General features: G+C 38.6%; 2 protein-coding genes across 5 annotated transcripts; both read right to left on the reverse strand.

Annotated features, from left to right (window-relative positions):
• Positions 1-276: 276 nt before the first annotated feature.
• ZDHHC23 (zinc finger DHHC-type palmitoyltransferase 23) lies at positions 277-11,000 on the reverse strand. 2 transcript variants are annotated; one of them, XM_054577284.1, is made up of 6 exons: positions 10,843-11,000; positions 10,005-10,199; positions 6,640-7,347; positions 5,634-5,747; positions 4,796-4,963; positions 277-2,959 (listed from the first exon to the last, which is right to left on the reverse strand). In XM_054577284.1, the coding sequence occupies exons 2-6, from the start codon at positions 10,163-10,165 to the stop codon at positions 2,692-2,694; spliced, it is 1,419 nt and encodes a 472-aa protein (XP_054433259.1). In that variant the 5' UTR covers positions 10,166-10,199; positions 10,843-11,000; the 3' UTR covers positions 277-2,691. The 2 variants fall into 2 exon arrangements, with proteins under 2 accessions (XP_054433259.1, XP_054433260.1); XM_054577285.1 differs by lacking the exon at positions 5,634-5,747.
• An 873-nt stretch (positions 11,001-11,873) lies between these two features.
• On the reverse strand, positions 11,874-54,291 carry GRAMD1C (GRAM domain containing 1C). Of its 3 annotated transcripts, none has more exons than XM_054577287.1 (13): positions 53,984-54,291; positions 48,524-48,642; positions 45,501-45,630; positions 42,167-42,329; positions 37,533-37,670; positions 33,538-33,656; positions 28,923-29,065; positions 28,044-28,147; positions 26,515-26,691; positions 25,470-25,527; positions 23,646-23,756; positions 23,314-23,419; positions 11,874-13,468 (listed from the first exon to the last, which is right to left on the reverse strand). In XM_054577287.1, exons 2-13 carry the CDS (start codon positions 48,565-48,567, stop codon positions 13,388-13,390), a joined length of 1,374 nt encoding a protein of 457 aa, XP_054433262.1. In that variant the 5' UTR covers positions 48,568-48,642; positions 53,984-54,291; the 3' UTR covers positions 11,874-13,387. The 3 variants fall into 3 exon arrangements, with proteins under 3 accessions (XP_054433262.1, XP_054433261.1, XP_054433263.1); XM_054577286.1 differs by having other exon boundaries at positions 45,501-45,633; XM_054577288.1 differs by lacking the exon at positions 23,646-23,756 and having other exon boundaries at positions 45,501-45,633.
• Positions 54,292-72,089: the final 17,798 nt, after the last annotated feature.

Raw genomic sequence — 72,089 nt, forward strand, 5'->3', positions numbered from 1 at the left:
AGAGACACTGCTGTAGAGGTGTGCAGGGCAGCACCTCACGGCCACCGCCACCGAATATTCCTCTGGGGCTCACTCATTCAAAGAGGCTTCGTCCTGTAGAGGACAAAATCCCTCCAATAGTTTGAGAGCATAAAAAGCTTTAGAAGTCTAGGAGTGTTGGCCAAGGATGTCCCAGAGCCTACAGAGCACTTCTCATTGAGAGCCACTTCTCTGCTCTCCTTTTGGTGTAAATACTTCAGTAGACTTTTACTGCTGACAAAACCGAAATTTTCAAAGGTTTGAGCTTTGTCCAGCAAACTGTCGATCATGACATTCTCAAGGAACTTTTAAAAAGCCAGCCTCTGAATCTCAGTAAGCCAGAGTAACACAGGAGTCCTTATTCAAGAGAGGGACACCGAGTTGCCCCATCCAGGTAATGCTATTAGCGAGATGTGGCCTTAAAGATGGTAACATTCCCATTTTCTCAAATGACTGGTCTTTCTGGTGGGACTCATCTTCATCATGCCATATTTTGATTATTTTTAAAGATTTGACAAGAGGCTAAAATTACTGAATATACTAGCCTTTCTATGAATATTATTATCAATTGCCAGGCAATCAGAGTTGGTATGTATCTGGTATTCAGGAGACTACAATTAGAGATTTCTGGCCACATGCTGTCTTTGACATTGTTAATGTTTCTCTTATCGCAAACCTACACAGAAAGCAATTGGTTATTATCAGATCCAATGTTAACTCCAAATGAATGCTTTACTCTGGGCCAGGGAGAATGCATCAGTGTAGAAACAACAGCCCCTGCTAACACCCCCAGACTTGCTGCCTGGCTCATCGCAGGGGCATCTGACAAGGCTTATCATTTGTTAAACCATCTCTGGGGAGAGCAGCAGCAAGCTGTCTTAAGGACAGCTTCGATTAACGGCAGGACTTAGTGCTAGCTGCAGAGGATAGAGTTGCAGGAAGTAGCACTATTTCCTCTCAACATATATAAACCTCTTGTTACAGCAGTATGCAGAGAAAGACTGGAAAACCTGGCAATATTGTCCCTAAATTAAACTACAAGCAAAGGCAAATTTAAGGACATGAATTGCTTTTAGGATTAAGGAAAATTGACTTGGGGTGGTAAACACACAATACAATATATATATGATGTGTTATAGAACTGTACACCTGCAACCTATATAATTTTATTAACCAATGTCACCCCAATAAATTCAATTAAAAAGATACAGGTAAAAAACTAAGTATTTTAAGAGAGTTTTTCTCCCATCTGAAATTGCGCCATCTTAATTCTGTGGCAGAATAGCTCCATTATACATAAATATTTAATTCTTTATACATTTTCAGGTTTGAGATATGATTACAGAAACAACTCGGTATTTTAGGAAGAACTAGGGAAGAACAGTAATCCCTTAATTAGTGAAAACCACACATACTACCCTGTTTTTTCTCTCCTGGTGAGATACTTTTATTTGGGGAAAGGTGAATGAAAAGTAATGTGCAAGTTAAGAGGGAAGATGCTAATCAACCCCTCGAAGAGAGTCCATCCCAGAATAATGTAAAGACTAGAAGATGGATTATTGCAACCTAGTGCTATAGCTAACCGCATTTTAATCACTTACATGAACAAAAAAATCAAGCCCTTGATATTAACCAGCCACCCAACCCAGGAAAGAGAGTAAAGTGTTCCCTGTAAGGGTGTCTGTTTTCCTCTCCCAGCCATCGTTACAAGTGTGGCTAGCACCTTACCGGGGGAGACATGGAAAGAGGCAAAAACATTAATGCCTACTGGAGTTACTCAGAGTAAATCTAAAGAGTAATGCCTAAGAAGATAAATATAAGAACTTATCATCTAAACTCGTGACCACTGTACATTATACCAGCAATAATTATTATACCAGCAATAATGAGGATTGGCGTCAACTGTCCTTTCAAGATCAGATGACAGTGTAAATTCATCTGGTCATCCTCTACCCTGTTTGAATAGTTAACGTCTAATCCTTCCAAAAGAGAAATTCCCATAACTGTACAACATGGTATTCAGGTGTCTTTTTTTTCACTCTGAAATGCTGAAAAGAGATTACTCTAATAATATTGGCTTCAATATTCTGACCTACAAATTTTTTTTTCCCCAGTCTGGGGATTTTCGTAATAATGCTTCACACCTCTGGTGCTTTCACTATTTTGCAGTGCTTTCCACACACCTCCTCCCTCCCGCACCCCTCGCAACTGCTCTGTGAGGCCGCCAGGGCAGGCACCGGCACCCCACCTTACAGGTGGACCTGAGACTCGGGGAGGTGACTCGACTAAGGGTCACATGGCTATTAGGAATTAAAAGAGGGACTAGAAACTATCCTAATCCAAACTTTTTCCCATACTAAGGGATGGGAATTGCTTCAATCAATTTGTGCATTAGCAATCCACATCCATTTCAATTTCTGGTGACTGAGCTAGTTAACAAGGTGACTGGAAAGGAATGGCTCTACTTTTACTGCTTCAATATAAAAATCTCTTAAGTTGTGAAGTCAGAAAAATTCATTTCTCCAGTCCAGTCTCTACACCTGAGCATGGCCCTATAATGCCTTGAAAAGACCAGGGATAAAAATGAACATCCTGCGTGGACAGTGAAGTGTATGATGGAAGGACTCAGAGGATGGCGCCCCGCCCCACCCCCGGAGCCGCCCCGAAGGCACTTCAGACGATGTCCTCAGCGGGGTCATGGAACGGGTGAGTGCCCAGTGTGGAAAACTGGTGCCAGTTCCGCAGGAAGCCCCGATTGTACTGCCCTGTGTCCACAATGAGCCCCCAGAGGAGCCGGCGTCCCGTCTTCTGTCGAAGGGCCTGCTGCACTTCCCTCTCGGTCACATTGTAACTGATGTTAATCAGCTGGATCAGGAAGATGTAGGCCATGCCCGCTGTGACAATCACAGAGTACCACACGCAGGTGAAGGACAGCGCTGAGCTGCGAAGGGGGGATGGGCAGGTCAGGACTACTGATGTTTCCACATTCAGGAACCTGTCACTTGCCTAACATCTTACACACGTAGTACTTACTCCGGATGACTTTGGTGCCTTCCCCAATTGCCCCACTGGCAGATGCTTTTCTATCCTCAACACACCAACAACCTGCTTAAATTATGACTATTAACATGTTCTATTTTAACTGTCGGTATCTCTTTTTCTAGTATTTTTTAGTAGAATAGCAAAGGCTGTTTCCTGCATTTTGTATCCCCCACATATAACACAGTGCCTGACCTAACAGGGTTCAAAATCTGTGTGCTGAATGAACAAGTAATTTCTCATTTGTTCTAACTTAGGAGAAAATGAAGGCTCCACAAATTGACTGCAAACATCCTCAAGGAAGCTGTGGGCGGGAAGTTCTTAATTTCCATTCTTTTTCAGTCCAATGCTGATGAGCATGAATACAGAGGCAACGCCCAACACCGGAGGCCCTCTGCCTGAGAGAAGTGTGGCAGCCCCATCACATTTCCAATTCTACTTTCCGAAGCCAAACGACCACACAGGACAAGAAAGCTCCTTTCAGCTCATCACTAAGACTGGGAGGAGAGGTTACCAATCAGTGTCTGCCGACTGATTATTTTCAAACATTTGCAAACGAGTTAATGGAAATAAATTCATTCAGAACCTTCATTTGTTAAGCCAAAAGGGCCTCAGAGATAGTTAAATCAACACCAAGATGAGGTGATGCGAATCACCTGAACAGAGCAGTGAGAACCAAAGGCAGGACTATTTTGTTGGAGAAAGTCTACGAAACTCATGCTTTGTACATACAGACATGCTCCGCTTTAGGACATTTGTCGCAGAGTACTAAGAAGAGTAGTTACGGAAGACTTTCAGTGTTACCGCAGAATTTTACAACCTACTGAAACTCTCAACATGGTAAAAAAAGGAACTTACCTCCAAAGAGGAGGACCAATCTATTTGAATGATGCCCCTAAATGTCTAGATCTATAATGCAATGGGGGAGATCCGTCCGCAGACTAATACAAACTAATACCTGCACAGGGACACTGCAGAGATAAAGCAGGGTTTGTTCTGAAACCAAACAGAAGAGAAGAACCATTGGCAGAGCTGCTCCAGCTCAGAGAGACCACAGACAGCACAGAGCACCCACATCAGAGGAAAATGGTGGCAGGAACAAAGGTCATAGGCAGGGGAAGGCTGTGGTTTTCAGGGTACAGATTGGCTTGGGCCAAAGGTGAAAAATGCCAGCTTCATCCAAGCATGTGAATCTTTACAATATAGATATGTGCCCAAAAGAACAATGCCGAAGGAAATTTTGACCTAGATAACTACAATAATCACGAGTGATAAAAAAAAAAGAAAGAAAGAAAGAAAAGTAGAACAGGAAAACCCAATAGAGGCCAAATAGAAAAGAAAGGTTATAGAGACTGTAAGCACTTCACAAATTAAGACTGGGCTAAAGAGCACCAGAAAGCAGCAGTAAAGTGAGGAGTTCACTGATATTTATGACAAAATAGACTGCTAGTTAGTTTTAGCTTCACTGTCGCTTGTTTGGACATGTAAGTGGTCAACTGATCCCTGAAGTCCCTTATGAAGCCCACTGGTCCTACCTAATATAATACTCCTTCCTCATTTTTAAGAGTCAAGGATCTTTTTGACATCGCCCTAGAAAAATGCACGTATCTACTGTACAATTTTGTTGGCAATTTCAGGGATACCCCAAAGTCACATAACCTGCCCTAAGTTTTGGTTGAGAGTTCCTAACCTAGTAGAGATCATAGCCCCTTCCAATAATAGCAATGTCATAGCTCACCTATAATTAGCATAAACTCCAGGACAATAGAAGAGAGCTGTGAAGACACTTCTATCTCTACAAATGGTGTCCAGCGTCAGCGTGATCCCATATACCGAGGTAAGCAAGAAGATGGAAAGGGCGAGTATAAAGGCTTGATGATTTGATTCTCCGACGCAGCTATTTATCCTCGAAATAGCATAGGGGGGAAAAAAGGAAACACGTTTTAGAAAGTTCTTTGTATAACTCAGATAAAAAAGCTTTTAAAACAGGAATAGTGTGAATATCAGTTATTAAAAAGTTCTTTTATTTTTCAATTTCAGGCCATTAAAAAGTTGGCCACTAAGAAGTGTAGTCTTATAGTCTCTGCTCTTTAAGAAGTGAAATCATATCATCAGCTTAAGGACAAAACTAAGTAAAAAGCAGGACCTGGCTAACAAATCTTTCTAAATATTAATAATGAAGTCTATTACCCAACTATGACGAGAGCTAATATTGTAGTATCACCATTTAAGGAAAGGGTGATAGCAGAGTTACAAAAACTTAAAAATGCTAAATCAGAGGTGTTACATAGCATCAGAAAATACATTAATAAAAAGGTCCCAAGAGATTAGAAACGTGGGGTGGGATGGAGAACTACTCGATGATACACAGTCAGGTAAAAGAGTTCACGTCACAGCCATTTGTAGAACATGTAGGACAGGATGTACAGACACCAGGATGCCGCAGTAGGCAGAGATCTTTTGGGCGAGACTGTCAGGCCTTCTGCAAACCAGCACTTGTAAATGGGCCACACGCTCGCAGAGAGACAGAGAGAGAGAAATGACAGAGAAGTGGAAAAATCTAAAAATGAAAATACCTGTTTACTCCTAAGTACAAAGCCCCAGAAAAGAGCTGCTCCTGTACTTGAGGTCCACTTCCATGCCCTCTGCACCTCATGCACTCTGACATGCCCTTCTGAGAGGGAGGTACGCTATAGAACAAGGATCCTAGTCATAAAATGCATAACTCGCTGACCTTGACTGCCTTAAGAGCAATAAAGTTGCAAACATGAATTAATTTCACCCCCTTTAGTTTAAGATTTACTCAGTAACCCTGGCCGGGTAGTTCAGTTGGTTGGAGCATCGTCCACCGAAGTTGCAGGTTCAATCCCTGGTCAGAGCACATATGAGAATCAACCAATGAATGCATAAATAGGTGGATCAAACCAATGTTTCTCTCTCTCCCCCCCTCCCCTTCTCTCTCTAAAATCAGTAAATTAAATTTTTTTTAAAGATTTACTCAGTGAAGATGCAACATTAACAGTTGCACTTTGTATTGTATAGGCCTTACTGCGTCCTCATTTGTCAATGGCTAGCAGGAGGGTACCCAAAAAGCCCATTTCTCTACCAATAACCAAATAGGGGGCTATCTAGCAAGACCTTACCTCAAAAATGTAGACTAGAAATCATCAGCAGCATGGTGAGGACAAAAGGGTCACCTAAAAATACGGGAACGCTTGCTTAAGCTCTGTGTTGTAAAGGAAATATGCCTATACTGATTTTGATAAATTACTGTTTTTTATATCACTCAACTCTAGATGTTTCTCTTTTAGAAAGGAGAAGATAAATGAGGGGCAGCTCAAAAGAGAATAGCAAAAAAGGAAAAAGAAAAATCACCTTCAGGAAATGACTGTGAAAGAACTAAATTTGTAAAACTTGGAAAAAGCTGGTGACTAAGTGGGAACATCCGAACAGCCCACAGATATCTACAAGATGTAAGGCTGGGAAGGAGAGAGATTTTAGGATGATACGAAGGAAGATCAAACATGGCGAGAGTCTCACGTGAATTTACACTTCACAAGCCTCCAAATTTTTCCCACATACCAGACGCAATGATGATCCATTCTCCTCACACAGATGCCACATATCCGGCAATGCCACGCCCGGGCTGGTCGCACCAACTGGCACTTGGCACACCAGTCCTCCTTCGCTTTGGTGGGGCTTCCAGCCGACAACCTGGCAGAGTCCTTCTGATCATCCTTGAGCGTGCGATTATTGAGAATGCCTATCGTATCTGCGCCAGGGAGCCCTTTTGTCTTCTGCCCCTTTCCATTCAGGCACTCAGTTCGGCTGCTGCCTAGAGTTCTGTCCTTGCTTGCAGGATTTCTGAGGTAGCCTGGATTCTTCTTGGCTCTGTACAAAGCTAAGAGGATCAGAAATAACCCGCAGGTAAGAAGAGCCAGCTGAGCGGGCCCCACACGCCCTTTGGGGACTACTTCCTGCAGGAACACATAGTACATGTAGCCCAGAGAGAAGAGCCCAAGGCTCAGGAAAAACAGAGTCTGTTCTTTCCTTCTGTGAGTGAGGTAGTAGTACCACAGGGCCAGCACAGGAAGGGAGGTCAAAACCACCACCCCCAGGAGGAAATGCCAGGAAGCCACTCGAAGGAAGACAGGCAGGAGGATGAGAGGGGGAATGATGCTAATGTTAACTTTTTTGGCTCCTCTAAGCCAAGGAATTCGGAGGCGATCAGAGATTGTATCCATAATTCTTTCACAAGTCTCCGGCTGCATGGATTTACATGTAATCCATCTGTTCAGAAAGAGCACAAAGAGAAAACACCTCATACAAGTTTGCTGAATTAAAAACACTGAACACTGTAGGCCAAACAGCAGAACAAATGATAAGAGGAGGCAAAAGGCCAAGTAATCTACTTCCTGACTACTAAACATGCTATTTTCAAATTCATGTATTATTTCTGAAAATGAACCAGATGATAATGTTTAGATATTTAACAGTTAAAACTATTTCTCCATGAAATAAGTATGTGTGAGGGCGGAACAAAAAAAAAAAAAGGAATTTATTTATAAAAAGCTGTATTTATTCTTACATGTTTAAACTTCAGTCACCTTCAAAGTACTCTCCATTTGATGCAATACACCTATCGAGGCGATTTTTCCACTGCTCAAAAACAGTTTTTGAACTCATCAATCCTGATGCCTTTTAGTGTGTCTGCCATTTTTTTGTTTCGCCTTTTCCACATGGAGCAAAACATTTCCCTTTGAGGACTTTTTTCATCCAGAGAAACAAAATGAAAAAGAAGTCACTGGGGGCAAGACTGGGTGATTAGGGAGAGTGGGGCATGGGGGTCAGGCCAGTTTTGGTCAAAAATTGCTGAACGCTCAGCAGGGTGTGGGCAGGTGTGCTCGTATATCACCCATCATGGAAGGGGCAAATGCACTGAGTCTTCAACAAAAATTCACTGAAGCCAAACACAGCCACACAGCCTCTTACAAGGAAGCCTGTACTAAAGGGGGCCCAGCCTCCAGATGATTCCAGTTTTTTGGGGTCCCCCCGCATATTAATATACACATTCCCTACAAGTACTGTTTATACTTGCATGGGTGCAGAGACATAAAAGTCTTTTAAAAATTCACAATCCAGTTGTAAAGCCAAGACAACATGGGATCAAGAATTATGAGGACCCCCTTTTCAGTTTGCTAGTTGGACTTATCCTTTTAAAACGCAAGCAAATTGGTTGTTTGTCTAGTATCCTGTCCGAGGAAACAAACTGGAAAAAAAAAAATTACTAGATAAGTGACAAAACAGCAAAATCACTCAATGAACTATTATGGGCAAACACCATAAGGAGGGCTCAAAGGAGAGTGCACACTTCCGGGCAGAGCCATTAGAGGGGTCTTTGTGGAATAGGTAGGATCTGTCCTCGACTTTGACAGCTGGCTTGCATTTGCACAAGTGGAGAGGAAGGGAGGGAGGTGTTCCAGTGGACAGTCAAGTGTACGGCACCAAACCTGTGCTGGCCCCCGGGTGTGCACCAGTTCGGCAGGGGCAGCGGTCTATATGGGGAAGAATGGAGATCAAACTACTATGAGTCAAATGACTAAGCTTGGAGAACACAAGGTATTTGTTGAATTTTTGCATACTTAATGCTGGTAAGGAAAGGATTGGTTTAAGGAATGATCACACTGATGTTAGACAACAAAAAAAGTAGGGCTAGAACTTGGAAATGGGAGATAACTACATGGGAACCATCAGAGCAGCAGGAGAGTGGAAATGCAGAGAGCCTCTCTCCAGAGAAGTGCACAGAGAGAGCAGAGGCAAGGACTCAAAGACAGCCCAGGTCTCAAGGGCTGGGAGGGAGGAAGAGTTAGCAGGTTAAGGAAGAGCTGTGGTCTTGAGTGACGGAGATTATGGAAGCAGCATCATTTCTCCATTCATTAGCATAAAGTGCTCCATTTTCTCTTGGATTTTAGACTAAGTCTACAAAACCCATATTTAATGATGTCTATAAAAAAGACTATAGACACTGTCAAGTAAGAATTACAAAGGGGTTATGTTATTCAAGTGTCAAGGTTGGTACTAGACCACAGTGTTCCCCAAGAATGCTTTTCATGTTAGATTAATACACCAAGCTGTAAGTCAACAATTTACCATAGCAATGACTTTTTAAACAGAAGTAGTTGTTAATGGGAAAAGCAAAAGAATTTCCAACATCCTTATTCTTCCCCTGTTATGTCTTCCATATGCCAACAATTTTTAAATATATTACTAAGAAAATGGATAAAAACCAGGTTATCATTCTTTGATACAAAATTTTTTCAGTGATGTTAAAAATTATCTTTCTGGATAGTAATTCCCATCACTTGGATTAATAATGAAAATGAAAGCCAGATACAATAGCATCAGACAAAACACTGTTGCCACTCATGTTGAAAAAGCCAGTCCAGAGGAGGGACATGTGTTCCAGCTGGATTTCCTCCCCAGAAATAAGGGGTGAGACCAGTTCCAACAGCAGAAAAATGATCTTTCAACCCTCAAGGCCCTCTGTGGCCAGATACGATCCAGTCCAGTTCCACGTAGTCTCTAAATGCTGAGATCACGGAGAACATAAGAACTTTCTGGTACCATATTCATTTTAAAATTACAGGTTCTGCTGAGCTGCATTTTATTTTTTTTATACATTTAACTTGCCCTTTATCTGCCTATTCTCTCCATCTTCTCCTTTTAAATGAAAAATGAGATCCTAGTAAACCGAGCTGAACAGTCAGTTGTGCACGACTCCATCTTTATAAAATCCTTACTCTTCACACAAAAGACAACTCTCAATTTTAGATCTTTAGAAATAGAATCAAGGGCAAATTCTAGTGTCCTGGAGAGCTAAGTTGAAAGTCTACATGGCAGTTCTCAAAAGGGCCAAAGGGGTCAGCATCAGGAAACTCAGCTCTTACCTATCACACCCTTCATCCAGATCTTGGCAATCACACAAACAAGCTGCCACGTGGTTCTTTTCCCCATTTCGATCTATGTACTCGCAGCAGCACAGGGGCTCCAATTCAGGATCTTCTGCTTTGTTTTTCTTCACTGTCTTCAAACTGCCTTTCTGTGTCATGATTCTCACCTGTCACCATGAGGCGTAAGAAGCCCTCAGGAGATAAAGGAGGAAAGAACACAACTCACATCTTGTAAACACATTCACGCCTCTCTCTCTCTCTCTCTCCCTCCCTCCCTCCCTCCCTCTCTCTCTCTGATCAACCGCCAACGCCTGAGAAATCAAAAATGAGAAGAGGGGGAGGGGTCCCATTTTCATCAGGCTTTTCTGACTCGGGTTGGCCAGAGAGAGAGCACTAAGGGCTTTAGCGGCTTCGAGAAGCCTTCACCTCCCCATCCCATCCAGAGCAGGCTACCGGGCACCAGCCGTTCCCATGGCGACAGCCGACCACGCCGCCCGGGACAGCGGGGACGCCGGAGCCTACGCGACCCTGCTGGTGCGGGCTGAGGGGGGCTGAACGGTCCCCGCTCGAACCTGGGCGCGCATGTAAAGTCACCCTCGGGGCTGCGGGCAGAGATGCAGCATGTGTCCGCTGGGGCGGGCGAATGCACCCGGCCGCAGGGGACGGCGACCCGGCTCTGAGGAAGTCACCAGGTACGCGGGTAGGGCTCGGGGTCGCCAGCCAGCCCTGCTTCTCCAGCCCAGAGCAGAGCTAACCTCTCACGCCCCCACCAAACGTGAGGACGTGGGCCGTGAACGCCGCCCCGCCCGAAGAATGACCTTGGAAGGGAAGTTACCTGATCTCCCGGGCCGAGGTGCAGCTGCAACCAACGCGTAAGGAAAAGGGTCGCCTCCTCCAGGAGCGAGGACGCGTTCCCCGGATCTCTGCAGGGCTCCCGGCGTGATAGCTGGAGTGTCGGGGGCTCCAGCTCGGCTCCACCGCGCCCTCGCCGCCGCCGCCGCCCACCTGTGACCGCAGCCCGCCTTGGCCCCGGCAGCGTCCACCTATCCACGCCGTCCCCACCGCCCCGCGGCCGCCCGGGTTCCCCGCGACAGTCCGCGCGCGCTTCCGGGTGCCCCGCCCCCGGCCCCGGGAATCCCCGCCCGCCGGCACGTGCACCGCCCACCGCCCGGCGGTAGCGAGGCTCCTCCTTTGTCCAGGAGCTCTGCCGCCCGGAGAACTGGAAGAGCAGAAAACTGGCTTCCGGGAGCGGGTCCCGAGGACGGGACCCCGGCTGGTCCGCACCTCCGCCCCGCCCCAGAGGCGGCCGCGGGGCCCCTGTCCCGCCCCGCAGTTGCCTGCGGGCGACACGTAGGTGGGGCTACCTCCAAAGCCCGGGTCGGGGGAGGGGCCCGAGACTGAAATGTGGGAAACCCGAGAACTATCAAGGTTTTCCAAAGTATTTGAAACCCGTGGGTCGGCCATCGCTCATTCAGACGCCCGCAACAGGCGTTGGGAGACATCTCTGCCGCCAAAGGTTATTGAGGTGCCGCCCCAAATTCTCTAACATTCCCTTAAAGGCCCATAACTGTCCCTGATTTGGTGATTACCCAACTTGTTTTTTGATTTCTGGTGAGTAGGCACTACATTAGACCCGCAGGCCTATCTAGAGTTTTTGTTCCAGCAATATGCATATTTAAAATGAAACTGCTCTAAGATCAGAGTCCTCTTTGGTTTTATTCTTATACAAAATTTTAAATACAGTATAGGCCCATGTACACGTTTTCACTACAGTAGGCTCTATACTTTGGGGTTTTGAGGTTTTGGTTTTGTTTTGTTTTTTTCCAGGCAGAAAAGAAAGAAAAATGACAACTCAGGTTTTGGGTTTTAACGATATTCAATTTATATAACACTCAAGTACAACTGATTGAATTCTACATGCATATTTAGTCGTAATTTATATAGCAACTTTGGTCATTTTCTTTGAGGTATGCTATGAAGTCCAAGTTTTAAAGAAACATCTCAAAAATACTCAGCTTTTCACTGATAATTTTTGTGAATTTAAGAGAAAAACATTTCAAGTTTATAATTCAGTCACTCTTGCTCACAGCCAGACACTTCATAAAACAACCGAGATAAGTACACTGGTTCCCCAAAGTTGGTGAGTTGGGAGCCACCCAGAGAAACCTACTTTCCCTCTAATTGAGTCAATACTTTCGCTCTCTACAGGCATCTCAAAAATGACTTTAGCAATCCCAAGTGGTTGTGGTGACTCTGGGGAAAAAAAAGAAATTTAAAGACAATAGCTGTTCAAACAGTAAGAATATATACAAATTATTCTGCACTTTCTCTTGTTCCAGAGGCATCACTTGTATTGAGACATATGCCTAAAACCTTTTTATGAAAGAGCCAGAGCTTCTGTCTGACTTAAAACTTTCAGTCAGTGCACTTTTATTGTGAGATAATGTATCTAGAAGTTTTTATTAAAAAGATAAAGTTTGTGTCTTAAAACTTAATAAGTAAAGTAAGCCACGCACATAAGTGAATAAAAGAGGGGATACGTGGCTACCGAAAACTACCCCACAAGTTAGGCTGCTAAACTGAAGCCCAGCTTAGTTCAAGTATTTATTTGATCACTAAATGCCGAGGTTTTAACCTAATTTTCTGGATTTTAAAACTCAGAGCATGGTTCCTCATTTTTGAGTGTTGATATCCTATGAAACTGACTCTTCAATTCATTTCATGTATGAAGAAGCAAGATAATCTCACCTCTAATAGTTACCTGAATAAGAAATAACTATTTCTTTCATGAAGATAAAACATGGCTGAAGAACCTTTCAGATAAGTATCATCCATGTGCAAAGTCAAAAGGTCTACTGAATTTGCATGTTAAATAAATGAAGTCATTGTAACATTTACACTATGCAAACATAGAAATGTAACATGCCTGAAAACTGATCCTTCAAAATTCATAATGGTTTAGCGGTTTCTTCTTATATTGTCCTTAGCCTCTTGAATGTATCTCAACTCAGAAAGTAGCCAATTGGACACATTCTGATTCTGTGCTAACAGATAAAGCATCAAACTTCAAACCTCAATGTAAAAATGAGGCCAAATGTCTCATTTTCTTTTCATATCAGACATTCAAATCCACAATATAGTCCATGCTCCACTGGAGAAATTCACAGCTTAGAATTATGTATAAGAAGTGAAGGTATGGATTCTTAAGGCCATTGGAGACTAATTATGAAATAAATGTTATTAAAAAGAATGTTCATAGGTACCAATAATGAGAAAACATGGAAATGTTCTATGACAATTAAAATCCTTCATCCTTTCGTTTTCTCCCAGATGTTTTCTTTTAGCTCCAAGAATCTCTCCAATCGCAGTCCTTAAGATCATTAGCTCTCCACAGCCATGCCGGTCTTGTTTTTATTTAGTAAATCAAAGGTTCTTTGAAGCATAATAAGTGAGCTCTTCAACTGCAAACAAAATAATTTTCAAAATCAATCGTTAAATTTTTCTGATTATTTTTATGCCAAAGTTCACATTTACATTTAATATAATTTTGTTTATACTGATGCCCAAACAAAAGACTGAATATAAAACACCTGATTCCATAGGGTCTCTGACAGTATGTTTGCTACAGAGTTGTTCCCATTTGCTCTAAGATTGCACTTCCTACAATGAACTGCTGTGTATTCTACCTCCCATTAGGTCCATAATCAAATTATCGAGTGAAAGGCTGGCTTGTTTTCATAAATGGTTTCTGAAGGTGCAGTGGTCTCACTATCTCCTGAACAATTCAAGTTTCACTTCCAGGCCTGTGCCTGCTATTACGCTTCATGTCTGTCTGTACCTTATCTAAAGCCGACCCATCCCCACTGTCTCCACGTAGTTTTCCCTAATCATCTGGCCTCTAAACTCCCAAAGCATTACTACTTACTTTGACACCTAATTTGGTACTTTTCAAATAGTATTTAACAATACACATGGACATTGGATTTCTGTAATAAAATTGTAGGCAACTTAAGAACGAGAATTATGTCTTGTTCTTTTTTGTATCCATTCACTCATTCTGTGCTGAGACTGGGTAGGCAACGGTGAACCAAGCAGGCACTGTCTCTGCCCTCATGGAACTGACACTAATAAGCAACACAGAACTAAAACGCATGATCACACACAAATATATACTTACACACTGTATTAAGTTTTTTACTTAAGCAACTGGAGGAGGTTAGTATCATTTTCTAAAATTAGGTCAACTAGAGGAGAATTGGGTTTGGTTCAGGATGAAAATGGAATTGTTTTGGACATGATCATTTTGGGATGCCTGTTATTAGCCAGGTGAAGATGACTATGGGTCTGGAGCTCATGGAAAAGGTCAGGGTAAGGACAGTGGATTTGGGAGTCAATGGCACATGTGGTATTCCAAGTTATGGGAGTGGATGTGATCACCGAACGCGGAAGCAGAGGAGAAGGGGAGAGAATTAACATACAACCTGGAGTATTAGACCAGGAAGAAGTCAAGTACAGAAGGTGGTTTTAAAACAAAAAGTAGTTTTCCATTATTCTAAGTGAAAGAAGCCAGTCCTAAAAGATTCCCTTTTTAGGAAATGTCCAAAACAGGAGAATTTACAGAACTAGAAAGATTATTGATTGCCAGGAGTGGAGAGAGAAAGGGATGAGAGTGACTGCTAATGGGTATGGAGTTTCTTTTGGGAGTGATAAAAATGTTCTGGAATTAGTGGTGATGGTTGCATAAATTTGTGAATATACTACTAATCCTTTAAAAAGGTGAATTTTATAATACACAAATTATTTCAGAATAAAGCTTGGTGTTTTTTCATTGTTTTAAAGAAAGCAAGATTACATACATTTCAAGAAAAGAGTGGTCAGCTCTGTCAAAACACTGACACTGTAAGATAAAAACTAGAAAAAGGTACATTAATGTTACAAACCGGAGGTCACTGGGGATCTTAGCTCAATATCAGTGGAAGATGGGGGAGAAGAAAACAAAGCAGGAGTGAGCTGAACAGTGAGGCAGTGGATTAAATACTTGCATCAAGTTTTGTTCCCCACTGAAACCCCTCTGGAGGACTTTTTTTTTAAAAGACGTACAACACAAGTCAGGTAGAACAGACAAAGTGACAAACAGCAATACAACTTTGGAAACTGGAAAGCAGATGGATGGCTTCCCATACTAAGCTGAATACTAAGCTAACAATAGAGAGCTGAGAACCAACAAAATTTACCCTGAACAATCCTCAAAAGCCTCAGGAATTGATGGCCAGGAGTCTCTGGGAGTAGGAATTAAGAGAAAGAGGCTAAAATAAGGATTAGATGAGCTTTTGGGCATCTGACCTCTCTCCTACTACCTGAGCAGATGTCAAAAACTTCATCTTCTGGGGAGGATATAAAACAGAGGGTCTCAAGAAATGAGGTACCTAGGAATAAATTTAACCAAGGAGGTAAAATAAGTCGAAGCATATACTGTGTTCATGGATTGAAAAAATTAACATCATTAAAATGTCCATACTACCCAAGGCAATCTATAGATTTAATGTAATTCCTAGTAAAATACCATTAGCATACCTCACAGATCTAGAACAAATATTCCAAAAGTGTACATGGAACCAAAAAAGACCTCGAATAGTCTCAACAATCTTGAGAAAGAAAAACAAAGAGGGATCACAATACCTGATATAAAACGACAGCCCTGGTCGTTTCCACAGGCTGGTGTGGTTCAGTGGATTGAATGCTGGCCTGCGAACCAAAGGGTTGGCAGTTTGATTCCCAGTCAGGGCACATGCCTGGGTTGCAGGCCAGGTCCCCAGTTGTTGGCATGCGAGAAGCAACCACACAATGATGTTTCTCTCCCTCTCTTTCTCCCTCCCTTCCCCTCTCTTTCAAAATAAATAAATAAAATCCTAAAAAAAAAGGAAACCATCAGCAAACAGAAGAGGGAACCCACTGTATGGGAGAAGATATTTGGTAATGATATATTGGACAGAGGTATATTTATTTTTTTAATATATATTTTATTCATTATATTACAGTTGTCCCATTTTTTTTCCCTCCCCTTTATTTCCCTCTGCCCTGCACTGCCCTGCCCCACCCCCCAGCACCCCCCACCTCCTTAGTTCACATCCATGGGTCATACATATAAGTTCTTTGGCTTCTCCATTTCCTATACTATTCTTAACCTCTCCCTATTTTGTACCTACTATTTATGCTGCTTACTCCCTGTACATCTTCCCCCTTTCTTCCTTCTCCCCTCCCCTCTGATCTCCATTTCTATGATTCTGTTCCTGTTCTAGCTGTTTGCTTAGTTTGTTTTTGTTTTTGTTTTTTTAGGTTCAGTTGTTGATAGTTGTATGTTGTCATTTTACTGTTCATAGTTTTGAACTTCTTATTCTTAGGTAAGTCCCTTGAACATTTCATATAATAAGGGCTTGGTGATGAGGAACTCCTTTAACTTGATCTTATCTGGGAGGCACTTTATTGCCCTACCATGCTAAATGAGAGCTTTGCTGGATAGAGTAATCTTGGATGTAGGTCCTTGCCTTTCATGACTTTCAATACTTCCTGCCAGCCCCTTCTTGCCTGCAAGGTTTCTTTTCAGAAATCAGCTGATAGCCTCATGGGAACTCCTTTGTAGGGAACTCTCTCTTTATCTCTTGCTTGCTTTTAAGATTCTCCCCTTATCTTTAATCTTCGGTAATGTAATTATGATGTGCCTTGGTGTGTACTTCCTTGGGTCCAAATTCTTTGGGACTGAGCTTCCTGGATCTCCTGGAAGTCTATTTCCTTGGCCAGATTGGGGAAGTTCTCCTTCATTATTTTTTCAAATAAGTTTTCAATTCCTTGGTCTTCCTCTTCTCCTTCTGGCACCCCTATGATCGGACATTGTAACGTTTAAACTTGTCCCAGAGGTTCCTAAGCCTCTCCTCATCTTTTTTTTTGAATTCTTGTTTCTTCATTTTGTTCCTTTTGAATGTTTATCTCTTCCTTCTGCTCCAAATGGTTGATTTGAGTCCCGTTTTCCTACCCTTTACTGTTGGTTCCCTGTATATTTTTCTTTATTTCATTTTGCATAGCCTTTGCTTTTTCCTCCATTTTGCTACATACTCAACCAATTCAGTGAGCATCCTGATTACCACTGTTTTGAACTGTGCATCTCATAGGTTGGCAATCTGTTCATCACTTTAGTTCTATTTTTGGAGCTTTGATGTGTTCTTTCATTTGGACCATATTTCCTTATATATTTCCTGTTACATTGGAAGGGGCAGAGCCTTAGGTATTTGCCAGGGTGGGACAACCCAGGTCACTGCATCATGACACTGTATGTGGGGGAGGGGTCCACGAAAGAGCAATGCCACTTGCTTGGCAGGCTTTCAGTCACTTCCCCTGCTACCCATAAGCAAGTTGGGCCCTTCTGGTGCTAATTCCCAGGTAGGTGGGTTTGTGTACATTCTAGGACCCTGTGGATCTCTCCAATGAACTCTCCTGTGAAGCTGGGAGTTTCTCCTGCTGCCACAACTCCCACAGATTTTTACAGCCAGAGGTTTTGAGGCTTTCTTTTCCCAGCTCTGGAACCCTGGGTTGTGTGGTCTGTCTCGCTCCCCAGCTGTTCCTCCAGTTTATCTGCACACAAATGTGGGACTGCCTGGTTTGCCAGCCACCACCTTGCCGCGCATCCTCTCTACTCTGGCTGCCCATCTCTGCCCCTCCTACCAGTCTGGATGAATGTTTCTTCTTTATCTCCTTGGTTGTTGGGCTTCCATACAGGTTGATTTTCTGGCAGTTCTGGTTATTTTTTGTTTTTAAATTTGTTGTTGTCCTTCTTTTGGTTGTTCAAGGAGGAAAACAAAACATAGGGTCTCTGGCTGTGTGGTTCAGGGGATACCAAAACATCATTAAAGACAATGGTACCATACCAAAAACAGGGGGATTATATGAAAAAATGTATACTGAATGTTGAGACCACTTCCTCTGCACTGACATCCCCATCCCTCTTTCACTCAGCCCCTAAAATGCTGGCAAGCCAGCCCTTACATCCTTCATATAGAAGACTGGAAGAGTCTTCTTTATGGAAACTGAGGGATTCAAGAGGAAACACCTAAACATACTGAGATCAGGATTTCTCAACCAAAAGCCTAGCAAAATCTACAGAGAAGTTCAGGGTAGACCGCCATGACCCCCATATTGAGTGATTCTGAGCCACACAAGCAAACAACCAAGGACTGCAAACTCAAAAGAAATTCTCTAACACTAAGGATAGTAATCAGAACAGACAGGAAAGGATTGTGATGAAAAATGGGTATGCGAGAAGAAAAAAATTATTTAACTGTCAGTAATAGGTCAGAGAGACAAAGATTTGGCTATTTAAAAAGATCACAACCAACTTCTGGTCAAGATGGTGGCTGGAGACTTGTCACTTCACACAACCACATCAAAATGAAAACTTAAATAAAGAACAACCATCACTCAGGAACAATAGAAATCGAGCTGAATGGAAGTCTGACAACCACAAAATCCATCCATACTGGTGGGAGGGGTGCAGACGCAGAACATGCTAGTCCCACACTCACGTGGATAAAAATTCAGGAGAGGTATCTTAGACGTGAGGAGTCCCAGCCCCACAGAGGCCCCCCAGCTCATGATTCCAGTGCCAGGAAGATAAACTCCCACAACTTCTGGCTGCAAAAACCAGCAGGGATTGAGTCAGTGAAAGAAGCTACTGGAGCCCCATGCAGTTCCTCTTAAAGAACCCACACACAGACTCACCTACTCCGACTCACTCCCTCTGAGTTCCAATACTAGGGTAGCTGCTTGAAAGGCACCAGTGGTATACAGGCAGAAACTGAAGTGTCTGGCATTAAGGCAAGCACAGTCCATTGTCCCTTTTCTAAACCCTTTCCCCACAGAGCCAGCAAGCTGGTGCTATATCTAAGACTCCATCAACCTGACTAACACTGTTTGACTCTCTTTAGAGATTCCCAGAGGCTCTGCCCCACCCAATTTATTGGCCCACCCAAGCTGCTTTTCCATATAAATGGCTGGTCTTGGCCCCTAAATCTTATCAAACAAGCAACAGCTGGCCTCAGTGAGTCCCAGGCAGCCAGATTAGAGTCACAGGTTAGCTTCACCTGGGAATCTCCAAGCCCAGCACAAGTAACAGCCATCTCAGACTGCTTTACAGCTCAGGCACGGTGGCACCAGGCAAAACACAGGCTGGGGCAGACCTTGGCCTGCACCACCTGGAAAACCCCAGGGCCAGTGCACCAAGTGGACACCTACAGACCACATTGGAGCATTACCACACTGCACCTGCAGAGCTGATCCTCCACGGATGGCAGAGGTTGGTGGTCAGTGATCACAGCTAGTCCTTGCAGCTGGCTTGCCTTGGTAAATCCCTCCCATTGATCTGCCAACAGCAACCAAGGCTCAACTGCAAGAGGAGGGGGCACACAGCTCACATGAAGGGTGCACCTCGAGTACCCAGGTTGGGCGATAGGGGAGGCTGTGCCACTGAATCCTACAGGACACCTACTACATTAGGCCACACTACCAAGACATGGAGTCAAAGCAACTCTACCTAATACACAGAAACAAACACAGGGAGGCTTCCAAAATGAGGAGACAAAGAAACAGGACCCAAATGAAAGGACAGAGCAAAACTCCAGAAAAAGAGCTAAATAAAATGGAGATAAGCAATCTACCAGATGCAGAGTTCAAAGCACTGGTTATAAGAATGCTCAAGGGACTTAGTGAGGACCTCAACAGCATTAAAAAAACTCAGAAAGGAAGGATACACTAATTGAAATAAAGAACAATTTATAAGGAAACAACAGTAGAGTGGATGAAATGGAGAATCAAATCAATGATTTGGGACATAAGAAAGCAAAAAAACAACTAATCAGAACAAGAAGAAGAAAAAAGAATCCAAAAAAAATAAGGTTAGTATAAAGCCTCTGGGACAACTTCAAGAGGTCCAACATTTGCATCGTAGAGGTGCCAGAAGGAGAAGAGAAAGAGCAAGAAATTGGAAATCTACCTGAAAAAGTAGTGAAAGAAAACATCCCTGATTTGGTGAAGGAAATAGGCATGCAAGTCCAGAAAGCACGTAGTCCAATTATGATGACTGCAAAGAGGCCCATTACAAGACACATCATTATTAAAAGGCCAAAGGTTAAAGATAAAGACGTTTAAAAGCAGCAGAGATTACTAGATGGCTGCCATATTGGAGGTGGGGGGCTGGGGAGAATGGGTGAAGAGGTAAGGGATTAAGAAATCCAGATAGGTAGTTACAGAATATCCATGGGAACCTAGTGTACAATATAGGAAATGAAGTATCCAAAAAACTTATATGCATGACCCATGGGCATGAACAATGATAGGGAGTTTGCCCAGCATTGCCCTACTCCTGAGGAAGTAGGGGTTGCTGAGTAGAGGGGGCAAAAGGAGGAAAATCAGGACAACTGTAACAGCAAAATCAATAAAATATAATTTTACAAAATCACAATGCCATAAAAAATGCAAATTCAGAGGAGTAATAGCTCCTTCAAATTAAAAATTAACAAAAATTGAAAAGCTCAATAAAAGAATTTTTTTAATGAACATATTTTCAAATGCATCAGATTAAAACAATAAATGACAAAAGTTAAAATGACATGTGGTTATACACTGGATTGTAATGTAATTGAGATAGACTTTTTTCTGTGAGATCTAATATTCCAAGACTACAATTAGAATTATAAATGAAAGTATATCAGAACTTTGCAGACTCTTGGAGGTTTTTATATAATCCCTAGAACATCCACTTTAATGAAAAAATGTGTATACAAAATAAAAAATAAAAATAAAGATTAAGTTGAGGAAATCACCGAGGAAGCAGAGCAAAAAGGCAAAGAGATGGAAGCTAGAAAAAAAAGGTTAAGAAAATTGGACAACCTGTCCAATTAATTGAATTTTAGAAGCTGTAGAAAGTAGAAGGAAGAAAACCATCAACTATATAAAACAATACTTCCCAGAACTAAAGGGCATGAGTTTCCACATTAAAGGATTAAAAATGGTAACATCCTCCAGAATTCTCAGTCGTAACAATGGAAGCCAAAAGACAATGGAGCAATGTCTTAACCATTCTGAAGAAACATTATTTCCAAGTAGGAATAATATCCCCAGCCTAATTATTAATCAAAGGGAAGGACAGAATAAAAGATTTTCAGACACATGAAATCTTAAAATATTTACCTCCATACTCCTCCTTAGGAGGCTACTAAAGGATATGCTCCATTAAAAAGTGGAATTAAATCAAATATGCATAAAACATGGGCCACAGGAAACAGAGGAGATGGATGACAGCTGTGCACCACACGGAGGGCCACACACCTGCCTGGAGCCAGGCAGAGACTCCACGGACAGAATGCCTGAGGCAAATGAAGATTATGAGAGATTTATACAACAGACAGTGGAATGAAATCCTTACAAATAATATTGATACAAACTGATCAACCATAATGAAATTCAGGGATAAGAAAAAGAACAGAAAAGAAAAAGCAGTCACAGTTTATTCTGTGGCACAGCTCAGAATAGCAAGCTTGGTAAAAAACAAAGCAAACACTAAATATTGATCTAACCAAAAGTATAACTTCATTTGGGAGAATGGGGAAATGAGAAAGGGGGACAAGACGAGATGAAAGGGAAGAAAACAAAATCCCTGCTTTTCTTTTTTTACTTCCCTAATAGGAAGTCAAAAGATAATGTCTAAAACGGAAAAATCAAGATGTATCAATTCATGCTTATTTATAAATATGAAGATAAACACCAACAGAATAAACTAAAAGTTAAAGACTGTTGTCTTAGGAAAGAAATGGAGAAGAGAGTGCTGGGATTGCAATTTTCTCAACAAACCTTGTAGAACAAGTTAACTCTTTAAACTATGTGAAAGAGTGTTTTTGGAAGAAAAAAAAAAGTTGACTGGGTTAGAAGGGGTAAAGTAGTGACAGCCAGAGTAGGCAACTCTGAAAGAACTCAACTGTGAAAGCGGGTAGAGAGATGACGAGTACACAGAGAAGGACGTGGATATGGTGTAGGCTTTTTAATGTAGGAGAAAACTGAGCATGGTCAGGTGCCAATGGTAAAGGTCCACCTGAATGAGGGAGACTGGAAATGGGAAAGCTAGAAAGGAGACGCACGAAGTCTCCTTCTAACATATACTGGGACTTGCCTATCATAGGCTGAGGAATGCATCTAACTGGAGTGGGGAAGACAGGCTGCAGCAATAGGAGGGTCTGTAGACTTGGTTATAGAAGGAGAGGGAAAGCCTCTTTCTTCCTTAATGCATAGTTATCAGTTGAGAGTGAGAGGGCTATGGAAGGAGAAAATGAGGAGAAAAGTGAAAATACGATATACTCCTATACTGAAGAGTAGGAGGAGGAAGTTACTAAGGAAACTGTTGGTACTGTGCATTTGAAGAGTGCCTAGTTGAAGTTGTAAACTTCTGTGCCCAACATGATATCCTATGAAATGCTCAACAGTTGAATCTTCTAAAAAACAAAACTACACATAGAGGAAAAGGATGAAAGGAAATAAAATATTAACAATGATTATGTCTGAATGCTAGAACTATAGGTTTTGTTCTATTCTCTATTCAATTTTGAAAAAAAGCATATATATTATAATGGAAATATTAATCTTTATTTTTCAAAGAGAATCCTAACTTTTGTTTCATGGAACTAAGTAACACATATTGATACTATGTTCAAAAGATGCTGTTTATAGCAAAACACTGAAATAACCTAAATGTTCATTCTTCAGTGGAGATATGGTAAGAATAATTGGAGCATGTATAGTTGAATTCTATGCAGCCACTAAGGAAAGAGGAAGCACTTTATATACTCATATGGAAGTATCTCCAAATTATATGGTTAATAGATAAAAACAAAATAGCAGTGTATACAGTATCTATCATTTCTATAAAAAGGGTCGATATTAACCATAAATTTTCGTATAGAAGGATCGATATAAAGAATGAGGTAGATGTATGTATAATGATATGGAGATATCTTCAAAATATATTACTAACTAAAAAAAAAGATACACAGTGGTGTGTGTAGTATGCTCCCATTTTGTAAAAAAAAAAAATATATATATATATATAAAGTACAAGGGACTACGTACAAAATATGCATAATACAGAAACCGGCAAGGCAAGGGCAGTGCCCCTAGGAGGAGGTTCTTCAATTATGGTATACAGAATACTCTCGTACAACCAGAACCACCACTGATGCAGACGGGTGTGAGAGCGCACAGAGTTGCCTACCTCTTCAAGCATCACAATGGAGTCTCGGAGCACTCCTTTTAAACGATGGGCCTGATCTTTATGCTTTTGACTGTTTTCTGCTCTTGACACCATATCAGAGGCTAAACTGAAAGAAAAATACCATATTAAAAATCAGGAAAGGAACTCCTAATCTTTTATTTCCAGAAATTACCAGTGCTCCATAAATTTACAAACAGAACGAAAAATTAAGAAATAAAAAAGTATGACTACAGAATAGTTAACAGACCAAAATCTCTAAAACAGGAATTAAGTTTTCTTCAACTAAGTAATTATTGAAATAATAACAGATTGGAGGGGGCAAAAAGACTTACTTTAAAGATTTCTCTTCTTGGAGGTGGAGACGGTAAAAGGACTGAGCAGCATATTCTATCTTTGACAGCTTCAGAAACAGTGTCACATTCAACAAAACTAGCAACAGCAAACTAGGCAGAGCAAATCGTACCTGGTTAATCCACTCATACCCAGACCTGAAGCACTGCTAATGCAGAATATACATGTAAAACCTTAAAAAATGTATATTATCCAGACCAGTTTTCAATTGTTAATATTTAAATCAGTTATTCTTATTATATACAATAATTATGTTTAAGTACCAAACAGACATTGAGAGAAAAGTGAGAAGGCAAGTAGAGGACAATAAAGTCCTCAAAGCAGGTTGGGATCATCCCTGACATCTCTTCTCTCTGCTAGGAATCCCAGCCAGTGTTGATGTGAGACTCCCAGTTTATAAATCGACCAGGTAAGCTTTCAGTATCTGTTTTTGGGTGCTTTTGGCTTAAGCAGTTCTAAATCCATAATGCTGTACTTCAAAGAGAAAATGAAGGTCAATATGGACTAATCTTAGGTAGATCATGATGTATCTGCTATTCCCAGTGGAAGCCAAAAGAAATTTTTAAAAATGACCATTCAGCAAAAATTTCTTCTAGTTCAACTTGGACAAAGAAAGTATCAAATCCCAAATATACACTAATAGTGTCACATAGAAAATGTTACATGCTAAATGAACTTGATTGGTTCTCACAGAAGCCTTTCCAGTGAGTAGATATATTTCTTATTACACATATATGCAAATATATAGATGGCATCATATCTCTTTTTTTTTCTGTTAAAATAGTGGTTTGCCCTTCAAAATATACAGTATTTCCTTAATCTATCCAGAAGAGGATATTTTTTAAGATGAAAACTAGTATAGTAGCAAGAAAATCAAAGCTATGAACTTATTATGGCACTGAAATCATTCATAGATGAACATTTCAACATGTAAGTATAAACTTTCTGTAAAGCAAAAGACCACTGATGATATTTACTATTCAAAATTGTCATAGCAAACCAACTTAACCAGAATATTAAAACTTTTTTGTAGAACTCAAAGGCACAACAATTGTTTTCTATGTTCTGAAATCTGTAATTAGAAAAAAACAGCCCATACAAGAACTTCATTCCAAAAAATCCCAGAATATATCACCCAGTCTGAACCAATTCAATGGGATCTAACAGACTTTCCCAACATTCACATAGAGCCATGTAGATAATAGTAGTCTAAACATAACTGGCTAAATGTATTACTAGAGAATATGAGATTCAGACTAACTGCTCAGTATCTCTCTTCATGTGATCCTCAGATCACTCTTCAGCAGAATAACCTGCACAGTGTGTTTTGAAATACCGATTCCCGATCCCTATTCAAGACCTACTGACTCAGTCTCTGGAACTGGGGCTGAGAAATCTGCATTTTTAGCAAGTGATTCTTATGCGCAGGAAAGGGTAAGGCTACTGTTCTAATCAAAAAGAGTAAAATAGCATTACTGGGATTTCATCAGCCTGCATATATAAATATTCCCTTTAAATTTATGGAATATCCCATAAAAACCCATGATAGAAGAAATAAGTTAAAAAATAAAAACGTTTATTGAATGTGTACTTGGTATCCCCTCAAATTTAATAATTTTTCTGAAAATCATACATCAAAACTATCAGACTGAAGAACATATTGTAAAATTACTGTTTTAGTAAGTCCAAACTGGTCAAATAGTGGTTAAGTTCTACACAATAACATACAAATGTATTCAAATCCTTTTGTAAACTGTTAAAAAGTAAAAACACAAGCCAAATAAGCATTCAAAACGGATACTTACAAAATACTCATCACCACAATAAGGGCAGTATTATAACTTTCTGTTTCTTTTTTCTTTCCTACAGATCACACATACAAAGAAAGGCTGCATTAGAATCAGGACTGTGATTACAACTGGTAAAATTTTAATTTCATTTGAAATAACTCGAAATTTAAAAAATTATTTGTAAGGAAAAAAGTGATTTAGGGTGAATTCCCTGCACCTTTTTTTTTTTTGTTTGTTTGTTTCTGATATCCTGAGTAATATGAATCAAATTTACAAAAAGAAAACTTACACTAGTCCTCAAATTTGGCCTATATTAACAATCAATTTTACTCTAAAATTAAATATGCAATTCAATACATCATTTCTTCAAACAGTATTTGAGCTAGGTTTATGTATAGTATTTCCCTTCTTAAAAAAGTTTTGTAAGTCATTGTCACCTATTTTCTATTGCCCATACTTTTAAGTCCCAAAATTAGAGCCATTAAGCTTAAATATATTCATGTTAAGAAATAAGCCTTAGAAGAGAGTTTTTTAATGTAGAAGAGTGTGAAGGTATCACAGCTTTACAGTTCTAAAAGGGAGTGAATAACAGTTAGTGGAGGCAGGATGCCTTCAAAATTGAGAGTGAGGATAATAAAAGTCAAATTCCATTTTTGCAATTTTGCTACGCTGGCCCTGACAGTACATAAGGATTAAAAACATACAATCATTTTAGTACATTCAGGGATAGAAATGAAATGTCTAAAAATTCTGTGCACAAAGTTAATGAGCAAAGTGTCCAGCAGCCAGGAACAATGATGGGGACTGGCGGCCTGGGGACGTGGTCTAATGAGGCAGCTACTATTAAGCTCCAACTGACTGTTGCTATGAAAGTATTTGGGTCCAGGGCTGTCAGATCTGAGCTTTTATACAAAAATGTCCCATTTTTTAAATAGCATGTGGCCCAGTAAAATACTTCTATTGACCACATGCCTGCCATTTTACAACTGCGAAAGAGACATATTCTACTTAATATAAGTAAACGAAAATCTTTCATCTCTGTTTACCAGATAACAGCTACCTGTAATATCCCCTTTGGCATCTAAACCCCCATCTCCAGAAGAACGCTGAGAAGAAAGTTTAGGAACTGTTTCTGCTGTTCGGTTGAACGTTCGCCTTCTCCTTCGTAGGCCACTAAGTTTTCCAGGCTCTTCAACAGACTGATTTAACATAGATTCTTCTGTTAACAAATCTGATTCTAAAAAGGAAAAAAAAATCTTTAGGCAGTGGAGAAACCTCAACTATAAGATACAGGGGATTTGGTGGTGGTTTTGTGTTCCATTTGTTTTTTTAAGCTTTGGAAATTTTCTTTAACAGTTACTTAGGTTTCATGGCCTAGACTCAAACTGTACTCTTAATGAAAAGTTTTGGAGACTACAGTGATCCCATAATAAGCCTTCATTGTTCTAGGAAGAATGAACTGTATTAATAAATGATGGGATCATCAGAGCAAATTTGCCATGTGCTATTATTAAATATTAATGTAACAACTTAAGTTTAGAAACAAGAGGCTTATATTGGATCATTAGAAAGATTTCCAAGATAGATTATGGCATTCGATGGTCAATTTCAAAGGAAGGAGTAGCATATAATAGGTCTAATTTACAATAGGGTTTGCAAAAAAGGAATCCCTAATAAAGAAAATTTGCAAACAACCTAAAAAACTTCATTTTTGTCAATTGTTTCACTCTTTCTTTTTACCAGATTTTTTTAAGTTCATTATCCAGTGACCAAACTAATTTTTGAGTTTCATTTTCTTTGCTCCTGATTAGGAGTTTAATGATGAAATAACCAAAGAGGGAAAAGCAAGGAAAGAAAATAAATAATCAACAAACTAGAGGATGATAGAGAAATTACAAGACTTGACTGACCACCAGCTTTTCTTTAACTAAAATTAATTTTGTTCATGTAGGTATATTTTCTCTTGTATATATTTTAAGGGATATCCAGACATAAGTACTGTATTACTTTCCCCCGTCTAGTAGCCACCTCCACAAAATTCATACTTGGACACAATACCATTACTTAGTGGGCCTGCTTAAAACCAAGAATGCTATGTTGGTAAGGACAGTGTGGGCCCAAGGACTCTCCAGAGATTAGCAAGCACAGGTGCATATGTGTGATCCAGTTGTGTAGGCCCTCACTGTAGTCAGCTTCCATGGCTCCTCCCTGCAGTCAGCAAGTGTGACACCTCCTGTGATCTTGGACGAATCGTTGAACCTCATTCTCTGTTTCAATATTTCTTGTTCAGTAAAATGGAAAAAATTAATAACAGTACCTACCTCACAGGGTTATAATATAACCCTGTGTTATATAGTATTCTAAAGCACATAGAACAATGTCTGGCTTATAGTAAGAATTATATAAGTGTTTGTTAGACCAATGAAAATTAAAAGTTTGAAATTCTAAGTGGGATAGTTACAACTACTTCAATGAGAACCATTCCAACATCACCTACCAGTTTCTGCTATGGATCCAAATGAATAATTAGTCCATTTTGTTAATAAATGCTATCCTTACAAAAATAGATAAATCAAGAAATTTACAAACCAAGCTGTTTGAAATAGTCTTCCAATGAACTCCAGGAATTCTTCTCAATTAAAGATTTGACAATGGCCCATGGCTGTTTTCGATATTTCAAATCTGTGGAAATTCTAATAGAATAATATTTATTTAAAGGACAGAATTTAATTATATTAACATTGCCATTAAATATAAGATTGTATTCAGTGGAGAGCCAAAAGGATTCAAAGTCATTTAGATTATAAAAGAAAATTTGTTCACTGATAATGACTTCTTTCAAAAATTACTGTGTATTAATAATTTCATCAAATTTTCCTTCTAAATATCCGGCATTTTCTTTCTTTCCTTTCTCTAGCCCTGATTTTTTTTTTTCCTTAAGTAGCAAGAAAGGCTCAAAAGAAATTATAAATTTTCTACCTGCCTTGTAAAAAAGTCTCCAGTGGTCATAAATTAGCTGAAAATAACTACATTAGCTAAGACTAGGCCAAGCATATGATGGCCCATCACTAACTTTAAAGCACCAACATTCCTTACTTCCCATTGCAACAAAGTCATTTACTGCTCACAATGTGCTTCTCAAGAACTCCCAGCCCCCTTGCCATCAAAGAGAAATTGGTGCCTGGTTCTGGCCACTGGACTGTGAGCACAATTCTACAGCTCTCTCTTCCTGTAGCAACTGAAACAACACATATTCTGGACCGTGGAGCTCCAGGATGTCAACGCCTTCATTGGCTTAGGCCTTGAGGGGGGCACCCCATCCCTCTGCTGACCAACAATGGACGTGTAATTTGAACAAAAAATAAAGCTTTGTTGTGTAAAGCTATCGCTAAGATTTTAGAATTACTACTATGTTATCAGATCATAATCTAGCCTATCCTCACTAAAACACTCCTTTACAGAGCTTACCTCAGCCGGCATTTCTGTTTAGAGGATGGAATGATGTAGTATCTGTTCAGGGTATAGAAGTAGTCATGGTAGGGGACATCGTGCGTCAGCACTTCTGAGTCTACCAAATAAAATTGTGCTTCCCGACTTTCTTTATACAGTGTCTGCCAAAATAAGATAAAATTTTTTTGCACGTACATGTTTAATATATCAAATTCCTTGCCAATTCAGAACATATACATTAGAATTCTTTCTCATATATTACAAAAGACAAGAGAAGCCTATGTACAAAGCCAAAAAAGCCTCCACATTGGCTGTACTATCTATGAATGAAAAGAAGGGACCTGCAGAAATGGTATTTGCTGCCTCTCTGTCATTTCACAGTATAATTATCATTCTCCGAGGCATGAGAAGGAGAAAGGAATCATATAGCCTCTTGTGTGTATTATTGGTTTACAAAGAATTTTAAATGTTCCTGTTAGGAAACAATTCAAAAATCACTTGAACAAATTAAGGACTCCACCCCAAAATTCATCAAGGTTTAATAAAACCACCCTTCACCAAATAAGTGAAGGAAGCAGGCAAACAAACAAAACACTACTTTTCTGGAGATCAAGATGGCGGAGGAGTGAATGGAAGTCACACTGATCTCTAGCTCACAGCACCAGAGCCCAAAGAGTACACAGAAAACAACCAGCAGCGAAAAGCGGCAGGGTTGCTCTCTGCCAGAGACAGGCGGCTGGAGACGCAAAGAGCCTTCTAAAGGACCAACACAGGATTTCTGTTTGCAGCCACTTACCGCGGTCTCCAGCAAAGATGGGGGCAGAGTGGGCTAGAGACACCTGAGGAGAGACTAGGGAAGGAGGCTTTGGGGAGAGAACTGAGAGTAGCCCGCAGGATCTCGGTGCTGACTCATCCCCCATGCAGCAGCAGCCGTCCTGCTCAGGCAGAGACCATGCCCCCTCACTGGCACCAGCATCAAAGGACACAACAGCCCTGCCCCCAGGAGGGATTCCACCCCGCCCTGTGCTGCCTGAGCTGCCTGCTGAGTACAGGGTGACAGCCACAGATGGTAGATCCCTGGCTAAAGCGGGAGCAGAGAGGTCTGGAGACACTTGAAGACAGACTGGGGATGGAGGCTTTGAGGAGAGAACGGAGAGAGTAGCCGGCAGGATCCCAGTGTGGACTCTCCCCCGCATACGCAGCAGCATGAGAGGACCCAATAACCCTGCCCCCAGGAGGGAATCTGCCCCACCCTGAGCTGTCTAAGGCAGCCTGCTGAGTGCAGAGTGAATAGATTAACAGCTGAAGGAGACAGCCACAAACAGTAGCTTACTGGAAGTCTTGAACAGACTGGCTAAGGTCAGACGGGGTCAACATCTAACATCAGAGGCAGATCCAGACAGTAAAAACAGCAGTCTCCAACCACAGAAGTTCACACCACGAAGTCAAGAAATCAAGACAGATCAACTTAAGAAGCAGAAGCAAAAGAGAAGAGTCTCACAAATAATGGGGAGACAAAGAAATATGCCCCACTCGAAGGGAAAGGAGCAATCCCCAGAAAGAGAACTAAATGAAATAGAGGCAAGTAAACTATCAGATATTGAGTTCCAAGCAACGGTTCTAAGGAAGCTCAATGAGCTCAGTGAGCTCAGAGAGAATTACCAAAAACTACAGGGAAAGTACAAGGAACTTACTGCAAACTATATCAGCATGAAAAAGGACATAGAAACGATCAATAAGGGACAAGAGGAAATGAAGAATACAATTTCTGAATTGAAGAACACAGTGGAAGGAATCAAAAGCAGGCTAGATGAAGCTGAGGACCGAATCAGCGAGCTGGAGGACAAGGTAGAAAACAGCTCCCAGAGAGAACAAGAAAATGAAAAAGGACTCAAAAAGAATGAAGAGGCATTTAGGGAAATGCAGGACAACCTGAGATGTAATAATATCCATATAATAGGGATACCAGAAGGAGAAGAGGATGAGGAAGGCATAGAGGACCTGTTTGAAAAAGTCATGATGGAAAACTTCCCTCATTGGAGGAGAGAAAAAGTGACACAAGTCCAGGAAGCACAGAGTGTCCCACTCAAGAGGAACCCAGTGAGGCCCACTCCCAAGACACACCATCATTAAAATGGCAAATAGCAAAGACAAACAGAGAATCCTAATGCAAGCAAGGGAGAAAGAGGCAGTAACATATAAGCGAGCCCCCATACGGCTAGCAGCTGACTTCTGAACAGAAACCCTGCAAGCCAGAAGGGACTGACAAGAAATATTCCAAGTCATGAAAAGCAAAGGCCTGCAACCAAGACTGCTTTGCCCAGCAAGGCTCTCAATGAAAGTGGAAGGCGAAATAAGGAGTTTCCCAGACAAAAGAAGGCTAAAAGACTACAACTTCACCAAACCAGCACTGCAAAATATGCTAAAGGGACTGCTTTAAGATGAAGAAAAAGTTTCTATGAATACCCAGTTCCTTTCAGAGTTGCCAATACTTGACATTACCAATATTTTTAATACTCATTAATCTGATTGTGACAATGATGTTATTTTAATTCCTTTACTGTTTGTTGAAACTAAACCTGTTTTAGTATATTTCTTGCCTATTTCTTTTTTTTTTTTAAAGCTTTAAATGACTTTTTGGTGTTCTTTATCCATTTATTGATTTTTGGTTTGTAGAACTTTTTTCCCTAAAAAACAAAAAAACAAAAAACCTATTAACCATGTTTTAGATGTGTTGCAAATACTTTTCTATTCTATTCCTTGTCCTTTAACTTTTTTTATATGTATATTACTATATAGTTAAATGGTTAATAGAGTCATATTGTCAATATTTACTTTATAGCTTCTGGGTTTGAATATTTTACTTCAGGTCATGAAAAATATTAGTTCTATTTTCTCCTAAAACTCCTTAGATTCTACATATTGATTTTTAACTCACCTGAATATTTCTTGTATAATGTGTGAAATAGGGCTTTATATTTGTTTCATTTCAAGTAATAGTTGTCTATGCACCTTATTTGTTGAATAAACATTATTTTCCCCATTGACTTGAAATATCAATTTAATCATATATTCCATTGTTAGATATATACATTTGTCTCTAGAATGCTCATTATATTTCATAGATCTAATTGATTATTTCTGTGCAGGTGTAATGTTAGTTTAATTGCTGAGACTTTATAATGGTTTTAAATTTTTTAAATATTTTATAATTAACTTTGACATTTAAAAAAATAAATCTATCTGCATTTAAGAAAGAAAGAAAAAGAGCGGGATGGAACTCCTACTTTTTGTGACAACACGGATGGAACTGGAGAATATGAAGCTAAGTGAAATAAGCCAGTTGATAAAAAACAAATACCGCATGATCTCACCTATAAGTGGACTCTATTCAACAAAATAAACTAATAAGCAAAATAAACCACAGGCACAGAAACATGGAGCAGCCTGAAAGTGACCAGAACGGAGGGGGAAAGAGGACAACGGTGGAAAGAAGGGGAAGGGACTAGACAAAGAACGTGTATGAATCACCCATGGACCATGGACATGGGGGTGGGATGGGTGGAGGGGGGTAAAGGGGTAAAAATTGAGACAACTGTAATAGAATAAACATGATTTATAAATAAAAAAATATATCCTAATAAAAAAATTTAAAAAATAAAAACACTACTTTTCCTAAATAGGATTTGAAGTGGCACTGGGCAAACCTTGCTTATTGTAATCATGCCTTTTATACTTATGCTCCAAGGTTATCAAATAAGCTCTAATACCAAAACACCAAATTTTTCTTAACTGTCTGACAATATTTTGGAAAAAAAAGTGTAGGTCCTTTTTAACACTGATGGACAGTATTACAATAGCATAATTAGTTCAGATGTTAAGAGATATTTTCAAATTATTTGCACAACTGATACGCTATACTTCAATACAAACTGGCCAAACACAAATTCCACTATGAAACAGCACCACACTGGCACAGAGTAAAGCATTAAAATTCTTATAATCTCTTCCCCATATGTCACAGCAGCCATCTAGTTATTTGACCCAAACTCTTGACATGATTCTGCAAATCAAATTCCCATAGCATTCTATTTAAAACCATTTATTATTTTTTTAAAGGTTCAAACGTACATAGGAGTAGAAATGAAGTATAATGAACCCTCATAAGCTTATCAGCCAGCTTCAACAACATTAACTCCTGCCTAGTCCTGTCTCATCTGTACCCCATTCCCATGTTCCCTCCCTCCCACTTCCCCCCCCCCCACAACAATCCTCTGCCTGGCTAGACTACTTTTAAAGGACATCCCAGACATGAATAGAATTTCATACATAAACACCTAAGTATATCTCTTCATAAATTCTTCGGTATGTCTCTTTCAAAGATAAATATTCTTTTCTTCAAAATATAGCTACAATACCATTACACACACACAAAGTAACACTTCCTTAAATCTTGTGAATATATGGTTGATATGCTTCTTGAGTCTCTTTTAACCTGTAACAGTTTCTCCTTCCATTTTTTTTTTTTTGCCATTTATTTGATGAAATTGTTCTGTAAATTGGTGACTCAGACAGGTATCTTCTCTCTTCCCACATGAATGATTCTTCTAAGATTCTGACACGGCAGACGTACCTGCTTTTCAGTGGCAGCAGTGGATTTCCCAGTAAGTGGATTATTAAGAATTATAGTGTAGGTCATGGTTCTCAGTTGATCACCTCCAGGTTCCACATTCCAAGGCGTAGATACAACATCTAATCATAGCAAACATAAAATGAGTTAGTTCTAGAAATCTGAAAGGTATGTTTTGAAGTGGAATCAAAGAAGTAGTTTTTGAATACTTTAAATTTTTATTTTTGCCCATTCCAAAAATAAAATTAAATATTAGGCACTCTTCTTATATTTGACATATCCCCCATCTCTGATCTATTTACTTCTAAATTGTTGCCTATTAATACACTTTTTACTTTTCTTTAGAAGATAAAAGTTGGTTCATCTGTAGGTTTCTTTTTAAAGTCCCCAGTGCCTATGAAGAGAAGTAATGGCATCAGCCTTATCAAACAGACAGAACAACACTTCAGCATTCCCATGATTGAGGACAAAACCTTGAAAGACATGTCATTATGCAACAACGTGGTCTTGATCCTTGGTTATGGAGAAATCGCATCAATGAGAAATCATATAATGTTAATGGCTTATCTGCTGAAATCTTTAATTAAGGAGGGAGTGATGGTATATAAATAATTATATAACCTCTATAGCACAAGCTATAGGATAATCTCTCTAGTTATAGCAAGACCTTGGTCAAATGTCTCTTTTATTTGCTAAGCAACAACACAGTGAGTACAGACACACTTTGAACAGAAATATATCTTTAGAACATTGCATTACACAGCAAAGGTCATTTTACAAGCCAAAGACTCAGCGAGTATAGATAAGAGCATCATGAACTCTACTCAGAGATATGACTCAATCATCTCATGCTGTTAGCACAAATGGACTTGGGCAATTAGTGTATCTGGCTGCTACTCATCAACATACTAAAATGTAGGAGTCTTTATCTAACCCATTACCTATCATCAAAGGAATGAAGCCAGGTATTATGATCTACTCAGCTTTATGCAATTTCTTTCATACAGCTAGGTCTAGGGATTTAATGAGGGATCCTGAAGCTACCTTTTGAGTATCTGGAAAAATCTTACAACTAAATTTAAAAAGCAATATCACAAGCCATGGAATGCATCATCCAGAATTTGTTAAAATGACTTATTTACATGAAAGATATAAAATTCTAAAATACTTTCAAAGGTTACTTTGATGGTATGTCAGCCTGTTTCAGAAAAATTATACAAATAATCCATTGTGAACCAGCAATAAAATTTAAAGATATTTTTGAATTCTGCTGAATTGCATACTATTCAACAAAGCAACAATCAACAAGGATAAAAGAAAAGTGTCTTCCATTTGTGTTTTCACCAATGTTACCAAGAAACCTACTGAATATCATGTGCCATTATACCATCTAATTAACAACATCCTTGAATAGTCAAGCCCCCCCATACCTGAGTAAAGCTCATCATAGTATCAAAAATTGGAGACAAAATTTTAAGAAAAATGGCAATGGCATACAAAAAAGGCATGAAAGCCATTTTGATAGATTAAGTTGAAGTAATACAAATCAGGAGTTTCAGAACAACCACTTCAAGATTCCTTTGATATAATCAAGTTTTAAAACTGGTGAATCTTTACACCCATTAGAATGGTTATTATCACAAAAAAATGAAAATAACAAGTTGGTGAGGAAGTGGAGAAATTGGAACCTCTTTACATTACTGGTGGAAATATAAAATGATGTCGCCTCTGAGGAAAACAATGTGTCAGTTCCTCAAAAAATTAAACATAGAATTACTTTATGATTCAGTGATTCCATATTTAGGTTATACCCAAAGGAATTAAAAACAGGGACTCAAACAGATAGTTGTACATCAATGTTCACAACAGCATTATTGACAATAACTGAAAAGTGGAAACAACTCAAAACTCCATCAATATATGAATGGATAAACAAAATGTGGCATATACATACAATGGAATGTTACTCAGCCTTAAAAAGGAATGAAATTCTGACACATGCTAAAACATGGATAAACCCTGAAGACATTATAGTAAGTGAAATAAGCGGTCACAAAGGGTCAAATATAGTATGATTCCACTTACAGGAGGTACCTAGCGTAGTCAAATTAAAAGAGGGAGAAAGTAGCATGCTGATCATCAGGAGCTGGGAGGAGGGGAAATGGGCAGCTATTGTGACAGGCACAGAGTTTCGGTTTGGGGAGATGAAGCAGTCCTGGAGCGGGGTGGTGCTGATGGCTGCACGGCAGTGTGAACGCACTTAATGACCCTGAATCATATACTTTAAAATGGTTAAAATGTAAGTCTTATATACATTTTACCACAATAAAAAGTTGGTAAATCTAGGTGATAGGTGTATGCCTTTTATTTCACTATTCATGCAACTTTTCTGAAGATTTACAGTTTTTCAAGGTAAAAAGCTGAATAAAAAGACAAAACTGAGCTTTAAAATACAAAAGTAGTGATACAACCATAAACAAAGACTTAAAAGAATACTTAAAGGCTCCCTAATTTAAAAAAAAAAATTAAATCCAGTTGTAGCCATTTTAGTGCTGAATTAGATTAACTCTACAAATAATTGACTATGAACATTTTTTCATTAAATTTGTAATATTTTTTAAAAGAAGCCTTTGAAACCCATTATCAGGACATATAACTTTGCCCTGGCTGGATAGTCCAGTTGTTTACAGCATTGTCCCAATACACCAAGGTTGTGGGCTCAATCCCCAGACAGGGCACATACAATAATCAAACAATGAATGCATAAGTAAGTGGAACAACAAATCAATGTTTCTTTCTCTCCTTTCCTCTTTCTCTCTAAAAATCAATAAGTTAAAAAAGAAATGTAACTTTGATTACCAAGTAACAACTGTAGAAGATAGCATAATGGTGTGCAGTCATAAATAGATTATCTCTTTTGGAGGAAACCTGAGTGATTCTAGCTCTAAATAGCAATATATCTATAACTATTTAGATTTAGAATTAGCCAGAAGCCTTTGCTTCCCAAAGCCACTTATAACATCAGATAGCACATATATTCATCCATACTGAAGAGAGATGTGAAGTCAGACACTAAATGCAGTTATGATTCAAAAAACAAACTTCATTTATGGATAAAATGCTGGTTCCTCATGAACCTTTTCAGAATAAAAACAGTGGTGCGTCATCTTAGAAAATTAAGAGAATTAATGTATCTAGCTCTTCTGAAATATCAAGTTCTTCAGGTAGGCATAAATAGTAAGAAAACAGAAAATAGATTCAGAACAGATATAATAAGTTAAATATAAGCTAAGTGAAAGAGAAGACATATACCTCTGATATCCCACTTTTTTAAAATGGAAAGAACAGGAAAAAAATCATTTTTTTGACAATGAAATTCTTAATATAGTCACAAAATTCAATTAATAGCTATCAGTTAGAAATTGCTACTCTACTACAAACAATACACAATTATGTTTTTGTAACTAGAACTGGTCGATATTAGGGCTTTTTTTGAATTTTGTGGCATTATAAACAACACTGCTATGAACATAATAGTACATGTGATTCAGAGTACACATGTACCCATTTCTGAGAGATATATGACTAAGAGTAGAATTGTTGACTCAGAAAAAATGCATATGATCATCTTTAGTAGCTTTTGCCAAACCATATTCCTGAATGATTGTACCTATTTACACTTGACCAGCTTCCAGCTGTTCCACAATGCACCCCTTTAAAATGGGGTTTAACAAAATTGAACTGCTACATTGATTAATAAAGTGAGTTTTAGTTTTCAAAGGGTCTTAAATGTAGGTAGGATCTGACCAATTGAACAACTATATTGTTTACAGGTGAATTTAATCAAAACACTTAAATACTAGTTTATATATCATCAAAATAAAATCAAAACCTGTCTAATTTTTCTCCCTGACATTAATCAATTGATATAGGCTCAACCCTCTGAAGATAATAAAATCCTCCCAAATTTATCATTAGATAACAACACAAGCACCAACCTATTATGTTTCTAGAATTGGTAAATCTCTGCATAAAACGTGAACTGGTGAAGAGCAATTCAAACATTTTCTCAGCACTGATGTGAAAAACACGGTTGATATAAAGTCTTCCATGAAGGTCTTTATCAGAAATATTTTCTGGGGGGAAAAAAGAAGCAAAGGGAAGAAAGTAAGAAGAGATCATTTCAAGGTTTTGTTTCATTTGCTTGTTTGTGATACAATACAAAACAGTTTTTAAATGTGATACTGTGGTCAGCACATACAAGACAGCATTAAAACTCTAAATTGGTGTTATATACATATGTATGATGTATAACTATACATAAGAGTATATAGTTAAAACTATAATGATCAATATTCCAGTTGTCAATGCCTAAAAAATAAATATTTAACCTGAGCGATATCGAATTCCCATAATATAGCGCTCAAAAGAATAATTCGAAGGTGACAAGGGCAAGACTGAGATGCATAGAATGGTATCTACCACAGCACTTAGCAGGTCCTATTTCTGAAAGCTCATACATTCAGCAAACATGGCGTCACCAATGGTCCTAATATCTACCTAATATCTACTAACTTGCTAGCCACTGATTCCCCCGAGTCAAGTATCATTGTGTTCATAACCTTTTCTTAATACCACCTATTAAAAGAAGATATCCTTCTGAAAAGTATAATACACAGAAAAAAATTACATTTTTCTGGGACCCTGATAATGATAATGAGGTTGAAAACTACTGGCAGCAAAGGAAGGAGCAGAATCTGCTCACCTCTCCTCATATTCCTAGGAAACATCATGTAAAATAGCCCATGTTTGTATGGTGATTACTATATGTCATGCGTTGTGCTAAGAACCTTACAAGTATTCACTCATCCTCACAGCAATCCTGTGAGATAAGTGGTGTCATTATCATTTCCATTATGCAGGTAGAGGAACAAACTGAGGTACTGAGAGACTCAACAAAGCTCCCCTGCTAGTGAGTGATAAATTAGAATTTGAATTCACTCCAGCTCCAAAGCACACAAACTTAACCTCTATTTTATACTTCCATAAATTTAACTTAGAAGAATCGAGAAGAAAAGGCAGCTAGGAATTAGAGCCAGGTCAAGTATAGGAAATAGAGGAAAGCAATACAAAATTTTAATCATTTCAGGACTGGGGTTATTTATTATTTCAAGGATTATGCCCCATCAATACAGAATGGAACACCGTGACCTAAAGCTCCCCATATTTCAGAACTCAAGCTTTAAGAATTAATCTGTTTAGAGCATCTGTCAATATTACACCACGGGAAGCAGTCTGGGAAATAAAAGACAGGGCTAGGAATCAGAAAAACTCTTCCAGCTCTGCCTTCATCTCAACTATTGTTTTTTTCTCATTAACTGATTTGTGTCTCTCTACTTTAATACAGTTGCACAGAATTTAGAGATACCAAGTAAATGTTGAGTTACCTTCTTCCTGCTAGACTATCTCAAGGCCTTTTTTTCCTCTGGCTTCCCCCAGAGGTCTACTTGCCCTCACATCTGTTAATTAATAAGCATCAATTGATATTCTGACTTCTGGTTCTCTCTGCATGGCTGTGCCTCTTATTCATCTTGTTCTGTCAGCTGTAGGTCATGGATTACAATTTTACTATTTTTATGCATTCCTACCCACCACCCCCCACTTAATTTTTGCCTAACTTAGCCTACATTCTTTCTATACGTCACTTTGCTTAGGAAACCCTGTCACACTGAGTTCTCACCCCAGCTATACAAAACTAAATTTAACTTTTATCACATGTCACAGGCCAGATGTCTCATGCCATGAGCTAGTTTGTCAACTTCCACTCACGGCTCTACCTCCTGGGGCAGATGCTTCACAGACTATCCATGGCATGACAAAGCAAAGCATGGGAAAGAAGTAAATCCTGATAGTGACAGAAATATAAATCCTTGAAAACACAACCATAATTTCCTTGTACTTGAGGATGTGGATACATTGTGTTACCTCATCTCCACTTGGGAGGAAACTCCCAGCATCTTCTCAGATGCTCTGAACTCCTCCCCAAAAATGGTAAATAGTAAGCAGAGGAAGTCTATCAACAACAATCCTCGAGAGTGACAATTTTCAACCATTTTCATCTCACAGCACACATAAACTAATTACTAAAATTCTGCGGCACGTCAAAAAATATATTTTTTCCCAATCTGACAAAAAAAAATAGGTATAATTTTTATTCACTCACACTGGACAGCTATTGTTGTGTTGGCTGTTGTCATTTTTTATTTTGAAAATCTAAGGGAAAAGAGGTCAGGTATGGCATATTTTAAAAATTCTTGTGGCAGACCGGCTGAAAATTGCTGCTCTGGAGAAACAAAGTCCTGCAGCTTTTTTCTGTGAATTATTATATCAAAGTTTTAAGTTAGCAATATGGTTTAACAGATTAAAACACAAAGCTTAGCATTTTGTTCAGCGGCTGGAAATCCAGAACCCATTTCCTGAAGTACAGAAATATCCCTAAAAAGAGCACCCATCACCCATTGATGGGTTGTAATGCCTGGTGTAGAATAAGAGCATTAAAAAAAGGAGCCTTTTTTTATGGAAAGATTCTAGACTTTCCATATCTGGGTTCCAGTTAAACTCCACATCAAAGGGACTGTGCTAGAAGTTATTTCAGGGGTCCCTCCATGAGGTATTTCATGATATGCTGCTCTGTTGATTCCTCTTACAGGACTCTCTGTAACAAGATAGTCCTGTGCATCCCTCCCAAAGATTATAGGCTGTATGTGATAGAAAAGAAATCCTCTCATTTTCTAACTCAACCTGCTCACAAGAGTAGATCAAAACACTATCATTTTAAATAAAGTGTGGTTTGGTTTAAAGTAATCTGCCATCTGCCTAGCTGCCTGTAAATCGCCACACACATTTCCAAATTTCTTAGGATGGTTTACTCCTTTTGACCTTTCCCATCATCTCCCCAGTTCATGGACTTCAAGCATCCTCATAACCTCGCAAGTTTCAAAAGCAAAAAAAATAGGTTCATTTAAAACCCACTTAATATGTGTGACAAGCCCAAGATTTTGTAACTTGCTTAGGGAAAGCAATAGGAGTACTTGATTGGTTATCCAATGATAATCTAATAAAAAAAAATCATCCCATACACCTTAAAAAAAGCCTGCACAAACACACAGGAGGCTGAATGTCATGTGGAAGGCCTTACTTCTGTAACGCCAAGTGGTATCTTTAAAGGAGCGCCAGCAAGGGGCAAAATGTGATCGGGCTCACATACAATACAGCAACTATACCACTGTGGTTCTTTCTTTATTTCTAGATATGAACACAGCTTATATGAGTTTTAATGTTATCCTTTATGTAACTTATCATTAATGTTAATTGTATAGGAGCTCAATAAGAAACTAAATACTTTTGAAGCACTATTATAAAAGCAGGTGAGTAAAAGAATCCTTGCTTGGCGTCACTTACCTATCTGGCCACTGGGTGCCAGAGTAGATCTTCCTAAAGTCAGAGGTTCAGGCGGCCAGGGGATAACTAATTCATACCCGCTGTCTACCAAAGCATGAATGGTAAGAACACTAAGAGTTTAGTCATTTACGGGACTCAGTCCATTTTAAAAACTTCCTCTTGACTATCTTTTCAAAAGAACTCAACAACTGTCTTCTTAAAGCAGCCTGTGATTTCTAGGAAATAGTGGATTTTTATTTGTTTTTAAGAGCATGAATTTTTATTAAAGATATTTCAGTGTTCCCAAACCAAGGTCTAACCTGATTTGGATTGGGTTTTCGTGGACTTGGACTTGGTTGATTGAATTTGGATTTGACTTTAGATTTAAACTTGATTTGGACTGGATTAGGATTTGACTGGGATTTAGTTTGGATTTTCATGGACCTGGTTTTCATGCTAATAAAGACTTCAGGGGTTCTCAAAACCAGGTTTAACTTGAACAGCAACTAGGCTAGTGCATACATCATGTCCTACAGACCCAACCCACTGTGATGTCCCCAGTAGTATTGAGCACTGCTGGTAGGAAAGCAGGTACGGAAAAAATCCAGACATTGTTGCAGTTCCTGACACTTGATAGCAGCCACTACCTGGAATCCTTCCTAATGCCTCCATAATCCCCTGGCTTACAGTTTTAAAAACAGATTCCTTAAAATGCCCACTTAATAAGTATGATAAGCCCCAGGTTATTGGTACTAACTTAGAGAAAGAAGAGAGAACATCATTTACTACAGTTCGTTTAAGCAACTGCTTTTTATTTTTATTCTCTACTTTGCATCTCTATCTCTCTCTTATTTTTGGTGGTTAAAAGAGGGTATAATTATAATGTAACAAATTTTATTAAAATGTGCTTTTCCATTGCTGCTCCATCTCTACTGACTTAGGCTTGGGATTTTAAAAGTTAAATGTGATGGATATTTTCAAAATCAAGGCTTCTGGAAAGTGGAGCTCAATCAGTTAGACTTAGTAGCTTCTTCCCCCTGTATTTTATTAACTGCCATCCTCTTTTGGTTCTTTATAGAGTGAGACTGTATCTAATGCAACAACTAAATTCCAATCTGCACACACCTAATACAAAGATTAACATTAAAAGACATAATTGAAATTTTATTAAAATTTATAGGAAATTCTTTACCTTCATCAACAGAATCTGAAGTGCTGCTTTTGTCCAGAGAAAGATACTCATTTTTATTCAAGTCGAGTGATTTTGATGGCACTCTACTTAATCTCTTTTCTGAGGTTAGTAAAGGACTCTTTTTGATCTGTTTCTCACTTTGGGCTTCCTCTTTCCCTGACTCCTAAAAGGCAAACAATCCAGTTAAAAAAAAATATTTAGGCTTAGATTTTACAGTGAGGTCTTTAATAATGAAGACACTGAAATAACTGCTCTTCAAAAAATGTGTTTCTTATGTTTGCGTCACATTTGCAATTCAGTCCATTAAAAAACTGGTAAATTATATATCATTCTAAAGTCATCTTCTTAAACAGAAATAAACAATAAACTTATAAAGAACATCATATAAAAAGAACTCACAAAAAATGAACATCACGTGAATCACTTTAAGCAGAAGGGACAGGAGGCAGAGGGCAAAATAATGGAACATTCGGTTCTTTGGGGTGGGCAAAGGAGAGGAGTAAAAAGCCCGGTTAGTTTCCCCAGACAATACCTGCCCCATCATCTCAAAGAAGAAAACTCACTCATCTGTCAAGACCAGTAACTAAAGGAGAAAGAAAATAGAGAGATAAAAGTCACATAAGGGTACAGTAGGGAAGAGAAGATTAAAAGGGAAAATTAATTTCACTGCAAACTCATAACACAATTGTCCTTTCTGTTAAGGGACTAAGGAATTGGGCATTAAAATATATTCACTATATAAAGCTATCTACGCTTTCTGGGAATGGTTTAATAAAGATATGTCATTTCTTATTAGCCATTAAAGTATGAATGCTATTGCTATTAGTATTCAAGTAGAATAGTACTAAAATTAGGCTTAATAGAACAGTGTAAAAAAATATAAACTTTACAGCAAAGTACTTCTTGCACTGTCTGTGTCTATGTAGATGAAAGAGAGCAAAAAGCATAGATACAGTCCCTGCACTTCCTACCCATGAGACCTCAGAGCAGCACTGCGCAGCAGAAGCACCAGGGAGGACGCAGGTTTCCATTGGGCACTCGGAAAGCAGAGTAGCAACTGGGACTCAGGACACAACATATGAAAGGAGTAGACTATCCTAGTAAGAGGACTGATTCTTCAAGCTTAGGTTACTGCTAAAATCAAGACTCAATTTATTTGGGAATTCCATACTACAAAGTATCATGTTTATTTATTTGATCCGGTGTGTCTTTAACAGATGCTAAGTAGAGTAAGTTTCCACACACACTTCTGTTGTCTAATTAAGATATAATTCCTATTATAAAGAATATAGATAGATACTTATAGGAAAAAGTAACAGTCACTCTCTTTAAGTAGTTAGCATCTGGACAATTTTTACTTCTTTGTATACTTTTCTGTATTTCCTGAATTTTAACAGAGTATTAATTTTATAACTTAAGAAAAATCTATTTTTGCCTTGGAAAAATGTTATTTCTGACACTGTTATTTCTAATTTTGTTGGAAGTAAAAATGAAATAAAGTGACATGATATTTGTTGACATCTGAGAATCTCACCATACTGCTCTTGCATGCAACAGGTAAAAAAGGACCAAACTTCTATAGTGTATTCCATAACCTGCAAAAATCTATACTAAATATCAATGAATGTATAATCAATCTTAAAACATTAGACTATTCCTCTGCATTCCCTTCCCTTTCCTTAAAGAAAAAAACATGACCTCCTTTAGGGACAAAACTAGAAGCAAGAACCAATGGGTTAACTCTTCCAAGAGGAGGTAGAGGAGACATTGTTAAGGAGGCTATAGGAAAGACCCAAATAAGATTAGTTCTGAGGCTCCTGTCCTCAACGTCAGACTTTTGTAAAAGGATGAGAAGACTACAGCAATTCCCCTGTCCTGTTACCTCCCCAAAACTGAGTTGTGTGATTTTCGCAGTGAACACACACAAAGAAAATCACCTCCCTTACACCAGTAGGAAGTTCCTCAGGGTCTCTAGATGGGTCAGTTTTGCAAGAAACCCACAACACAAAAGCAGACCAAAATAAATTCATGACAGATGCCTGAAACAGGCTGATAACTTGGCAGGCTTTCATATAAATACAGTCTGTTTCAATGTTTTCCAAACGTTTATTCATCGGAGATGCCAGGAGCTCTGTGGGAGAAGGTAGAAAAGGTCCCCTGTCGACGACACACAGATTCACGGTCAATTGTAACACCTTATGGTTACTGAATACTTAATGTATATTAGGGACTGTCCAAAGCACTTTCACATATATTAATTCATGCAATCTTTATAAATACCCCTATGGGATATTATTGTCCTCATCATCTAGGGGTTGAGAAAACAAAAGCACAGAAAAGTTAAGTAATTAAGTCAACTTATTTAAAGTCATTTAGCAAATGACAAGAGGCAGGATTCAAAGCTGATGCTCTGCTGTAAATCAAGAATTCAGGTTTAGCCTCAACCTTGCATCCCTAATCAGAACAAATTCACTATATGAAGCTATCTATACTTTCTGGGAATGGCATAGATATACTTTCTGGGTTGCTCTTTTCTTAAATCACATGCAAATTGGCTTTATTTCTGAAATTAAGATAATGCTAATATGTGATTTTATAAATTTCAGACACCATTATAAAATTAACCAAGCACAAGTGGCCGTAACTAACACCTCTATAGTAGACGCAACCTTAGCACTCAGACGCAGTCTCTAAACACCGTTCTTCACTAAGAACTATGGCTCATTCGGAAAATGGCTGACACGAAGTCTAGGACAGAAAGTATACAAAATTTGCCTGGGACACGTTCTTGTACCAGAAAGAAAGGAAGCGATCAAAAATAATTGATCACTTCAAAAGGGCAAAGAACCCAATCTGAAAGGTCTCAGAAGGGACCAGCTGTGTATTAAAAAAAAAAAAAAAAAAAGACTCCAAGTGATAGAAACTCAGTGAAATTTTTAAAAAATCAGTGGGCTTATAATGATACTTGAAAAAATAAAGGAAGAAACTAACTAAGTAACTATGAAACCCAGTAATTAACTGGGTGTGCCTGCTTTAGTAGTCAGCTTAAGAAGCACCTACTGTTACTCAAGCATGCTGTGCAGGGTTCCCAACTCCCCTTTCAAAACGGATTCCACCACAAATACTCCCTACTCTGGGAAAAATTCTGCTAATTATGAACTTCTCTATCTTAACCTCTGCTACTTAGAGACTTGAAACTCTTCTCCCAAAATAAAGGAGCAGCCTGACGTCTTAAGTTTTAAACATTCTGTATACTGTATTCTTATTTGACCTTATATTCTGATTAACACAGGGCAGCATCAGTTATATTTTAAAAGGGGTATCACATACTAACCGCTTTTGGTAGATTTCCATCGACTGACTCTGTTTCTGAAATCCGATTAACTGATTCACGGGTAAAACTGATAGACTTGGATAATTTTTCATCTCTCTCCCCACAGTCATCCAAGCTGCTTCTTTCTGGACTTCTGTAAGAAACACATCGTTATGGAAATATAAAAAAGATTACTGTCACACAAACAAGCACTCGGTTTAGTCTCCATACTGAGGTACTTTCTATTATAAAGCAGTTTGACAACAAATGGTCTTTTGCAATGTAACAAATAAGCTTCTACTTATAACACAGCTCTTTTCTTAAATCACATGCAAATTGGCTTTATTTCTGAAATTAAGATAATGCTAATATGTGATTTTATAAATTTCAGAAGCCATTATAAAATTAACCGAGTACAAGTGGCCATAACTAATACCATGAGCATTGCTTGTTTAAATTTCAGCTGTGGACACCACAAAGCTTCTGAAGGTGCAGGGGGGATGTTTGAGTTGGGCCCCAGTCAGCACCAGAAGGCAGTTTAGGACCTCCTTCCTTCTGAGTCAGTCCCAACTGAGACAACAATGCCTCCCCAGAAGTAGAAGCCCCTGATGTCTGAGCACAAAGCCCATCAATCAGTCCAAGCCCCCTTTCTTGCTCTTCTTACTCTTAAGAACAAGGTATAAGGAACAGCTTTCAAACGGTCATCAGGACAAGACTATAATAACTGTCCTGGGACCTACTTCCTCTCTCAGGGAGCAAAGAGAAAGGAAAATCTATTAAATATAAAAGGAGCACAACTGATCTAATTTCCAGTGCTTGGCCTTATTGAGAAATTGTTATTCCTGGGTGATCATTGCAACATAGAGACTGAAAGCTCTTCTCAAATAAAGTAGCAACCTGACCTCTGAAGCCATATTATCCTGAGGAAGGAACAGAAATGCCAAAGGGCCTTTCAACTCTGTTTTCTTCCATCTAAACAATACGTAGGTCTGCTACCAAGTCACTTTTGGCAAGGTGGGCAGAACTCTGAGGGAACCAAAGGAAAAAAAAATGGCTCCTTGAGGCTAGCCCACCACCCAAGTGTCTGAACGTAAGGATTTTAAGAATAGAGTTGGGTTGTGGAGAAATAAAGAAAAAAGGAGGAGGGAGAGTGAAGGAGAAATTGAAAATGAAGAGTAGGAAGATGGAAAAGCTAAGGGAATAAAGGTTTGAGACAGACACACTTCTTTCAGAGACTGGAAGAGGGGGAAAAGGAGTAGAAAGGGGAATGAGGATCCTGCCACATCTTTTCTTAACAAAGCAACATGCACCAAGAAAACAGCATCTTTTCTGATGACCTCAAGCTGCTTTATACCTTACAGTATATAAAGCACCTGGTCAAAAAAAATATTTCCTCTTTCTTTCTTCAAAGGCTAGAAACTTTTTGAGTTGGCAGGGACCTTGGAGACCATCTAGTTTCACTGCCTCATTTCACAGATGAGTAAACTGAGGATCAGAAAGGCTAAGTGATTTATTTGCTTGAGATTACTTAGCTATTTGGTGGCGGAGTCCAGACTAGAATCTAGATTTTCTTTACCACCATCCAAGCCTCTTCGCACTGTATCAGTTGCTTTTCTATCCAACTCCAGTACCTGAAAGAAGCTAATAAACTTGACACGGAGAGCAGTACACTGGAAATATTTAACTTTACAGAAAACTAATAAACTATACACATGTAACCATATAAAAAAGACTGTATAATATTGATGTTTAACTGAAACGCTGTAAATAGGATCAGCATAACTAGAAGACTAGATAGTGTAAAAATTCTGCAGACACATCAAGACTTTTGAAAGATTTCAGTTTTAAGACTTATTTGCTATAGAAGTTTTGATAACAGTTTTATTAAGTTATAATTCACACACCATAAAATTCGCTGCATTTAAAGTATACAATACAGTAGTTTACAGAGTTGTGCAACCATCAGCAGTCACTCTCATTCTCCCTTCCTCCCAGCCCCCGGCCACTACTAATCTACTTTCCGTCTCTGTGGATTTGCTGATTCTCGGCTCCATTTTATATCAATGGAATCACACAATATGTGGTCATTTGTGACTGGCTTCTCTCACCTAGCATAATGTTTGCTTTTGATTTTTAATGCATTATCCTCAGCTGTTTTTACTGCTATGCCTTCAATTACCATTACACAAAATACACTTTTACTTGTACAGGTTAATAAAAATGTCTACTCTTCAGAATGAATTCCTCTCAGTCAAAAATAATATCTCTCTACTCTGAATTCCTTTATCACGTTATCTATTGCTTCTTTTGGTTCTTATCATTTTCAACCTTGCATTATAATTATTTGCATTCCCCATGTACTGAGTATTAGTTGAGTGCCAACTATATCTTAAGCACTATGCTAGGGTATCCTTGAGGAAAAATTGTAGTATCTTTGTATCCCTCAAAATATCTACCAGCTTCTCTGGCTGGTGTGGCTCAGTGGAATAAGTGCCAGCCTGCAAACTGAATCGTCACTGGTTCGATTCCCAGTCGTGGCACATGCCTGGGCTGCAGGCCAGGTTCCCAGCTGGAGTCGTGCGAGGGCCAACTAATGGATGTTTCTCGGACACGTTGATGTTTCTCTGACACCTCAATGTTTCTCTCCCTCTCTCCCTCCCTCTCTTCCTCCTTCTCTAAAAAATAAATAAATAAATAAAATCTAAAAAAAAAAAAAAATCTACCAGCCAAGTTATTGTTTTGTATAAGCACAGAGATTTCACTGAGTACCTCTCCAGATCTGTAATAAAAAGGTTTATTAAAGCCACGCTTTAAGCAAATCCCACATGACAGTTACAAAGACATATTTCCTAATATGGCTTGTATTTGCTTACCGATTTAGTAAACTATTCACTGTCTTCACCTTTCATTCCATTCCATCAGAGAGAATGGAGGGAAATTTCACCCAAGAGTGAATTAATAGAAATTCTGAATTAGTAAAGTTTAAAATGATTCTACTTTGATTAATGACTAAGAAGTCTTGACATTTCAGAACATTGCTGTACCTTGGCTGCACATTATCCTCAATCGACAGGGACAAGCTTTCCATCTCTTCAGCATTTAAGCCTAGCTCAGTGCCATAGTTCTGCTGGAGCAGCTGCCAGAATTCCTGTCTGGTCAAGCGCTAAAATGACACAAAAATGTAAGACAGTATAACACACTGGTTCAAACATGAATTTTGAAGAATTGAATAAAAATGACCTGTTGTACAGCTACCAGACATGTAACTTTGGTAGCTATGAAAATATGGGTTAACAAAACTTATCTGGCAGAGTTCATACTGGGAATAAAGTACGTAATATAATAACTACTGTAAATGGAAAGATGTTTAAAATTTTCTTTTTATAAAATAATGTGTTCATGGTTTCCAGCAATTACTAATCTCCAATTTAAATTCTGTCATCCAACCAGTCTACCATGACCACCAGATCACCATTCAGAGTTCTAATAATCAAACAGAACACATCCTCTGCATCCATAATACACATGAATACTTTAACCATTTAAAAAAACCTTACATAACAGTAAACTTTAAATTATATTTTCCTCAAATATAAAATGGAACAGTTTGAAATTCAGAATATTTTTGATATTTTTTAAAATTTTTATTTATTTTTAGAGGAAGGGTCAGGGAGGGAGAGAGGGAGAGAAATGTCAATTGGTTGCCTCCCACACGCTACCAACCAGGGATTTGAACTGCTGACCCACAACCCACGCATGTGCCCCGATGGGGATTTGAACTGCTGACCTCTTGGCTTGCAGGATGATGACCAACCCACTGAGCCACACTAGCCAGGGCTTGATTTATTTTTAATAGAGCCCACCTCATTCTTTCTTTGTAGACATCATATCAGTGTTGAAATAATTTAATACAAAAAAACTGACATTACATAGCAAAACTAGAACAAAAATAGTGTGATAACCAATGGTTTCATTTCTAGAAATATTACTAATGTTTAATCACATGATTAAGAAAGGCAGACCGAGGCAGCACAACACTTGAAACAACTGCTGGCAAGATTCTTTATTTCTCTTATTTATTCAATAGATTATTTACTTATAACCTATCAAATGTAATTCATTCCACTAGATGCTGAGGAGGATGAAATGCTCTCAGATAACTCACAATATAGTTAAAGAAACACAGGAGACTTTTATGTAAATTAAATATGACAAGCTATATTATTATATACTAAAGTCCCAGTAAAATCAACACTGTAATAATACTGCTGTGGGTTAGAATGATCAGAAAAGCCTTCACATTGGAGAAAGGTCTTCAGCTGAGCTGAAAGGAGGACGTGACTAGGGGAAATGGAGAAATGAGAAAATTTTGCAAAAAGAAAACCAACATACGCATATGGAATAAATATGTGAAGAACATAAGTAATACTTGTTTTGAAGTCAGTTAAGAGTTTATCAGCCTAAGTAGAGTAAAAATTTTAAGTTGGGAAACAGTTGGAATAAATACACAGAGATTTAATGGAGCCCAAACATACAGTTGCCTTGAACTCCTTTTTGGTAGTCCCTATGGCAAATCCATGCCACTTGCTCTTTTTATAAAAATTATATTGATTATGCTATTACAGTTGTCCCAAGTTTTCCCCCTTTGTCCCCCTCCACCCAGCATACCTTACCCCCTCAGGCAATACCCCCACCATTGTTTATGTCTATGGATCACGTGTATAAGTTCTTTGGATACTCCATTCCTACTGCACTTTACATCACCATGGCTATTCTGTAACTACCTATTTGTACCTCCTTTTTTTTTTTTTTTACCATTTCATTTATTTATTTTTAGACAGAGAAGGGAGGGAGAAAGAGAGGGAAAGAAACATCATTGTCTGGTTGCCTCTCGCGTGCCTCCCACAGGGGTCCTGGCCTGCAACTCAGGCATGTGCTCTGACTGGGAATCGAACCCATAACCCTCTAGTTCACAGGCTGGCACTCAATCCACTGAGCCACACCAGCCAGGGCTCTATTTGTACTTCTTATTCCCCTCACCTACTCACCCATTCCCCTATACACCCCTCCCATCCGGCAACTATCAAAATGCTCTCTGTATCCATGATTCTCTGTTCTTCTTATTTGCTTAGTTTGTTTTTTTAGATTCAATTGTTAAAGATATATATACTTTTTGTCATGTTATTGATCATTGTTCTGATCTTTTACTTTTCCTTAAATAAGTCCCTTTAACATTTCATATAATAATGGTTTGGTGAAGATGAACTCCTTTACTTTTTTCTTTATCTGCCCTTTGATTCTAAATGATAGCTTTCCTGGGTAGAGCAATCTTGACTGTAGGTCCCTGCTTTTCATAACTTTGAATATTTCTTGCCAAGCTTTCCTAGCATGCAAAGTTTCTTTTGAGAAATCAGCTGACAGTCTTATGACGTGTCTTAGAGTGGGCTTCTTTGCATCCATCTTGTTTGAAACTCTCTGTGCTTCCTGGACTTGCATGTCTATTTCCTTCATCAAATTAGGGATGTTTTCTTTCATTATTTTTTCAAATAGATTTCCAATTTCTTGCTCTTTCTCATCTCCTTCTGGCACCCCTATAATGAAAATGTTGGACCTCTTGGAGTTTTCCCAGAGGCTGCTTACAGGATCCTCATTTTTTTTGGATTCTTTTTTCTTCTTCTTGTTCTGACTGACTGTTGTTTTTGTTTGTTTGTTTTGCTTCCTTATGTTCCAAATCATTGATTTGATTCTCGGCTTCATCCATTCTACTGTTGTTTCTCCGTAAATTGTTCTTTATTTCAATTAGTGTATCCTTCATTTCTGACTGAATCTTTTTTATGCTGCTGAGGTCCTCACTAAGTTCCTTGAGCATCCTTATAACCAGTGCTTTGAACTCTGCGTCTGATAGATTGCTTATTTCCATTTCATTTAGCACTTTTTCTGGAGTTTTGATCTATTCTTTCATTTGGGCCACGTTTCTTTGTCTCCTCATTTTGGCAAGCCCCCTATGTTTGTTTCTATGTATTAGGTAGAGCTGCTTTGATTCTGTGTCTGGTAGTGTGGCCTTTGTAGTAGGTGTCCTATAGGGTCCAGTGGCACAGCCTCCCCTATCGTCCAAGCTGGGTACTCAAGGTGTGCCCTTTGCGTGTGCGGAGCACGCCCTCCTCTTATAGTTGAGCCTTGGTCACTGTTAGAAGATCAATGGGAGGGACACACCCAAGCCAGACAGCTGCAAGGACTGGCTGTGATCACTGACCACCAACCTCTGCTCTCCTTGGAGGGTCAGCTGTGCAAGGACAGGGTGGTGGTGCTCCAACGTGGTCTGTAGGTGTCCACTGGGTGCACTGGCCCTGGGGTTTCCAAGGTGGTGCAGGCCAAGGTCAGCCCCAGCCTGTGTTTTTCCCGGGGCCACTGTGCCTGAGCTATAAAGCGATCTGAGATGGCTGCTACTTGTGGTCTTGGAGATTCCCAGGCGAAGCCCAGCTGTGAATCTAGGCTGGGTGCTGCTAGTGCCTGGCCTGGGGCTCACTGAATCCAGCTGTTGCTTGTTTGAGAGGATTTAGGATGTTGTGAAGCATGAGTCAAGACCAACCATTCATATGGAAAAGCAGCTTGGGGAGGCCCGTAGGTTGGGTGAGGCAGAGTTTCTGGGGATCTCCAAGGTGGATCAAACTGTTATCCAGGTTGATGGAGTCTCAGTTATGACACCAGCTTGCTGGCTCTATTGGAGGAAGGATTAGAAAAGGGACAATGGTCTCTGCTCGCCTTTAAGTCAAACACTTCAGTACCTGTCTTTATGCCACCAGTGTCTTCCAAGCTGCTACTCTGGTGCTGGAGCTCAGAGGGAGTGAGTTTGAGTAGGTAAGTCTGTGTGTGGGTTTTAAGAACAGCTTGGGGCTCCAGAAGTTTCTTCCAACAACTCAATCCCTGATGGTTTTTGCAGTTGTGGGGATTTACCTTCCTGGCACTGGAACCCTGGGCTGGGAGGCCTGGGACTCCTCACTCCCAATATATCCCTCCCGTAGTTTTTTACAACCACGCATGGTTGAGAGACCAGCCCCTTCCATGTCTGCACACCTCTTAGCAGTACAGTTGGATGTGGTTTCTTTAATTCCATAGTTGTCACAATTAGATTCAACTTGATTGCTCATGGTTCTGAGTGATGCTTGTTCTATATTTTAGTTGCAATTTTGATGTGGCTGTGTGAAATAGTGAGCCACATCTTCCTATGCTGCGGTCTTCACCAAAAGTCCCTCCAGTTCCTTTTTTCTTTCTCCTTGTTTCTTCTCTCTGTCTAGTAGCTATGGCATCTTTGTTTGTTATATTATACTCGATGACCTTCATTGTATTTCATGAAACCTCAAATAAATTAATAACAAATTTTCTGCATTTTAGACCACTAGTTCCCAATTTGCCATGCCCAGAATACTAAGATTCCACAAGAATAGTTGATGAAAATGCAGATAATATCATCACTATTTCAAAAGCCAAAAATATTCAGTTACGTACAATAAAGTTATTCAAGCTAAGTAAAATGTCCAGCCTCTTTGTTTGGAGCTGAATACTATTAACCTAGAGTGGTTATATAAGACTGATAATAAATTCTCATTGGAAAAAACATACGACTAATATATAATAATGTTCTAACATTTTATTATGTAATATACACCACTTATTCGGTGAACAAAAAGTCTTTTGAAACATAGTACTCATAGAAAAAAAATTTTTCTATTTTTATCAAGGATCGCTGGTAGTAAGAAAAAATTAAGGAACTACTGTCCTTGATCCTAAAGGTGTCCCACACATTTCTTTTTGACTTCCACTACAGAAGAGCCATTTGTGAACTTTTTTTCACAATAGCAGTTGGCTCATACTAATAATTAACCCACTTTTCCAAAGACGTTATCTTTGAAATACTTTTAGTATCATAAATGGATGTTTAACATTATAAAGAGAAACAAGCAACATTTCAATATACTTCTGGAATATTACCCTCTTTTAAAAACTATTCTGAAATAATAGATACTAATATACACCAAAAGCAAACTAAAGCAAGTATATAAACCAATGATAAATATTCAGATCACTTCCTAAGAGTGAAAGAAATGAAACTTATAAGTAAAAATTAAAACAAAAATTCCATTGTATTTTACTACATAAATGATTTAATTATAGTATCAGATACCATCAGGAAGCTAATAGCAGGGTAATTTAAATATTTTTAATCTGTTAGTTATTTTAATGTATACATAAAGGTTAATGGAAAACAAAATAGAACTCACAATTCACCACCTTACAGACTTGCTAATTTGTTAAAAAATGACATTTTTTTCAAATTTGGCCAGAAGTCACAAAAATGTGATTATTTACAGCCATGCTGAACATTCAAATATTCAAACACATATCCAGACTGTTATTCATTGTTCTTTCAATAATCAGCAGCAGAATCAGAGGTAAGTCACCTTTAGAAAAGCAACCTAAATTTTAAACAAACACTGACCACCTACCTGCAAACAATGGAGAGTCTCTCCGTTTCAGCCTGCAAGAGTACTTTAACAAAATAAAGATGAACCAAGCAGTAATCAGATAAGGCTCAAAAGTCGGAAGATCAATTTCTGGCCCAGAAAGCTTTGTATTCTAGATATGCTGCAAAGTCTTTATCCCAGAGCAGAGTTCCAAATATTTAATGACAACTATGTTAAATCACTGCTTCAATCTTCCATTTTTGTTATAAGAAGGTTTTCCTTATTAAAAAACAAGTTGTATTGTAGTTTAAAGCACATTACTTGTCACTTCCTGGTTTGTAGTATCAGCATTCTTTCCAAAGTGGCAGGTCAGAATGCAGAATTGGAAGTTATACCTCACTCTACAGGTTCCTAAGCCACGCCTACTAGAAGAGATAGGTAAACAGGGTTTCATTAAAGGGACAGTTCCCAATTTCTTCTGATTAGAAACAATAAAATGCAAATGACACTATCTTGCTTATGTTCAATTATGTGAAATGCTTTTTTGCATTATTATTTTAATCCCATTCTAAAAATGAAATATATTAAGGGTTAAGCTTTCTTCTCCATACTAATACTTTCTATTCAATCCTCTCAATGTCCTTACTTCTTCAGTACTGACGCAGCAGCCCCATCAAACTCCTATATTAACCCTTTACTACTGTCAAAGACTGAATCTCTTGAGTATCATAAATGGAATGTCAGCCGGGAGAGTGAGCTAATCAAATGGAGCAATTTTAATAAGCACATCTTACATCACTGAAAGGTTTACATCTTGATTACTCAATAATTCTGTCATTTAAAAATATTTTTTACTTTATTCAGAATAATTTCCTGTTAGGAATGTGGACTATAATAAACATTATAAAGAGTCTTACCTAATAATTCCAATTTCTTTCTCAGACAAAAAATTTTCTTTTAAATGAAATATATCAGAGCTTGCCCTAATTTTTACCTAGTTGCTCCATTTGGTTTAATAAGGGGTGTAGACATGATAAATGCTACTTGATGAACTGAAAAGATCAACATTTTTGGGGGGGAGGGTTGCTAAAATCTAATCATTTCTACAATAGCAGAATGAGGGACCAAAGACAGTGGAGAACAGCACTCACTGAAACTGAAGCAAGCACACTGTAGGAAGGGTCAAGGGGGCTAACTTCTACTATTTAAAAAATTAGTGCTTTTGATATATTATGGTAGTTCTCATTCACTGAAACTGTAGATAGATATCCTTATTCTTGTATAGTAACCAAAAAACCATGAAAAATAGTACACTAATAATACTGTAAATAATTTTATATGCTTTTGCTAAATATAAAAAATTCTTCTAGTAAACTCCTGTATATAGAGCAGAGCTAAATATAGAGTAGGCTTAAGAGAGAAAATAGAACCTAAGACTGAGCCTTAAGAAAGCCTGGCATGTAAAGGATGAGTAGGAGAGGAGTAGCCAGCAAAAAAGGAGGAAGGAAATACCAGAAAGATCAGAGGAAATTCCAGAAGGAATGTCATGTAAATCAAGGAAAGATCTTACAAAAGAGAGGGAAGGTGCAATGTTGTGAAATGCTACTGAAAGATTAAATAAGATAAGTGCAAATAAGGCAAAGGCAAGCGTGTAAGGGAGTGGAGCAGCCTGGCAAGTCAGGTCGCCATTACTAACACTGGTGATGGGGAAAGACGGGGAAGGTGGAAGCAGCCACATCATGAAGAGCCTCATAAGCCACGCTAAAGAACTTGGGTTTACACTGTCAAAATATAAAAAGCCACCTACTAGCTTCACATAGAAAAGTAACAAGTTCAGAATTGTGTTTTTAAGAGATATACTTTTTATGGGTATTTATCCAAAGAATATAAAAACACTCATTCAAAAAGATATATGAACTCCGGTACTTATTTCAGCATTATTTACAATAGCCAAGAAATGGAAGTAACCTAAGTGCCCATCAATAGATGAGCAGATAAAGATAGTATATATATATATATATATAAACAATGGAATACTACTCTGTCATAAAAAGCATGAACTGAATTTCGAAGTCAGGGAGTATGGTACTGCCAGCTTTGTTCTTTTTTCTCAGGATTGCTTTGGCTACTCGGTCTTTTGTGGTTCCATACAAATCTGATGGGGTTTTTTTTGTTCTATTACTTTTAAAAATGTCCCTGGGATTCTGAAGGGGATTGAATTAAATTTCTGTATTGCTTTGGGCAATGTGGCCATTTTAACTATGTTGATTTTTCCAGCCATGAACATGGATTATCTTTCCATTTCTTTGTGTCTTCTTCAATGTCTTTTAATAATTTCTTGTAGTTTTCAGTTATAGGTCCTTCACATCTTTTGTTAAGTTTATTCCTAGGTATTTTACTCTCTTTGATGCAATTGCAAATAGAATTTTTTTTTCTTTTTCTGAAATTTCATTGTTAGTATATAGGAAAACAGTGGAACTTTACATATTAATTTTGTATACTGCAACTTCCCTGTATTTGTTTATTGTTTCTAATAGTTTTTTTGGTAGTGTCTTTGGGGTTTTCTATATAGATCATTTGCAACAACAAGGATGGATCTTGAGGGTGTCGTACTAAGTGAAATAAGTCAGACGGAAAAGGACAAAAACTACATGATTTCACTGATATGTGAAAAGTACCACAAAAAAAGAAACAAACAAGATGAAACAAACTTATAGATACAAACAATAAATGGTGATTACCAGAGGTAGCAGGGAGTGGAAGGAGGGCAAAATGAGTAAAGGGGGTCAAATATATGGTAACAGAAGGAAACGACTTTTGGTGATAAGCACACAACAGAGTATACAGATATAAAATTATAATGTGCATTACATAATGTTATCGACCAATGTTACCTTAATAATAAATAAATTAAATAAAATATACACTTTTAAAACTACTACTACTTTGGTAACAACATAAAAGACATATTAGAGTGTTGAAAAGAGGTAGGGCCTTGACAGGTGTGGCTCAGTGGGTCGGGCATCTTCCCACAAAGCGAAGGGTTTGATTCCTGGTCAGGGTCCATACCTGCGATGCAGGCCAGGTCCCCATTTAGGGGTGTGTGAGTCATCCCTGATCGATGTATCTCTCATACATTGGTGTTTCTCTCCCTCTCTTTCTCCTCCCCTTCCCCTTTCTCTAAAAGTAAATAAATAAAATCTTTACAATAAATTAAAAGGTAGGGAACTATTGTAATGGTTCAAGCTAAAAATGGGAAGGGCTTTGATGACCAGTATGACATGGCTGGCAAAGAAGAGGTAAGAAACAAGGATGCACCCAGGTTTCTGGCTTGGGTGACTAGGTAGGAGGCATACTTCACTGACAACAGGAAAATAGGTGGAAAAGTTCTGACAAGCAAAAAGGTAGAAAAGAGGGAAGAATACAACAATACAAATACTTCAAAATTGCCAAGTTATTGTATAGAAAATATGACTAAAATAGCAATTTAACATTTATTTTTCCCAGGTAGGTTTGAATGCATTGCACTTATTCGTTTATAGAACCAGTGGAAAACTTCTAGATTTCTAAGTAACTCCCAAAGAAGTGATCGCTGGAGAAGAGCATAAGGAAGAGTAAAGGGGTTTGATAAGACTGCGGCATCTGTAGGAGAAGGCTGGATGACACTCTTCCAAAGGCTCTCAGATGGTGACATTAACTTCGTAAACTGACCACTGTTTAGAGAATGGGTTCAACATTCTCAGTGTCCTAGAACTGCACTCAGAGTAGCCAACTTAAAACAAGCCATACTCACAAACTGCGTACACTTTCTCCGCAGTAAATATACTAACATATAGTAAAGTAACAGTCCTTTCTAGTCATGAAAACTCCTTCATTCCACATCATTCATCCGGGGTAACCAGAACTTTGCATGATAAGCATGGAATCAGAGTAAAGTTAGACAGTGTTAAGGGACAATTACTTTACATTGGTGGGGCCCAAAGATTAATCTCTGTACATTTCTCCAGTGTTCAAAGTCTGCCTCTGTGACTCTACTTTTCTGTCCTAAATCCTAAATTCTTGGCCCATGTCTGACCAACCTCCCTCAGACATATTCTTTCTTTATATACACTAATAAAATCAATCAACTAATTCTTTTTTTCCCTCGACACACCTGAGGAATGGGACACCCTTCTGCCATCTCTCTATTAGCAATTCCAAAAATAGAAACTGGAGTGACATTTATCAGCATTTGAAGAGGGAGAGAATTAGGATTTCTAGCCAAGATGGATGTGTAGGTAGATACACTTTGCCTCCTCGCACAACCAAAAGAAGGACAACAAATTTAAGAACATTAAATAACCAGAACTGCCAGAAAATCAAACTGTATGGAAGTCTGACAACCAAGGAGCTAAAGAAACATTCATCCAGACAGGTAGGAGGGGCAGATACAGACAGCTGGAGTGGAAAGGGTGGGCAGCAAGGCAGCAGCTAGAGGACCAGGGAGGTGAGGCAGCGGCTGGTGGACCAGGTGGTACTATATTTGCATGTAGATAAATAGGGGGGAAGAGGTGCATAATCCAGGGTTCCAGTGCAGGAAAAGAAGTCTCAAAACCTCCGGCTGTAAAAACCTGTGGGGGATGTGGCTGTAGGAGAAACTCCCAGCCTCACAGCAGAGTTCGTTGGAAAGACCCACAAGGTCCTAGCACATACACAGACCCACCCACCCACCCAGGAATCAGCACCAAAAGGGCCCAATTTGCTTGTGGGTAGCGGAGGAAGTGACTGAAAGCCAGCTGAGAGCCAAGCAAGCTGCACTGTTCCCTCTCGGACCCCTTCCCCATAGACAGCATCAAAACGCAGTGACCTGGGTTGCCCCGTCCTGGTGAATACCTAAGGCTCCGCTCCTTACAATGTAACAGGTGCGCTGAGACAAAGAAATATGGCCAAATGAAAGAACAGGTCAAAGCTCCAAAAATAGAACTAAGCAATGAACAGACAGCCAACCTATCAGATGCAGAGTTCAAAACACTGGTAATCAGGATGCTCACAGAAATGATTGAGTATGGTCACAAAATGGAGGAAAAGGTGAAGGCTATGCAAAGTGAAATAAAGAAAAATATACAGGGAACCAACAGTAAAGGGAAGGAAACTGGGACTCACATCAACAATTTGGAGAAGAAAGAGATAAACATTCAGTCAGAACAGAATGAAGAAACAAGAATTCAAATTAATGAGGAGAAGCTTAGAAACCACTGGGACAACTTTAAATGTTCCAACATCCAAATCATACAGGTGCCAGAAGGAGAAGAGGAAGACCAAGGAATTGAAAACTTATTTGAAAAAATAATGAAGGAGAACTTCCCCATCTGGCAAAGGAAATAGACTTCCAGGAAGTCCAGGAAGCTCAGAGAGTCCCAAAGAAGCTGGACCCAAGGAAGCACAAACCAAGGCACATCATAATTACATTATCCAAGATGAAAGATAAGGAGATAATCTTAAAAACAGCAAGAGAAAAGGAGACACTTACTTACAAAGGAGTTCCCATAAGACCATCAGCTGATTTCTCAAAAGAAACCTTGCAGGCAGGAGGGGGCTGGCAAGAAGTATTCAAAGTCAAGAAAGGCAAGGACCTATATCCAAGATTACTCTATTCAGCAAAGCTAGCATTTAGCATGGAAGGGCAGATAAAGTGCTTCCAAGATAAGGTCAAATTAAAGGAGTTCATCATCACCAAGCCCTTATTATATGAAATGTTAAAGGGACTTATTTAGGGGGAAAAAAAGATAAAAAACAATGAACAGCAAAATGGTAACATACAACTATCAACAACTGAACCTAAAAAACAAAGACAAAAACAAAAACTAAGCAAACAACTAGTACAGAAAGAGAATCATAGAAATGGAGATCAGAGGTGAGGGGGAGGTGGAAGAATGGGGAAAACGGTACAGGGAATAAGCAGCATAAATAGTAGGTACAAAATAGGCAGGGGGAGGTTAAGGATAGTATAGGGAATGGAGAAGCCAAAGAATTTATATGTACAACCCAAGAACATGAACTAAGGGCAGGGTGGGGAAATGTTGGAGGGAGGGGCGGTGCAGGGTGGAGGGGAATAAAGGAGAGAAAAAAAAATGGGACAACTGTAATAGCATAATCAATAAAATATATATATATATTTTTAAAGAATTTGAAGAGGGTGAGTCTATACACATTGAAACGGCTCACCTCATCACCTCTTCCGTAATTCTGACACATGCCCCCTCCTTATGCCCTTAGGGAGTGACTCTGAAAGCCCGTTAAGCTTATAATTAAAAATGAGCACAGATTTTTGCTCTATTAGGCCCTAGATTTAAATAGTCACTATCAAAATGTACTCTTAAATTTCCAGAAAGACCTAGCTTCCCTGCAGCCCCCATGTGCTGGCAAGAGAGATCACTATCAGCTGAGAAAAAATACTGCAAAAAGAACATTTTGATTCTGTACACATCCTGCCTATATTATTAGTATCTGGTAATCCTAAATCCAATAATAGTACCACTAGAAACATGAAAGGAGTAATATTAAGGATTGAGCTTTAACCAAAAAACTTTTAAGTTTTAAGCCTTGTTAAAACTATAACTTTACAAGGGGAGAACCCCCACCCAAAAAACAGAATATCTTCTGGAGGGTGGGCCCCTTGTAGTACAGGCTTCCCCCATCAGTGAGTGTTCTAGGAGTCCATCTGTATCAGTGCACCAGCTGACGTTGTTGTGAGAGGCTGCTTTCAGCTTCAGTGAAAATCATTTCAAGACTCTTTCAATATGTTTGCTCATTTCATGATGGGTGATTTATAAGCACACCTGCCTGCACCTATGGGGAGTGTTCGGCAGTTTTTGACCAAAAACAAAAAACAAAATGACCCCTGTGCCCCACCCTACCTATTTACCCAATCTCAACCCAAGCAACTTTTTTTTGTTTACCCAGATGAAAAAAGTCCTCAAAGGGAAACGGTTTGCTGATGTGGAAGAGGTGAAAGAAGAATGAGCAGAAGCACTGAAATGCATGAAAATTGACGAGTTCAAAAACCGTTTTGAGTAGTGAAAAAAACATCTCAATGGGTGTATTGCATCAAATGGAGAGTACTTTGAAGGTGATTGAAGTTTAAAAATGCAAAAATAGTTTTCAGAGTACAGGTCTTTTACTTCCTTGGTTAAATTTATTCCTAGGTACCTTTTTTTGTTGTTGTTGCAATAGTAAATGGAATTGTTTTCTTAGTTTCTCTTAATGATAGCTCATTATTGGTGTATAGAAATGCCATCAATTTTGGGGTATTAATTTTGTATCTGCTACTTGGCCAAATTCATTTATTAGGTCTAGTCTTTTGGTGGAGTCTTTAGGGTTTTCTATGTACGATATCATGTGATCTGCAAATAATTACAGCTTTACTTCCTCCTTTCCAATGTGGAAGCCTTTTATCTTTTCTTGTCTGAGTGCTGTGGCCAGGGGCTTCCAGAACTATGTTGAATAAGAGAGGTGAAAGTGGACATCCCTGTCTTGTTCCTCCTCTTAAGAGGAACACTTGTAGTTTTTGTCCATTGAGAGTGATGTTAGCTGTAGGTTTCCTTATTTGGTCTTTATTATGACGAGGTGTGATCCCTCTATTGCCACTCTTCTAAGATTGTATCATGAATGGGTGCTGGATTTTATCAATGCTTTTTCTGCATCTATTGATATGATCACATGATTTTGTTTATGTGATGAATTACATTTACTGATTTAGAAATTGAGGAAGACACAAATAAGTGGAAGCATATACCGTGTTCATGGATTGGAAGAATTCACATCATTAAAATGACTATTCTACCCAAAATAACTTACACATTCAACACAATTCTACCCAAAATAATTTATACATTCAACACAATTCTACCCAAAATAATTTATATATTCAACACAATTCCAACCAATGGCATACACTTCACCTAACTAGAACAAATACTCCAAAAATTTATATGGAACCAAAAAAAGACTCCAAATAGCTTCAGCAATCTTACAAAAGAAGAACAAAACTGGAGATATCGTAACTCCTGATATCAAACTCCACTATAAGGCCACTATAATAAAAAACAGCCTGGTACAGGCACAGGAACAGATCAAAGGAACAGAACAGAGATCCCAGAAATAAACCCACACTTGTACAAGTAGTTGATATTTGACAAAGGTGCCAAGGGCATACAACGGAGCAAAAATAGTCTCTTCAATAAATGGTGTTGGGAAAACTGGACTTGTACATGCAAAAAAAAAGTGAAGCCAGACCACCAGCTTACACCATACACAAAAATAAACTCAAAATGAAAAAAAGACTTAAGTGTAAATCACAATACCCTAGAAGAAAACATAAGAAGTAAAATCTCAGACAGCCAACACAGAAATATTTTTTCCAATATATCCCCTAAGGCACTGGAAACAAAGCAGACTATAAACAAATGGGACTATATCAAAATAAAAAGCTACTGTATGGCTAAAGAAACCATCAGCAAGGCGAATCAGGAACCCACTGTATGGGAGAACATTTTCACCAATGATACATCTGACATGAATTTAATCTCCAATCTCCACAATATACAAAGAATTACTGCAACTCAACGCCGAGAAGACAAACAACCTGACTGAGAAATGGGCAAATGACCGGAATAGACACTTCTCCAAAGAGGACATACAGAGTGTCCATAGATGTATGAAAAAAATGGTCAACATCACTAATCATCAGAGAAATGTAAATTAAAACCTCAGTGAGTTACCACCTTACACCTGCCAGAATGGCTACCAACAATAAGTCAATAAACAACAGTTTCTCCCAGCACTCATTTGTAAACCTGAACTTTATGACCTCCCTGGAGGTATTTGTTTTAATGAGGCTACATCCCAACTTACATGGATGTGATTAGCACAAGTCTGATTTTGGGAGCACACAGAACCAATGCATAACCAAATGTAGGTTGCAATAACAGTCTTTGGTTCCTTATTAAATAGAATGAGTGGGATTCCCAGAGCACCGGGAAGAGCTTTGCCTTTGGGGATAGGGTTAGCCAGGACACCAGGGCAACACTTGTTTTCAGCCTGTGACAGAGCAGCCACTGTAATTATGACAATGCACCTGAACCTGGCAGGCCTGTCATGGGGGTAGGAGACTTCCTGCAACATGGCCTGAACAGCAGTGTGGAGTTATGGGGCCGCACAACCTCTGTGCAGAGGTTCCAGACTCACAGGTGGCTGGCATGCACCACTGGTCCTGGTACTCACAAGCCCACAGCCCAGGGAGGCAGGGCGCCCAAATGCCAAGACTCATGGGGAGGGGAGAGTTTGGTTTGGGGGCTTCCCTGCCAGTCTCATCTATTTCCCTCATGAAGGGAAGAAGATCAGGAATCAGTAAGTTTCCCCATCCCACCCACTTCTCTCCACTCTGCGCCCTGCTCCCGCCATCTCTGGACCTGTCGGCCAATTCTCTGTATTCTTCTCACTCCAGGAAAGTGAAAGTACCTGAGTAGGGAAGACCCTGTCCCCAGCTGCTGCTAGAAAGTTCGAAAGCCATTCAGTCCAAAGAGCCCTGAGAGCCAAAATGGGTCCACTCCAGTGAGGGGCTTAGCTGGGGAGCGCAGAAGGGAGGAGGGAAAATTCAGGTCTGTCCTGTTAAATTCTGCTACAAAGGAGCATTTCTTATCAGCTAAAAAAATCTCTACTCTCCCTCCATGCCATTTTTTAAAATAACAGCTCTATTGAGCTGTAATTCACACACCATAAAGTTTACTATTTTAAGTGTACAATCCAGCCCTGGCTGGTGTGGCTCAGTGGATTGAGTGCTGGCCTATGAACCAAAGGGTTGTGGGTTTGCTTCCCAGTTGGGGCAAGTGCCTGGGTTGTGGACCGGTCCCTGGTTGGGGGCATGTGGAAGGGAAGTGATAAATGTTTCTCTCCCTCTCTTCCTTCCTCCCTTCCCCTCTCTCTGAAAATAAATAAATAAAATCTTAAGGGAAAAACAACTACAGAAGCAGGATCATAGCTAATTATTAAAAATGATAATAAAGTGTACAATCCAGAAGTTTCTAGCATATCCAGAGTTGCAGAGCTATCACCACTAATTTTAGAACATTTTCATCAACCTGAAAGATACCCAAATCCAAAAGCAGTCACTCCTCATTCCTCCTTTCCCCTGGCAACAATTTTTTTCAATTTTATGTATTTGCCTATTCTGGACATTTCATAGAAATAGAATCATACAATGTCTTCTTTGGGACTGGCTTTTTTCCACATAGCATAATGTTTCAAGGTTTGCATCTGTTATAGCATGCATCAGTGCTTCACTCCTTTTTGTAGTTTAATCGTATTTCATTGTATGACTATAAATTTTGTTTCTTCATTCATCAGTTGATGCACATTTCATGTTTTCATTTTTTAGCTATTAGGAGTAAAGCTATGAAATTCGAGTGCAAGTTTCTTGTGAACATATGTATTCAATTCTCTTGCACATAAACCCAGAAGAGGAATTGTGGAGTCATACAGCAGTTCTATGTTTAACGTTTTGAGAAAACTGGTAAACTGTTTTTCATTTAATTTCAAAGTTTTACAATCCTACAAGCAATGTATGAGGATTCCGGTTTTTCCACATCCTCAGCAACGTTTCTTAATGCCTGTCTTTTTATTTTAGCCATCCCAATGAGTGTGAAGTGGTATCTCACAGTGATTTTGACCTGTGTTTCCCTAATGGCTATCATTGAGCATCTTTGCATGAGCTTATTGACCATTTCTTCTTTGGAGAAATGGCTATTCAAATCTTTTCCCCATTTTTTTAAAATGGGTTATTTGTCTTTCTCTTATTGAGTTGTAAGAATTCTTTACATATTCTGAATACAAATACCTTATCAGACGCATAACTTGTAAATATTTCCTCCCAATCCATGAGTTGTCTTTTCATTTTCTTGATGGACGCCTTCAAACATAAAAGTTTTTTTATTTTGATGAAGTCCAATTTATTTTTTGACACTTGAGATTTTAGTGCCATGTCCAAGAAACTACTGTCTAATCCAAACATTATGAGGATTTACACCTACAGTTTGTTCTGAGAGTTTCATACCTTAAGATCTTACATTTAGGCTTATGATCCATTTTGAGTAATATTTTGTATATGATACAAAGTAGGGTTCCAAATTCATTATTTTGAATCTGGATATCTAATTGCTCCAGCACTAACTGGTGAAAAGACTATTCTTTCCCATTTGAATTGTTCTGGCACCCTTGTCAAAAGTCAATTTATGCTTGGTAAGTGTAAGATTTTATTTCTGGACTCTCAATTCTATTCCATTCATCTATATGTCCGTACTTACACCAGTAAGTCTATGCCTTATTTACTGCAGCTTTGTAGTAATCACAGGAATCAAGAAATACAAGTCTTCCAAAGTAATAGACTGAACTGTATCTCCCAAAATTCATACGCTGAACCCCTAATGTGACTACATCTAAAGAGAGGGACGTTAAGGAGAAAATTACAGTCAAATGAGGTTGCCATGGACTGAATTGTGTCCTGCCCCAATTTCATATGTTGAAGGCCTAGCACCTAATGTGACACTATTTGGAGATGGGGCCTTTGGGAAATAATCAGGTTTAGATGAGGTGATGAGAGCAGGGGGCATCATGATGGGATTAGTGCCTTCTATAAAAAACACCATAGAGTTTGTTCTCCCTCTCTTTCTTTCCCCATGTCAGGTGACAGCAAGAAGGCATCCATTGGTAAGTCAGAACATGTTCTCACCAGAACCCAACCATGCTGGCATCCCGATCTCAGGCTTCCAGACCCCAGAACTATGAGAAAATATATTTCTGATGTTTAAGCCACCCAGTCTATGACATTTTGTTATGGCAGCCTGAGCTAAGACATGGGTCATAAGGGTGAGACCCTAATGTTATAGGACTGGTGCTCATGTAAGAGGAAGAGACACCGAAATCGTGCATAAGCAGAGGAAAACCATGTGAGGACACAGTGAGAAGGCTGCAAGCCAAAGAGAGTGGTCGCACCAGAAATTCACCCTGCTGGCACCGTAATCTTGGACTTCCAGCCTCCAGAACTGTAGGAAATAAATTTCTGCTTCTTAAACCACCCAGTCAAGTCTGTAGTATTTTGTTATGGCAGCCCTAACATACTAATTCATCCATCTTATTCTTCTTTTGCAAGGTGGTTTTAGTTATTCTGGATACCTTGCATTTCCATAAGAATTTTAAGATCCACTTGTCGATGTCTACCAGAATGCTAGTTATGGTTTTGATAGGGATTGCATTGACTCTGCATATCAGTTGGGTGTGGGGGCAGGGGACGGTTGTTGCCATTTAACAATATTAAGTCTTCTGATCCATGAACATGAGATTTTTTTCATTACTTGTTTTTTTTAATTTCTTTCAAGAGTGTTTATTAGCTTTCAGTATGTATATCTTATAGCTCTTTTCTTAAAGTTATTCCCAAGTAGTTTATTCTTTTTTGATGTTATTGTAAATAAACTCGGTTTTTTGGGGACTGTTAATTGTCAGTATATACGAATGTATTGTTTTTGAGTTTTGATAATGTATTCTGCAACCTTGCTGAACTTATTAGTTCTAATAGGTTTTTATTGACTTCCTTAGAAATATATATGTCATCTGCCAATGGGGTTAGCTTTATTTCTTCATTTTAAATCTGGATGTGTTCTACCTTTATTTTCTCACCTAATTTCCCTGGCTAGAGCCTTCAATACAATGTTGAAGACAAGTAGCAACAAAGGACATCTTTGTTTTATTACTGACTTAGGGAGAAAGCATTAGCTTTTCACCATTAAATGTATTAGCTGTTAGCTTTATCAGGTCAAAGAAATTCCCTCCCAGTCCTACATTGTTTTGTTTTGTTTTGTTTTGTTTATCAGGAAGCGATGCTGGACTTTGTCAAATACTTTTTCTGTATTGATTGAGATGATCATGTAGTTTTTGTCCTCTACTAATATAGTGTATTACATTGATTTATTTTCATATGTTGAAACACTCTTGTATAAATCCCACTTAGTCCTAGCATATAATCTTTTCTGATGTTGCTAGATTTGGTTTGCTAACATTTTGTTGAGGATTTTTGTTTATATACTCATAGACATAATGAACATAAGTATTGTCTGTAGTTTTCTTGTGATGTTCTTTGTCTGGTTCTGATGTCAAGGTAATACTGGCCTCACAGAGTGGGTTGGCAAGTGTTCCCTCCTCTTCTGTTTTTGGAATACTTTGTGAACAATTGCTGTCAATTCTACTGTAGACATTTGGCAGAATTCACCAATAAAGCTATCTGGGCCTGAGCTTTTCTTTGTAGGTAGACTTTTTTATTATTAATTCAGTCTCTTTCTTGTTACTGGTCTATTCAGATTTTCTATTTCTACGTGAGTCATTTTCAAAAGTTTGTGACTTTCTAGGTTGTTGTTCATTTCATTTAGGTTAACTAATTCATTTAACTAAAACCTTTAGCAAAAGGTTTGTCCATTTTGTTGATTTTTTCAAAGAAAGAACTTTTCGTTCTGTTGCTTCTATTTTTCTATTCTCTATTTCATTCATTTCTGTTCTAATCTTTATTGTTTCCTTGGTTCTATTTACTTTGAGTTTAGTTTGCTCTCGTTTTTCTTTCTTAACATGGAAAGTTAAGCTAGTATTTTGAGATCGTTCTTATTTTTTTATATAGGTGTTTATAGTTATAAATCCCCCTCTAAGCACTGCTTTAGCCATATCTCACAAGTTTTGGTACATATTTTTGTTTTCATTTAACTCAAAGTACTTCCTAGTTTCCTTTATGATTTTTTTTCTTTTACCCATTGGTTATTTAGGAGTGTTTTGTTTAATATCTACTTTTGGTGAATATCCAAAATTTCCTTGTTATTGATTTCTAGTTTCATTCCACTGTGGTCAAAGAACATATTCTGTATTATTTCAATCCTTTTGAGTATATTAAAGCTTGTTTTATGACCTATATTGTTTGTTCTGGAGAATACTCCAGGTATACTTGAGAAGGAAGTGTATGCTGTTTTGAGTGGAGTGTCCCATAGATGTCTTTTAGCTTTAGTTAGCTTACGGTTTTGTTCAAGTTTTCTATTACCTTGTTGATCTTCTGTCTGGTTGTTCTATCCATCACTGAAAGTGAGTTATTGAAAGCTCCAGCACTTACTGTTGAATTATCTATTTCTTCCTTCAGTTCTGCCAGTTAATGTTTCATGTATTTTAGGGCTCTGTTATTAGGTGCATGTAAGTCTATAACTGTTATAAATTCCAGATAGATTTATCCTTTTATCATTATAAAACATGCTTTCTTATCTCTATTAATTTTTGTCTTAAAGTCTATTTTGCCTGATATTACTGTAGTCTAGCTCTCTTTTGGTTACTGCCTGTACAGTATGTATTTTTCCATCTTTTTACATTTCATCTGTTTAGGTCTTTAAATATAATGTGTCTCTTATATATAAAATATAGTTGGATTTTTTTCATTCATTCTGCTTATATATGTCTTCTGGTTGAAGTATTTAACCCATTTAACAATTTAATATAATGTCTGAAATTTTGCAATTCCTATGTGTCATGTTTTTTTGTTTTTGCTCCTCTATTCCTCCATTACTGCCTTCATATGCGTTAAATAGATCATTCTAGTGTACCATTTAAATTCCTTTAATGTTTCTTTTACTTTATTTTTAAAGTTATTTTCTTGGTGGTTACCCTGGGAATTATAATTAATATCTTAACTTGTAACTGTGGATTTTATTTTACTTCAAGTTTCTTCTTGGAATTTAAATAGTCTAGTCAAAGTTAACTCCAGAAAAATAAAAAGGCACTTTTCCAGTTCACAAACACTGTTTAGGTACACACTGGCAGGTTGCTCTTATACCAATTACCGCCTCTGGTGTGAACACTTACCTTGTCTAACAGTGCATTCTGCCACAATCTAAAGATACTGAGGTAACTTCTATCCCTTGCACCAAAAGATGTAAAGAAAAACTGGAAAGGAAAATAATAGAATAATTTTAGTGTCATTTTAAAAAAAGGTGAAAGCATTTGCCATGAAGGTCTGCTGGTACTTGCTATGGTCAAAGCAAACTAGTAGGTCATCACTGCCTACTTTATATACTATTTTTAACTTTTTGCTACATTAGACAAAAAACAGGTAATTGGTGCATGAACAAGGTGTCTTTCAAATTGTTTCTTAGAGCAAATACAATTTTATCAATATTTACTAGGGAAAGGAGCTTGAAATAGGTAATATATTTATGTTCATCACAGGTTAACTATAAAAATCAATATAAGTAAATTTATGAAAATAATTAAAATTTTATTTATTCTAAACTTTGTTAAGAAATGTGATTTGGTAAGCATTTGAGACAAGCATAAATAAAGGGTAAGAAAAAATACTGTAGAGATAGATTTATTTTAAGGATCTAAATTTAAAATTATATTCTTTTTCATAGTCTTCTCAAAAATCTAGAAATAACCCTGGCTGGTGTGGCTCAGTGGACTGAGTGCCAGCCTGCAAACCAAAGGGTCACTGGTTCGACTCCCAGTCAGGGCCAATGCCTGGGTTGAGGGCCCGGTCCCCAGTAAGGGACACGTGAGAGGGAACCACACATTGATGTTTCTCTCCCCCTCTCCCTCCTTTCTCCCTCTCTAAAAATAAACAAATAAAATCTAACAAAAATATCTAGAAATAACTAGCCTCTGCTAATTATAGATATGAAACATCCATATAAACAACAAACTTTGTTTTGAATGTTGTAGAAGAAAAACAGCATGTTTCAATATATATATTTGCCTTTAGCCTTATTTCTTCCTATGCATTTAAGTGGATTTCTACAAAGTCACATTTTAAAATAGTCATTTATGAGAAAAGCTGACAAGTGGCAGCACTAAATTCAGTTTCTCAATGTATCATCTCTTCCAATCCCCTAGTTAGTGACATTTTATAATTCAATGCTTATTTTAAGGAAAGAGAAAGCTCAGTTCTATGTTTCACTTATTAAATAAAATGTCAAACTAATAATATTTTGTATTTTTACATTTTTCATACAAAGACGTTAAAGTACAATTTTCTAATTAATAAATTAAAACCTTGCTATATAATAGTCTCCATAAAGCAAAACCTTTTATAATGAGGATATAGCTAGGAGCTCTTCCAAACAGGATTGCATACATATTCTGTGACCTAATGATCTCTACTTACTGTCCCCTACTCCCTTTTCTTAGACCAAATTGTTTTGCTTTTTGGACTGTAACAACCTTACAACCCTGTGTTCAGAAAAATAGACAAGAATAATCTCCTGTTTCTTCTCCTTTCCACCACTGTTGTTGTGGTTACTAATTCCCACTTAAGCTAAACCTTCTTATCAACGTTATCCACTCCTGTACACAAGAACCACATTCTCAACTCCTTAACAATCCCATCTTCCTGGATAATCTATGTAAATTACCATTTTATTTTATTCCCTGCTTTATATCCAACTTCAAAAATTTATTAATAATCATGGTTCAATAAGAACCTTAATTTGGGAGGATTCTCGATAATGGTATCTCTAAGCTGCTGGGGCACAGAACATATGCTAGAACCTAGAACAACTAAAAGTACCATGATTCACCCTCTTTTAATCATACAATACATGGAAGGGATGGATATTTAGTAGTGTAGATATTTTCCCTTGATGATAGAAAAAAACATCACCAAATGAATATGGTGAGGTGGTTAGGATCAGGGTCTCTGCAATTCAACTGGCTGGGTTCATGTCCTGGCTCTACCACTTAGTTCTATGACTTTGGATCACTTTTCTTTTCTTTAGTTTCCTTACCTACAAAATGAGAATAATTATAGTAGCAAATTTTTGTGGGAATTAAATGAGAAAATATATGTAGAGGAAGAACTTAAAACAGTGTCCAGAACAAGTCATGGTCAACAAATGCCAGTTGTTATCAGTTTTAAAATACCTGAAATTTCATTACATAGATGAGAAACAGTCACACATGAGCTTAAGAAGGTAGCATCAGGCCATTCACTGCATCATCATTTCTAATAGCAAAACATTGGAAATTAACTAACGGTCAAGGAAAATATGGTAAATCCATTCTATGAAATACTATACAGCATTTTAATAAACAAAGGTAGGTCTATCTATATGTACTAACCTGTGACTCCAAGAGATAACGTTAAGTTCTTTTTTAAGGAGAGAACAGCATGTATAAAATAGCACTATCTTTAAAAACAAAGCAAAAGTATATGTTTATAGATATACATATATAAATGTAAAAACAAAAGATGATCTGAAATGTTTGAAAAGAAACATACTAAACTGATAACAGCGTTCTCTTAAAAAAAGCAATGGAGTTGGGAGTTAGAGGCATGAAAAGAAGACATTTAAGAACTGTCATGGTTTTTTAAGCATGGCAAATGAGTGGCAGGGGAAATGATGTATTCATTGTAAAATTAAGAATGAGTTTATTTTAGTTCTTCTTCCCTTTCTGAACAGTTCAGCCCTAAAACTGCTGGTGGAACAGAGTAAAGTGGGCATTCACACTGGAGGTGATGGTCGAGGCAGACGGGCTTCAGCAGCCCAAAGCAGGGTGTCGGGCCGGAAAAGAACACGGAGGTTGTCCACACTGAAGGGTTGCCCTGTGCAGAGTATCAGAGCCCGAGTGGTAAGAGGAGCTCCACATACAGGAGTGATTTGCAGCATGATATTAAAACAAGAACAAGGTGAGGGGCATGAGTTAGAACCCAAGGAGGGTGACCATGTAAATGGGTAGCCTGGCATGAGTATCAAAGCCCAAGCACGGTGAAAAATGTGGCCACGCGCAGGGCAGCCTGAAAGGCATGTCAGAGCCAGAGCGGAGGAGGACAGCATGCAGTGATGGAGTCCTTGACAGCGGTTTTGAGTTGGGGAGTCAGAGCCTGAGCAGGGTGAGAAGGGTGACCAAACAAAGTGACAGGCTGGCACAGAATGTCACAGCACAAGCAGGGAATGGAGAGCATCCCTGTGGAGGGGTGACCTGGCACAAGGTAAACTGAACACAGGGAAGGTGCTTGGCATGGGGTGTCAGCCCAAGCAGGGCAAGGAGAGGTTTCATATGGTGACAGCATCCGTGTTGTGGTGGGATGGGCACCAAGCCT

The sequence above is a fragment of the Pteronotus mesoamericanus genome, unplaced genomic scaffold (genome assembly GCF_021234165.1).
Source record: "Pteronotus mesoamericanus isolate MK-2021 breed Mesoamerican mustached bat unplaced genomic scaffold, CSHL_Meso_final contig_42, whole genome shotgun sequence".
Classification (NCBI taxonomy): Eukaryota; Metazoa; Chordata; class Mammalia; order Chiroptera; family Mormoopidae; genus Pteronotus; species Pteronotus mesoamericanus.

Bases quoted from the DNA above. Each gene is read 5' to 3' on its own strand.
- GRAMD1C (XM_054577286.1), bottom strand. From the start codon at position 48,567: ATGGAAAGCTTGTCCCTGTCGATTGAGGATAATGTGCAGCCAAG. The intron at 29,066-33,537 runs GTACGTCTGCCG...TTATTTTGGCAG, and splicing joins CTGCTGCCACTGAAAAGCAG to ACACTGTATAAAGAAAGTCG. The intron at 23,420-23,645 runs GTAAGTCTTTTT...TTTTTCTTTCAG, and splicing joins CAAGAAGAGAAATCTTTAAA to TTTAGCCTCTGATATGGTGT.
- ZDHHC23 (XM_054577284.1), bottom strand. From the start codon at position 10,165: ATGACACAGAAAGGCAGTTTGAAGACAGTGAAGAAAAACAAAGCAGAA. The intron at 7,348-10,004 runs GTAAGAGCTGAG...CTTTCTGAACAG, and splicing joins CTGGATGAAGGGTGTGATAG to ATGGATTACATGTAAATCCA. The intron at 2,960-4,795 runs GTGAGCTATGAC...CCCCCTTCGCAG, and splicing joins GGAGTTTATGCTAATTATAG to CTCAGCGCTGTCCTTCACCT.